The sequence below is a fragment of the Peromyscus eremicus genome, unplaced genomic scaffold, assembly GCF_949786415.1.
Source record: "Peromyscus eremicus unplaced genomic scaffold, PerEre_H2_v1 PerEre#2#chrX_unloc_1, whole genome shotgun sequence".
Taxonomy (NCBI): domain Eukaryota; kingdom Metazoa; phylum Chordata; class Mammalia; order Rodentia; family Cricetidae; genus Peromyscus; species Peromyscus eremicus.
The window spans coordinates 2,001,652-2,073,740 of record NW_026734288.1 but is presented as its reverse complement, the minus strand read 5'-3'; positions in this window follow the sequence as shown (position 1 = coordinate 2,073,740).

The following is a 72,089-nucleotide window of genomic DNA, read 5'->3' as shown; positions in this document are numbered from 1 at the left end:
GGTCCTGTACATTATGCAGGTACAACCCAGAAGTAGACAGTAACAGCATTTCATCCCCATTTTTGGAAAGCCTAAAAGATATTGGTGAAGGGTGTAGGGGCCCCAAAAGAGCTTGACTACACAGCTGCCATGAAAGGATTAGGGCACCAGATACTGTTGCCATGACAGGCTTACTGGTAGACAACAACTGGATCCATAAATTGACATCATTCAAGGATCCACCCAAAGACAGGCCAGCAACTAATGGAAAATACCTGACATTCCAAACATTACAAAAGAATAGATCAGTATTGCCAGATGTCTGTGTGAGGGTGTCTGACCCCACAGACCTTGAGCTACTGACAGTTGTGATCTACCATTAGGGTGCTAGAAATTAAATCCAGATATTCTAGAAGAGGAGTCAGTGTTCTTTAACCACTGAGCCATCTTCCCAGCACTATCATTCAGTCCATTAACTACAATTCTAAATGGTGGCTTTAGAACTTGAGTTTACTTTCTCCTTCCTTGGTGATTGGAACATTGATATTTGTGTTTTCCTGTTAATCATCAATTTATTTAATATTGGAATTTAATAGATTAAAGAATGAATGTATACTAGATTGAATAAATAGGTAGCATTCCACTAAGTAACAAGTACCTAGCAACTTGATCTAAACAAATAACCTAATCTTGCCATGTATCTAAGGGCTATTATTATTTCATAAATTTTTCATCAGAAATAACATCCAACCTGATGTTTCACTGTTCCCATGTTCTTTAGCTTTATACAATATTAAAGGTATTTTCTGCAAATGTATATGACCTGGTACTGAAGTATTTGCTAAGAATATTTCAGATGTGTAGAATATAAATTGAAAATTAGAACTTAAAAGTATAGAAATTGAATTGACTTGGAACCACAGTGTTCTCCAGAGTAACAGAACTTATGGAATGAATCTCTCTGTCTCTCTGTCTCTCTTTCTGTATCTCTTTTTCCCTACCTGCCTATCTATCCATGTATCATTCTATCAATATCTCTGTGTGCATATATACTTATACATATATATGTACATACATACACACATAGATATTCATATGGGGATTAATTGGAATGCCTTACAAGCTGCAGCTAAAAAATTGCAAGGTATGAATGGAAAGTTGATAAATCTAGTAGCTGTTCAATCTCATGAGACTGGGTAGCTCAGTATTTTTTTTTTTTGCTGTACTCCTAAGAAAGTAAGCTTCAATGCCAGTTAAAGAATGGATGTGCTGTCAAGGTGAGGTAAAACAGACAAAGAATTAATACATATCTTTCCTTTTTTTTGTCTGTCCAGCAGGTGTGATCCAAATTAAAGGTGTGTCTTCCAGCTTCAAATTTGGGACTAAAGGTGTGTGTCATCTAGCCTCAGGATCTGGGTCAAACACATTGTTGTCTTCTTGCCTCAAGGTCCAGATCACAATTGTGCCCTGTATTTCTGAATCATAGTTCATTGCAGATATAGTCAATTGAGTTGACAACTAAGAATAGTGATCACATTCCACAACTTATCAACTTGACACAATCATATCTCCTTATGTCATGATTAGTTTACAAATGAAAAAAGCCTGGCGGTGGTGGCGCACGCCTTTAATCCCAGCACTCGGGAGGCAGAGCCAGGCGGATCTCTGTGAGTTCGAGGCCAGCCTGGGCTACCAAGTGAGTTCCAGGAAAAGGCGCAAAGCTACACAGAGAAACCCTGTCTCGAAAAAACCAAAAACAAAAAAAACAAAAAAAAAAATACAAATGAAAAAAAATAACAAGGTCATAATTATGCTTAAACATAACACAACTGTCCCACATAAAATCAGAAATGCATTATATATTTAGCATAGTAGCAATGACCCTTGTGGACAACTCTCTAATATCTCAAACTTACATTTGCTAACTGTGAAGGCAATACAGACTCCATCTTAGGAAAAGGCCACCACCTTAGACTACCTACTGTACTCAGTTACAGGAAGGATCTCAGGAATGTGCCACGACAATTTGAACAGATACCATGCAATTTGCTTCTGTAGACATTCTGTCTGTGATTTACGGTCCTTTAAGCTATCTAGATAATCCTACTGAGTAGGCCAGATAATCCTGCTCAGCAAGTTGTGGTTCCCCAGCAAAAAGTCTAACCCAATGGTTTCAAATGTGCTTTCATGCTCAAAATCTAGACCAATAGTTTCAAAAAATCACCTTGCCCCATATCCCTTCTACCCAATTCCAAGTTGCCAAAGCGTATATTTCCCAGATTTTGATTTTCCCCTAAGAAAACTCTCTACCTCTGGGCTCGCTGCTGCTGCCACATTTCCCTTCAGCAGGAGTGTGAAAGCACCAGATTCAAACCTGATAACACAAGGACCCTTATGTGTTTGTATCAGAAACTGGCTCCTTGGTGGTCTCTGTTGTTTGTTTGTTTGGTTGATTGATTGGTTTGTTCTTTTGTGGTTTTTTGAGACAGGGTTTCTCTCTGTATAGTTTTTGTGACTGTCCTGGATCTCACTCTGTAGAGCCTCAAACTCACTGAGATACATCTGACTCTGCCTCCCAAGTACTGGATCAAAGGCATGCACCACCACCACCTGGGTATGATATTCTCTTAATTGATGTTGTAACATATTATAAGTATACTGAAAGAACATAAAATTTTCTGTACAAAGGCATTACTAACAAAGTACAACACAAACACTCATTTAGTTATAATCCTCATTTCTGCAACTGGTCACATGACCTTAGATGGTATTTAGAACTATCTTTCTTTAGCACCCATTCTGTATTTCTTCCACCCTCTGTAAGCACTTCAGTACATCTGGTTCTTTTCCTGGAAGAGTGACCCATATCTTCATTCCTGATGGATCTGTGCCCTTTGTCATCCTTCCTGGATTAGATTGTTGTAGTTTCCCAATGCCTTTAATCACAGGGCACAGTAGCACCAAGAGATGCCCCAAAGCATCTCCTGCACTCCAGACATAATCCTTCTTTCCTTCATTGTGGAGAGACAGTCCAATTTCTCTATGGTAATATGGATATATTGCCCATCCTGAAGATGTTATTTCTTTCTCAGTCTGTTGTTTTAAGGGCATTTGAAGCTCAAAATAACCAGGGGTCAGTCTGAGTTTCCAGCTCAATGGAAAGTTTGTTGGGCCTCCTGGCAGGAGCACAACAGCCTCTGAACAAAAACTTCTAGGGCAGAAAAACTGAGTGTTGCAGAAACAGGCAGCAAAACTGTCCTAGTCAGTCACTAGGGGCAATAGTGAGTGGAACTATCCCCTTTACCAGCCCTTAATTACTGGACACATGGATCCTGGCTATAGGAGAAAATGTACCATATATTGGATACTGATTCAGAGCATACACTGCCTCCTGGAGAACCTTGCCCCAGCCCTCAAGATGCTGCCACCTAATTGGTGCTGTAACAGTATCTTCAACAGACCAAAGTCCACTCCATCTTTCTATCTCGCCAGCTTCTTCAGGATCCTGGGGAGTAAGGTAAAAACAGTGGATTGAGTGTGTATGGGCCCACTGTAGTGCTTCTCTGGGAATGTAGTGAGTTCCTTGGTCTGAAACAGGACTCTGGAATAACATGTCGGTGGGTAAAACATTCTGTAAATCCATTGATGGTATTTTGTGAAGCATTACATGTAGGAAAAGCAAATCCATAATCAGAATAAGTTTCTACTCCAATAAGGACAAAGAGTTGTCCTTTTTACAGAGGAAGTGGTCCAATGTACTCAACCTGCCACAAGGTTGCTGATTGGTCACCCCAGGGAATGGTGCCATATCTGGGGCTCAGTGTTGATCTTTGATGTATTGTTGTTGGATGATCTGGCACTCAGCAGCAGGTGTACCCAGGACACCCTAGGTGAGTGGAAGACCATGTTGTTGAGCCCATGCATAGTTCCCATTTGTGCCATAATGGCCACTTTGGTCATGGGCCCATTGGGCATTGACAGGAATGGCTGAGAAGAGAGGCTGACTGTCCACAGAAAATCATCCTATCTATTTGACTATTAAACTCCTTCTCAGCTGAAATCACCTTTTGGTGAACATTTACATGGGACACAAGTGTCTTCACATCCTTTGCCGTGTGTAGAGATCTATGCACATACTTCTTCCTCACATGTCTTTCTCTTTTCAACCTTGCTCTTTCCAAGTCCCTGACCACCCAGCCAGTCCATGGACTATGGCCCATCAGTCAAGGAATAGTTGTACATTAGGCCATGTCTCCTTCCAAACAAACTGTATGACCCTGTGTACTGCCTGAACTTCTACCTACAGTGAAGATTTCCCCATCACTAGTATCTTTCAGGCTTGTCCCAGAATGGAGTTGAAATGCTATAGCTGTCCACTTCTGGGTGGTGCCAGCATAATGTACAGAACCATCAGTAAACCAAGCCCTAGTCTTCTCTTCCTCAGTCAATCAATCATAGGGAACACACCCCATGAGGCTGGAGGTGCATGCTTGGGAGCAGAAGGCATTGCAACAAAAAACATTTGGGCAGCATGTCTTTTTTTATGACTAGGTGGGTGCAATAACACCCAGGTCATGAAGGACAGTTCAGGTTTCATGGTAAGGTGGTGGCCTACTATGAAATACTCACTTTTTTCCCAGTTGGTGGTATTATTGGGTTGTTCTCACATGCTTGGCCATATTTATTTTTGAAAATGATTCTATGGGCCCCAGTGGTGGAGACCTGAAATGACTTTAATAGATACTATATTGCCCCAATTCTTCAATGTTCCTGTTCTTGTATGTTATTCAGTTTTGTTCTTTTCCTCTGTGTGTGTAAGTGTGTTTGTGTGTGTGTGTGTGTGTGTGTGTGTGTGTAGACTATGTAGCCCAGCTTTTATGACTCACAGTGATCTTCCTGCCTCTGAGTCTGAAGTGATGGTACTAAAAGAATGCACTATCACACACAGCTTTAAAAATGATTTTCATGGTCTAGTCTCCTCTTATCCTGGCTAGGGAGGCTAGGAGATGGTGTCAGAAGCCCTGATGCTGGAATTACAGATAGTAGTGTGCTTTTATGTGAACTGGAATTGGAACTTGGGTGCTCTGAAAGAATTTTCAGTGCCCTTAGCTGCTAAGGTATTTTTCCACACTAAGTTTTATGTTCTTGATTAGGTTTTCTGTCCAAGACATCATAGTCCATCTGATGGTGATTTAAAATGGAATTTTCCTCCATTTGAGAGAATTAGCCTCAGGTAGGGATGAGTTCCCTGACTGTTTATCCCATACAATGTGGTCAGCCCATTATCAATATATATACAACCAGAAAAATGGATGCAGCAGGTGGTATTCATATATTCAGCAAACTTATTTACCCATACTTAACAAGGAAGAAGTAGGAAGGGATTTGGGAAGGCATAAAATGATGAGATAAGATGGTAATGTGATGTAATATTTTAATTAACAATTTATAGAAATAAATTTTAAATAAAAAGAGGGACTTGATAGAGGGCTCAGCAATTACGAGTACTGGGTTTTTTACAGAGGACCCATGTTCCATTCCCAGAATCAATGTGGTAGTTAACCTCTGCTATAACTCTAGAGAGACATCTCCTGACCTCTTATGGCCTCTGTAGGTATTTTCCACAGACATATACAGGCAAAACACCTGTATAAATATGTTTTTAAAAGAAGTAGAAATATGAAAGAATGGAATTCTCTACAGTGATACCACAGCCATGAGACTAACAGAAACCAGGGCTAATTAAAATGAAATCTTCTGGTCTTGCTTGGAAGCAGTGGTGGCCTTGAAGAGAGCCAGACTGCAGAGAGGAAAAAGCAGCTTTCTTCTGAGTATAATAAATCTCATCATAACCATTCATTTAGTAGAGTATACAGTGATCTTAGGTGACTTTTCCTTGATGTTTTCTGTATTTGTATTCTCCATCTTATGTATCTGTGAGAATTGACACATCAGTACAGTTATCTTTTAGAACAAACATCAAGATTGACAGTTAGCATAGCTCCAAAGGAATCTACATGCAGAGTGGCATTTTCTTGACTTTCAGGTAAGATTTGTGGTGCAATATGAACATGCCAGAGGCATGTCTTGCCATCATTTTAAATAATTATATGTTTCTGCATGACTTTCAGACAAGAATGTTGCTTAATATCTCTGCTTTTACATTGTGATCATGAATAGAAATGGATTTGTTAATTGAGCATAACTAGGAAGAGGGAGATCTATACATGAACATGTCCAGACTCCCTCAGGAAAATCTACATGCTTTCTTTTTTTATGAAAACTATTGTTTTGGAAATAACTTTCATGCTGTCTTGCCTCTTGCTGATAAGAAATCCTTCTCATTGCATTTGTCTTGTCTCTGGTGATGGATATCCTCAATAGTCAAACTGACTACCTCTGTAACTAATTAAAACTCTGCTTGCTCTGGCTACCAAGTTTATTCCTTTACTAGCATTGGAGCCTACTTCCTTAGAATTTTGGTGTATCCTGAAGACCAGGTGAGACATGGACTGAGGAATTACCAGACTTTTCAAAAAATTTCCATTGGTAGACAGCCATTGTTGGACTAGCTCAACCACAGCATGTGAGACATTGTAATAATTCCACTTTCTACATGCATAGAGAGATTCATTCTCCCAGTCCTGTTTGTTAATATTCTAATCCCGCCCCTTGGCACCATGCTATGTCCTGACATAGAAGCTTATTCTTAAGGGGAAATTTCACCCATTTCCGGCCTCTCTCTCCTGCTTTCCTCCCAGAAAGTGTGCACAACCTCAGACTTCTCAATCTTTCTTCTCCTCTCTCTTTCCCTCTTTCTCTTCCCCTTTCTTCCTTCCCCCACCAAATAAACTTCCTCACTGAGTTTGTCTGCATGTCGTCTTTTTCTGTCCCGAGCTTTGAGGCATCTTGGCTCTCTACCTGCCAGAGCCTTCTTTATAAATTCATAACACTGTTCAAGTACAGAAGCTTGAATAATGCAGTGGTTTTTTTTCCACCGCCCTAGGAGAAAGATGTACTGACTAATAATAGTGCTTGTGAACACATTCTTAATTACTCTATTATGTTTTAAACATTCATTTTTCCCTGAAGCTTACTCTTTATTATTTTTTAATTTGCCAACAGTTTGCTCTGAATTTCAGGAATAAAACTCCTAAAGCAATGGAGCCATCATCCCACTTTCTGATGGGAGAAAGACCTATTATCTTGTTTGTGATCTACTTCCTGCTTTTCTTTCCTGCTTGTCTGAAGTCCCTGTGACAGCTAGGTAATATGTACCTTCAGTTCACCTGACATCAATGTGAAATCACAAAACAAAAATATTTTATGTCTTTATATTTCACTTTAGTTGTTAATATTCTGGGCACCCTTCCACCTGAGGGACAGGGAATCATTCTATCCAACATAGTAGAGTGGGCTGTACAAGCTAGCCACACAGTGTCCAGGAGGAGGAAGGGGAAGAGCCCACTGAGAGCAGAAAGATAGCAGGGTCTGCTATTGGAGCCAGGGGCAAGTGCTATGGAAATGCAAAGCTCTGCAGTTTCAGAAAAGGTCTGGGTCTGTGGTGGAAGGCAGGATCAGGAACCATTGTGCTGTGATTTTAAGCACAGTGTAACCCTATGGGAGGTGCTCTTGTCACTCAGACCTCAGTAGCCCATCAGGCCCTCCAGGCAACCTGCCAGTCAGAAGTTGTGCAGGGTCCTTCCGGCTGCCAGCTTTAAGCTTGGCTCTGAAGAGAAACTGGTGCCAGCAGTTTTGTGGGCAGTGCTGTGAGAGTTGCTGCAGGGAGCTGAGCAGAGAACATGGCTGAGGTGGGAAACCACAACATGGTGAGTGAGATGCAGGAGCCAGTGTGGTGGGTCCTTCTCAGACCCGGGTGGGATCCTTCAGCTAGAATCCCTATCCTGTGAGGTTCCGTGTGGTCCTTGAAACTTCTTATTTACAGGGCAGGCCTCCGGATATCTATTCTGTGTGGGCCGCATCTGTTCACAGAATTGGGAGCAGGGAGCTGTGTGTAGAAACATCTTTGTAGTCAGCTTAAACATGCTTTTACTGCACCCATGGAAAGCAGATTGCCAAACCTGGATCAGCCTAGTTTCTGCAATACCTTCTAGATCTTCAGCACTGTGTATTTAACTTTTATGTGTGAGACCCATTTATAGTTAATTTTGTGGAGGTTGTAAAAGGCATCTCATGTGTTGGGTAGCACTCCACTCCTTAGGTGTGAGAGAGAAGAGAGAAGAGTTGAACTCGTGATATAAAGGACTTACTAATTATTAGGAGATAGTGAGTCTCCCAAAATAGAATTTAGCTGAGGAAGGACTACAAAACAAACAAACAAACAAACAAACAAACAAACAACCAGGTAGTGGTGGCACATGTCTTTAATCCCAGCACTTAGAAAGCAGAGCCAGGCAGATCTTTGTGAGTTTGAGGCCAGCCTTGTCTAGAGAGCAAGATCCAGGACAGGTACCAAAAGTGCACAGAGAAACCCTGTTTCAAAATCAAACAAACAAACAAATGAATAAATAAAATAAAATAAAATAAAAACTGAAACATAAGAGTATAGTAGCCAGCCCTGTTGGAGATTAGGACAGTAGCATACACATTTGTTCACCAGGGTCATCCAGACATTTGGCTTCAAACCATTACAAAGGAGCCATCACTGATTTACAACCAGCCAAGAGGCATAACCAGCCTAGATGCCATATCAAAGAAGGGAACTCTAACAAGCTGCTCATTGAGGCATTACAGAGTCATAACTAACCTCAAATCCTGGTATGCCATAAAATTCCAGTTTTCTTCTTGAGAGCAGCATAGTTCGGCCAGATAGGCAATATGATACCAAGTGACAGATATTTCAAAAGAAAACACTTGCTGGGCAGTGGGGGTACACATCATTGATCCCAGCACTCACTCAGGAAGTAAAGGCAGGTTGATCCTTGTGTGTTTGAGGTCAGCTTGATCCACAGAGGTATGTATAGGACAAACTCCAAAGTTATACAGTGAAAATATGTCTCAATAAACAACAACAACAAAAATCCATAAAGCAAACAGAAAAACAAAACACTGTTGTGTAAAAGACTGCCCTGATCAAGGTTTTCCTTTGGGCCCTAAGGCAGGGATTAGGAAAAATTTGGGGAGATCTAGTAACAGCTGGGGGCCTAGGCCTTGGGTGCTTTCAGGTTCTGATGTATTGATGATAAAACAGAGCTCCTTCCCTAAAATCATGAATTCACTTTGGGGAACTAGCAATTGTCTGGAGCCAGGGCCTTTGTGGTGGGGTTGCTTCAGATCCTGAGAATCCAACTCTTTCTACTATGCGGGGCTATGGTTATCCATCCACAGATCAATGTGGGCTTAATCAGTAATATTCTTGAGATACCCTGTTTCCCCTTGTGCAGCATGGTTTGATTAGCCTCACATTTGAGTCTGGCCCATTGTATGATACTTTCTGCTGACTTCCTAGAAGTTTCCTATTTCCTTCCATGTCCCTCCTGGAAGTAGTACAAAGGTGCTGTTCTTCTTAAGAAGCTTAGTTGACATGAGACATAGCTTGTGTAAGACCTCCCTATACCAGCTTTTATTTTTCTACATTATACTTTTCCTCTCTTTCTCATCCCTTGTGATATTCTTTTTTTTTTTTTTTTTTTGGTTTTTTGAGACAGGGTTTCTCTGTGTAGCTTTGCGCCTTTCCTGGGACTCACTTGGTAGTCCAGGCTGACCTCGAACTCACAGAGATCCGCCTGGCTCTGCCTCCCGAGTGCTGGGATTAAAGGCGTGCGCCACCACCGCCCGGCTCCTTGTGATATTCTTGGCAGAATCATTTCACTGAAAAAGATCCTGCTGTTTCATGTCACTGGGGCACTTAACAAATAATTTTGGAAATGTATTTGCTGTGTAAGTCTCCCATCTGTCTAAAAAGGTGGACTTGCAGTCTTCTGTCCCTAATTAAATTGTTCAGTGTATAACCTGAAGCCTGAATCTAAATCTCCCAAGGTTGATAAAATATGTGCAATGCAAAATCTCTTCTAGGCTGGCTCCTCTTTGAACATTAGCTGGAGATGGATGTTTGCTATCATTAAAGAGATGTTTTTCTTTATTAATCTCTTAAGTGTATGAAGGGATTTCACCTTGGAAAGGCATATTATTTCTAGAACACATGTATTTTGATCCTGCTAGAAAAATGTTTCTGACACAAGCTCTCTTATGTTGACACAAGTGGCCTTGGTCCCAGTAAGTTGTTCTCTATGGCAGTAACTTTACTGACCTCAATATTACACATTAAAAATCTAAAATTAAATGATTGTATCACCTCAGAGTTTCAAAATTATCCATTTGTGTCATGCATTTGCCTATCCATTGAAGTAAAAGGAAAAGGATTTCCATGTGGAGCATAGTTTCTACCTTCAGACCAGAATAGAAAGAATAGTTTGTTGTGTACACTGCTGGGGGAAGCAGGGTAGGCAATCAGCTTCTGGAGTCACCATTATTTAAAAGGATCTGATTATAGCATGAGTAGTGATTTTTTTATTTTCCAATATGTACTAATTGATGTCTTGTGAATGAAAACAGACCTGATTGAATGGTGTACAACTTGGCAAGATCAACTTGCCCCAAAGGATATTGAATTTTTAATTACACAGTGCTCCTATGCAGATAGTTTCAGTCCTGCTTGCCATAGTTATGTCAGCTCAGAGGTTTGAGAAAAAGGCCATTGACTGTAACTCTGTGTATCAGGTTACAGATCAACAAGTGTTTATTAATGACATTCTCTCTACTAGAAGTTCCCACTCTTCTTGCAAGTCAATATACCAAAGTGTTTTGTCTTAAAAAATGCATTATCATTTTAAAATATTTCTTATTGTTATTTTTGTTTTGTTTTGTTTTGTTTTGTTTTCCACATGTAAAAGCAAAGAGCCTTTATTTCAAACTCCAGAGCTTGGTCCCTCTGTCTGTCTGACACAGCAATGAGAGCAGGGAGCTATTGTTATTATTTTTAACATTACTTAAGGTGCATTACTGCTCTTATCTATTTGTTTCTGTTCTCTAATGTTCCTAGGCCAGTAATTGTTTCATTTCTTTTCTCTCAAGTGCTGTTGATGATTGATTTCTGTGTAGAGCAGTGTCTCCTGTAGCCCAGGCTTGCCTCATGCTATGTAATTGAGAATTGCTTTGAATACCTAATCCTGTTTCTCATGCCCAATGATGGGAAGAAAGTTCTGCAACACCTTCCAAGCTGGGTATAGTGAGAAGAGAAAATGGACCAGTTAATTAGTGTTCTCTAGTCTCTCTGGCTTTTGTGGGTGACAAATCAATGGAGAGAGACATGTCCTAAAATTGATTCAGGTGATGTAGTGGCAGTGCAGAAAGGTGGGGGCAGGAAGAAGGGTGAGAGTTTACCTGCTTCAACAGTAGTTGAGATTAGCAATGTGGAGTCATGTAATCAATTTTAGATTCTCAATAAATGTCCTGACTGTCCATTTCTTGGGGTTCATAGACCAGATCATTCAGTAATCTGGATAAAGGATTGACCTTGTAGTGCAATGAAATTACTGTTGTTACACTTGTTCAACCAATATAGAAGATCTGTGTAAAATGGTGTGGCCTTGCCTTACAGGACTGCTATTGTCCTTGTTTAAGATGTGTAGCCTCAGGAAAAAAAAATGCATGTGAGTAATCCATGGTTTGGTCTCACAAAATCCTCTGGTATCTGAAATACATAGTGAAGAATTCTATTCCAAATTTTCAAAATACTTATTTGAGATTATGACTCTGAAATACATGGTGAAGAATTCTATTCCAAATTTTCAAAATACTTATTTGAGATTATGACTACGTCATGTCCATGGTCTCTTTCCTACCCACAAGCCTTACAATTGACCACTAGTTGTTTTCTAATTCATGGCCTATTTTTCTTTAACGGTTACTCAATAACAATAGTTATTGTTTGAATGTGACCTGTGTTTGGCTACAGGAATTCCAAGCTATGAAGCAAAGAGTGGCCTGTACTGGACAATCAGCATGGATTTGTACACAAAGGACTGTTTGTCTTAGAAGGGGAACAGGAATTGGTTTGGGAGACAGGAAGTTTTTCTACTACAATATAAATTTCCCAAATTAGGACCCTGTCTCCCCTTAGTGTGGAAGGGAAGAGCTGAGAAGGCTTCTCTTCTTTATGACATTTGATCTCTGATCACCCAGTAGGGGAGCTACTACTTTCCTGAGTCCTGGCTCAGTAGCTTTAACTAATGTGAGGCCCTGGGAAGGCTTAGTAATTAGGTATACCAATGGGACATAGCTGGCAGGTTCTTTCCAAGATGTTCCTCTGGGTCTGTTGTAGGGAGCTGTGATGGAGAAAACAAGCCATGCTATGGTGAGTGTGGGGACCACTGACCCCAGACCTAGAAGAACAGTTCTGCTAAGCTTCAGTGACTAGGAGGGACCATGAGCCAGACTGCATTTATTGGTCCATGTGGTGACATTGGTAATGGTCCTTCTTCTCTGAGAAACCCTGAGTGTGGATTCTGTGAGGAGGGGGAGGCTCTGCCACTCTGGCTATGGGAGGCTGTGATATCTCTAATATATTTGCATGCTCTTAGGCAGGTGGATAGAGCTGATTCCAGATCATGTGCCATAACCCAAGTGGCAGGAAATAGTCATTAAATTGTACCCTGTTTTGTGATTGTCCATCAGTTTGGCTGGGTTTACCTGGAACCACAAGGGTACATGAGCCTTTGTAGTCCATTTGCCAATGGAATCTAGAGTTTGAATTCTCTCTGTTTAGAAGAAATATCAGTAGCTGGAATCTTGTATAATATTAGAGGTACCATCCTTAATATTATACATCCCAGGGGCTCAGGAGAGAGAACTACTAATGGCAAGGACTATTTTCAGGAAATAGAATCTCAGCACACTGAGCTCTATAGTCCACTTGCTTTAATTCCTCTGGCATAATATCCTTTATACCTAGCTTCAGTTCTGTTTTCATGTCTGGCTCCTTTCTTGCCTGATTTCTATCTATACTTATCTATTGCTCCCTCTAAGTTCTATCTTAATTCTCTTGTCTTAATTCTATCTCATCTAGATCCTTTTCAGCTTGTTCTTACACGGCTAGTACTTCGCCATCTGGCTCTTCCTCATCTTCCATCTCGTTCCTCTAGTGCTCTCTTCTAGCACTTCAACCTAGTTCTTCCCCATTCAGTTTGTTCCTCTCAAGTTCTTACCCATCTAGTTATTCCATTCTCTTTTCTCTTCTCCGTCTCTGTGCCCTGGAAGTCCTGGTATATATACACTTACAAGCAGTAGTCCCTTGGCAGTGCAAAACCAGGCTTCCAGGGTCAAACGGAAGGGTGATAAGAATCACATAAGGAGGCAATAATCGTTAATTATCATTTGCAACCCCAAAGAAAGTGACCAATGGGGAAATGAATTAACTAATTCAGGCTAAATTCAGGTAATATCTAGGAAGAGGGATCTTATGTGCTCAACTATAGTCTTAAACGTGATTAGAAGAAAATATTAAGAATCTATAAGTTGCTAGGTCAATGGGAGAAAATAAAACTGTCTTCCTTTTTCCTGTGGCTCCTATCTGTCCAAGCTCTCTGCCATTTTTCTGCAGGGTGGGGGAAAGTGTTCTCAGCTGCTAGGCAACCTGTGTACAGCTAGACGCATCTGGTGATAGTTAAAGGGAGATCTGGAACTACAGGTAAGGTTTGGGAAAGGAGGAAGTAAGGCTTAATTGACACATCCGCCAGGCCTTCTCAAACAGGTAGCCTGGATGGTTAAGTCTGTTCTTAGAGAATACAGAGGTATCTCTGATAAAGTGTTCTTCTCCATCTGGGGATGGACCTGGCCAGATGCTGCTAATAATGATAATTACAGGGAGGCTTGAACTAGGGTTCTGGCTGAGCATAGCTGTCAGCGCAGAAAGTTATATAAATATTCCTAGAAGTGGTTAGGTAAGGAGTTAGTGGTCTATAAAGTTAGTAAGGCTGTAAGAAAGGAGGGTCCAAGCTAAATTGTGTAAAGCTATTACTTAACGTCCACCTGACCTAGGTGGTGTCACCTTGTGGAATTTACCTTAAATCAGGAGACTTGCATATGGACTGTTATTACTGCTAGTCCTTGAAAGTGGCCAAGGGAGATATCTGATTCCAGAGAAAGCCTTTCCTGAGGCTGTTCTCCAAATACCTGGAATGTGTATGTCCAGAGAGTGATCAGTCCACACTGTTAGCACTTCTTGGGGAGAAGTCAAATGGGAAAACTATGAAGACACACATGACTTTCATAACAGAATACAGCTGATATATAACAAGCCAAGTAACACCAAAAACTCCTTGGGATTTGGCTTCCTCTGGAGGAATTCCCTAATTCCTCCAGGTAGTGACTTTGCCATAATCAGCTGAGTTCTTATAATATATTCCTGAGGCCTGCAGCAATGAAGTTGGAAAAAAGTAGACCTCACAAAGTAAATCTCACTGCTATTACATTATCTGGTATCTCTAGATAATTCCCTTAGAAGACAATACTTTGGGATGAAGTGCCAAATGCATAACATATGAGGACATAGAGATGCATGGGATAGAAGAAAATATTTCTTTGGATACATACATGAAGTGTTTAATGATTTTTTATATTATCTATTAAGTATTTTAAAATTAACACCATTAAAATGTATTTGTAAGTAAAGGGGTTGCAACAACTCTGGGTTTGGTTCCAAATTTCCCACCAAAACATGAGATTTGCAACTCTGAGCAAAGGTGTCCTGAGTACCTGGGAGTCAGAAAACACTTTGAGCAGCTTAGGACAATTCTGACAGCTGCAACTGCAGAGACAGTTCAGCCCTGGAGGGTGAGGTGTCCTGGACAACTCAAGCTGGTCAGAACAGTAGTTCTGCCCTGAAGATGTCCTAGATACCTGGAGTTGTTTAGCATAGCTCTGATGGCTGTAACTGCAAGGAGACAGTTCTGTCCTGAATGGCAAGGTATCCAAGACACCTCATGCTGCTCAAAATAACTCTGCCCTGAAGGTGTCTTGGACACCTGGAGCTGTTTAGCCCAACACTGGAGGGAAGAATTCTGATTTCTCAGGAAAGTCAGGCCTGGAAGTGCTTAAGCAGGGAAGTGTAGCTAGAGTTTTCCTGCCTGGCCCACAGTCAGGACAAATCTCTCTCACCTGCCAGTCCCACAGCCGCTCAGACCCGACCAAGTAAACACAGAGACTTATATTGGTTACAAACTGTATGGCTGTGGCAGACTTCTTGCTAACTGTTTTTACAGCTTAAATTAATCCATTTCCATTAATCTATACCTTGCCACATGGCTTGTGGCTTACTGGCATCTTCACATGCTGTTTGTCATCATGATGGCTGGCAGTGTCTCTCTGACTCAGCCTTCCACTTCCCAGCTTTATTCTCCTCCTTGTCCCACCTATACTTCCTGCCTGGCCATGGGCCAATCAGTGATTTATTTATTGACCAATCAGCAACACACTTGACATACAGACCATCCCACAGCAAATGAGTAAACTTATCTCTGTAATAGTATATCAGTACTTATTTACCCTGACTATAATTAAAAAGAAACTTGAAGCCGGGCGGTGGTGGCGCACGCCTTTAATCCCAGCACTCGGGAGGCAGAGCCAGGTGGATCTCTGTGAGTTCGAGGCCAGCCTGGGCTACCAAGTGAGTCCCAGGAAAGGCGCAAAGCTACACAGAGAAACCCTGTCTCAAAAAAAAACCAAAAAAAAAAAAAGAAACTTGATTACTCATGAGTGACTATTAAATCAATGCTTTTTAGTTGAAGCTTCTTTTAGCTTCAAATACAGGTTCAGTAAAGAAGCAAAAACAAAATATCAATATATGTATCAGCTTATCCAAATAACTTAAATTTAACAAACTTAGCAAATACAAGGAGGCTAAACAACATTTTTAAGCCTGAATGTGCCTTGGGTAAGGAGAAACATTTTTAAGTCATTGTTTTTTTTTTTTTTTTGTTTGTTTGTTTTTTTTGTTTGTTTTTTTTGTTTGTTTTTTGAGACAGGGTTTCTCTGTGTAGCTTTGCGCCTTTCCTGGAACTCACTTGGTAGCCCAGGCTGGCCTCGAACTCACAGAGATCTGCCTGGCTCTGCCTCCCGAGTGCTGGGATTAAAGGTGTGCGCAACCACCGCCTGGCAAGTCATTGGTTTTTAACTATAAAAACTGTTCTTAAAAGATTAAGATCTCTCAAAGTCTTTTGTAATAACAATGAAGTACCTTTTTTTTACTTTAAGGGGGAGAAAACATGGCATCCTCATAATCTGAAACCAAGCTCCAGAGTACAAACAATCCCAAAGTTTAATATCTAGGACTCATTTATAATCTTTTTGGTTCTTTTACTTAGAGACTTGGATGATTTCTTTTACCCTACCTTTGGCAGCACATACATAGCCTGTCTGTTCTACTTTATTATGGCTGGTGCTTTCAGTGATCATCACCTGACACTGGCAATTTTAAAACTGCTAAGGTCTACAATTGCAACCAGACTCTTTTTGGAACTTTAGTCCTGGCATATATTTGCAAAATAAAATCAAACCTATGATTTTATTATGTTTTTAAAATCATTATCATTTTACATGGGTAAATCTTAAATTACAAAGTTTAGCTGTCAAAGCAAGGTATATTCCGATGTAAAAGCATTGATGTGCAGCTTTAATATTTATCAAATATCTTATTTATTAAACATATATTGTTATCTATTTAAATTTTCTCAAAACTTGCTGTTGAACATTTGGTAAAGACATAAGTACTTAGGTGTTACCTATATATCTTCTTAAAACAATAATTACTTGCACACATACACACAGTTGGATCCAAGTTACATACATGCATACATACATACATACAGTTAAAGCTTGCTTACATTTCCAAGTCACATACCTGTCCATATACACACATAAGCAGTTTGCAGAATCATTAGCCATTTTTAAGATGAAAACCAACCAGAATTAACTTTTAAATTCAGTATTTGCAGGTATAAACAGTTTACTGACCTTTAACATCATAGCCTCATATAGGGAGTGACATTCCATTCTTGGAGCCAGATCCTGATCAGGTTTTAGCTCCAGGGCAGGTCTTATGAGTCCCATCCAACAGCATGGGAGATTCCATGCCCTGGCTGGGCCCACAGACCTGTCAGCTGTGACCCTGGAATGGCAGCTAGTTCTCCACAATTCCCTATAGTCTAAGCTCCTCGAGGCTCCAGCTGGCTCCCAGCCAACTCTACTGTGATGCTTACAGGCTGCCTAGCCAGTGTCTCTTGCCTCCCCCACCCCATCACTGTGGGAGCTGAGGCCGCTGCTTAGGGGGAGGGAGGGATTCCAGCAGGGAGAGTGGTCTCTGCTGGGAGAGTTCGCCTCTGGAGCCGTTTTTGGAGGATTTTTTTTCCTGCACCTGTGGGCGGATCTGCATGAGGGGGGTGATTTTATCATTAGTCTCCCCGGTCCTCTGGAAGGACTGGGGGATTTTCAGCACAGCGAGCAGCGCCAGCGGTAGTGTGTGAATCCCACCTGCCAGGGAGCAGGAGCGTGAGTCTCACTCACCTGCCAGCAGGAGTCCTGCCTTTGCCGGCACCGGGGGCAGCGGCGGTGCGGTGAACAAGGGCGAATCCTGCCTGCCAGTGGAAGTCCAGCCGTAGCCAGCACCAGGCGGCAGCGGCAGCTGCTGCAGCAGCGGTGGGGCCCAGGCGCAGATGAATGGGAGCTCGGCCTCGTGCTCAGTGTGCCCCGGGCCGCAGGAGCGAGGCGCTCAGGTGGCACACAGTGGTCAGGGGGACTTGACTGGTGGCAGCAGCCACCTGATGGTGGGGAGGGGGGAGGTGTGCGGATAAAGGGGGAGTGGGGTAGAGGGAATTAGACAGATAAAACATAACACAAAACATGAAATGGACAGACACAGTCCACGCAGTAGTTGATTTGGCTACAAATCCAAAAGCACAAACCGAAAGCACAAATTCAAATGGGAGTGGCCTCAAACAGCCTTGCTCCCCCAGGAAAGGAGAGACTCATCTCCTTCTTCAGATCACTCCAGAGGAGACCTCCAGAGTGGGGACCCTGGGACTCTTAAGCATGTCTGCTCTCCCAAACAAGTCCCAGACACAAGTCCTGCACACTTCTGCAGGCACCAATTACAAATGCCAAATCAACCAGACAAAGGACAAGACATAATAATGTAAAGCATAGATCGTTTTTACCTCCAACTGACAGAGTAGGGGTCCGGGGGAATCCCAAAAATCTTGGGGGGACCTCCAATTGTTGGACCCCAAAGTTTAGGGTCTCAAGTGGGCACCCCAATAACCCACATTCCAGTCCAGTTGATGAAATAGCATGAAGAATTTATTAAGCTTCTATATAGAAGGGCTTCTCTGCTCCCAAGAGCAAGAGTCACATCTTACTGCAGCCCCATGAGGGGCTATATGGGCCCCACAAAACCCATAAGATTACAATTCCCATACAATTTCGTTTCACAAGATCATGGTCTGGTCACAGATGGATCACAGAGGGGGTACAGTTATGTCAGTGTGCACATTTTTCCTGAAACCTCAAGGGGGGTATCAGGGCAGGAGTCAAGTTTACAAAGGTCACAGTGGTCCTTCCTGGAACACTTGCAACTATGCCAGTCACAGTTGAGCACATCTCTTAACAGAAAACTTTTTACATTGTTACATTGTTACAGGGGTGATTAAGTAGTGGCTGAATTAGGTGGCCCTTAGAACTAGATTTTTAGTTTCTCATTTCCTGGTGTTTGAAGTTTCTCTTTCTGAGGCTTGGGGTGTAAGCCTGTAGGGCTAGGGTCTTTCAATATGATATAACTATTAAAGAAAGAATAACAACAAGAAGGTTTCCACATTTTATTTACAGTTGGACTTTCTTTTCCCCATCAACATGAGGTATAGGAATTAATGTTTCTCTACAACAAACCCCCCCTTAATTCTTGAGTCTAACTGCCTATTTAATTAAAATTAGCAAAGACAGAATAACTTTTTGAGTAACAATGCTTTTACTATGGATTATTTGCTTATCAAAAGGTTGTGTACCTATTCTTATCATACATTCAGTGAGTACACCTTTTGTAATTTGAATAGTATGAAACTAAATGGACTGCCACTTGTACAACATAGCTCTGATGAAGCTATTATTCAGATGATGATTTTTGTTAAGGCATTGATTCCTTGTCTTCCTTCTTAAAAGTATGACTTGCAAACAAAATTCACATACATGCCATTGAGGTATGTGTGTTTATGAGCATTTAATGATCATCAATGCATTTTAAGCTGTGATTATTTACAATGTTTCATTTCTTTAAAACTTCCAGATAAGTTAAATATATCCAGAGGTCCATTTGTATCAGCTTGCACAAGAAAATTATCTTCCACGTTTTTGAGAACTTTGACAATGTTCTTCAAATTCAACATCTTCCCAATTGTAGCCTAATATATCAAACAAGGAAATGTATGAAATATTACAGGAAATTGAAAAGGTTACATTACTGTCTTCAGTGATCCTTAGAATCAAGCCTGTTTCATTCACCTCATTCTTTTTCATTTTCAATCAGAATTACCGAAGAGCATTAATAACCAAAAAACTGTTGTCCCCTTATTTAAAATGTGAATGAAAATTTACAGTATTACCTATAGCAGTGAAGTTCATATAGGTCTCCAGCATCACATCTTTGTAGAGATTCCTCTGTGCAGGACTCAACAATGCCCATTCTTCATGAGTGATGTCGACATGCACATCATTATATGTCACTGTACTCTAAAATATACCATATATAAATATGCCATCCACATGTATAAAACTAAAAGCATGATACATCATAGTAAATGTGTGCTTATTTGACAATATAGTCATACAATTCTGGTGATGGCTACACATATTCTGTAACTCAGACATTACAATGAAATCATCAAGTTACTTTACAAAAAAAGTGAATAGGAGGTTAACATCTATTATTTTTGAATGCTTTGAACAGATATCACCTCACAAGTGAAATGCCTATTAACAGAGATAGAGAGACAAGAACCCACTTCAACAATACTGAGCACACATCAGAGAAATTGTATGAATAATTATTAACTACAAAGAAGATTTGTAAGCTGGGTGTATTGGCTCATGCCTTTAATCCCAGAACTTAGAAGGTATAAGGGATTCTGAGGTGAAAGTTGGCCTAGTCTATGCAATCAGTTATAGGAGAGCAAGAAGTAAATATAAAGAATTCATCTGTACTGCAAACTTCCATTCAAACAAACAAAAAAGATGAGATGAACTCAATTTTTTTTTTAACTGAAGGTCCTACAAAGAGTTTGTTCGGCATTATCTCCACTTCTGTTTTCATCGTTCAGAAACCTGAATTTCTCCAGTTTAAACTGCACTTTAATAAATCTTACTAAAAGCAACTGTGCATTTGAACAGGTACAAATAGAAAGAAGATAATATTAGCAATATCAATGAATATAAATAATCAACACAGGGAAGGAGAGATGGCAAAGAAGTTAAGTGGTCCTACTGGTCTTGCATATAGATGGACTCAATTGTCAGTACTTATATGAAGGAATCATACAACTGTTCATTATTCCAAGCTTGTGAGTTCTAAGACTTCCTTTGGAGTACTGTGAGGAAAGGTGTACATGTGGTGTATATCCATGTATATAGACAAAATAATCATAGTCATTAAAAACATAAAGAAAACACAAAAAGCAAGAAGAATGTCACACAATTGTAATCTAATGACTCAGAAGGCCTAGACACTACATCTAGGAAGAGATTAGTATCTTCTGCTAAATTTCAAAATTGAAACTGGGGGTAAAGCTCAGCAATACAACATATGCTTGACATGTACAAAAACATATACTCTAGGACGATCACCCAATAATATATATTTTAAAAGAAACCTGGAATGTTGAACAACCTTTATTCTCAGCATGTGGGAGGAAGAGTCAGGTGAATCTCTGAGTTGGAGGCCAACCTGGTTTACACAGCTACTTTTAGGAGAGTCAGGGCTACTCATTCAAAGCTTTTCTTCAGAAATAAAAATAGGAACAACAAAGTTTTAAAAAAATTTGGGCTAGCAAAGTGGCTTATCATTGAGTAACAATTCTATCAATTGTATTTTACGTGATTTAGTGATACTATCTATACTGGTGGTGAAGTCATGGCAGTACAAAAAGCAAGCTGGCTCATTCATTTCAACCACAACATAGAAGAAACATAGAAAAGGAAATGGGTTGAGGCTATGGAAATACATATCATAAATCCCAATGAGATTGTATCCAGAGAGGTTCCACAAGTACCTCAAAGAAAGTCACCAAGGAGAGACACATGTCCACATTCCTCATCCTATCTGGGAGATTTTCATTCAGTTGACTAGATTCTCACCCAAGTCACTATATACTCAAGGGTCATCCATGAAGAAAATGCATTTAGTCACTTCAATGATTCTCATAGTCTGCAACAACCCCTACACTGTTGAAATGTCCAAAGTCTCTTTTGATACTCAATACAAATTCTTGACTGTGGCATCTTATAAAATCAGAAAACAATTTAAATATTTCCAAAATGTGAATGGCACAGAAAACCCATTACCATCCCAAAGGAGAGGAACTAACACACAGTGAGGAAAGATTCGACCAAGGGAAGCCTGAAACCCTTCAGGGCAACCGTTGAATCTGGTAGCTCTGTGTCAGATAGATGAGGCTTCATTTTCAAAGGGCTTAGATAGCTCTCTCTCCACAACTTCCCATACATCTCTCTCTGGTTACTTCCTTTCCATATATGTAGCTAGCTCTTCATGTAAAATGTCTCATAATTATTTCAACATCTTATGGTCTCAAAATACAACTCAGGCTTCATCCTCATAGTATTACAGAATGAACTCAGTCTTCTCACTGGAGCTCTTACCATACCAAACACAGATGCCTACAACAGAGCTGACCTGAAAATGAAGACTAAAAATGCATAATCTTAAATTTTACATCATTCTGGTCTCCAAACCAGTTCAACAGCAGTGATTCCCCCAAATTTGGTTTCTCAGTTGTGGTGGCCTCTGCAATGCTTGGACCAGAGTTGCAGCAGGCTTTGAATAAAGTTGCTTCCTGGGACTGGCAGTCACTTTGCCTAATCCCTCCATTAACTGAGGGCATATAAGGATGGATTTTTACCCTTGGGGCACCTTGCTAGGCTTCCAATGTAGAGTAAGGGCCTTCTTTTTTAGGGTGATAGTCTCCATGAACATTCCTGACTCTGTTCAGCATTTGACTACCTTCTGCAATTTCATAGTGCTGTTTTTCTCTACAACCCATAGACTGTTCATTTATTTATGATCCACTTCTTGATTGTTTTAATGTAGTACTGAATAAATCATAAGTAATAGCTACCCAAGAAAGTCAATATTCCATCTAAAAAATAGCTACCCAAGAAAGTCAATATTCCATCTAAAAAATCATTTTTTTAAATTCTGCCTTAATCAATTTCTTAAGGGCATGGGAAAATTAGAAAAGTTAAAGTCCAAAATATCTCATACATGTCCTCTATTTTAATTGCCACTGAAATGCTTTGACCTCAACCACCACTGTTTTCAATACTTTAACAGTATTTTATTCAAAGTACTACAAGAATAACCAATCAAGCTCGATATGCAGCTTTCTATGTCCATTGCCATCTAAATTTTGATATGTTCAATATTCTCCCAAAGTCATCATTCCCACCACCTTTGAACATTTGGTTTACCACATTCTGTTATAATTTGCTTTTTTTTTTCTTTTTTTTCTTTTTATTTATTTATTTATTTTTTTTGCTCTGATTCAATTCTCTACACAAAAGCTCCTGAGGTAACAAATGTGCTTATTTGGCTCACTCTGCCAGATCACAATCCATCATTGTGGATGTTTACGATAGGAATTCAATTTAGCAACTAAAGGTAAAAACCATGAGAGAACTTTGTTTCCAGGCTTTTTCTCTGACATAGTCATTGTCTCATGACAAGCTTGCTGTCTTATCTAGTGCAAGCCAAATTTCTTAGGGATACTGCATGCTCAGTGGAACGGCCATCACCCGTAAATCATCAATCAATAAAATCTCTCAAAAACTTAGCAACTAGCTACTCTGATGAGGCACATCCTCACCAGATGTTCCCAAAGGTGACTGTGGCTCTGAAATGTTGACATCTGGAAGTAATTAGGACACATAATATAGCTTTTTTCCATAAAATAAAAATAAGTGAAGTTCCATTATTTGCTAGGGAAACAACATATCATAACTAATAAAAAAAAAAACTCACACCACACAGATGGTACCACTGATAAAAGGAGAAAGAAAGACAGACCTACATATATAACGTTGTCCCTTGAAAAAGAATTATAAGTTTCTAGTGAAAATAAAAATCAGAGAAATCACTGACCACCATTCAACCTGTGCATTCCTGTTCTCTCGTCACTAATAATAAGAAATGATTTGGGTGAGGAGACTGTTCCACTAAAACTGGAATCATTCACTTGAAGCCTGATATTTCTACATTGTAGAAAATAGTTTTGGTTACTAATACGATTTCATTCTCCTTTTTTAAGGAAAAGGATGTCTGGTAGAAAATTTAAAAACAATTTTGTTTTCTATGATTAAAGATTAGATGTAAACCTGTATCAGAGGGAGGAAATAAATAATTTTAAAACAAATTGAAGACAATAGTTTTTTAAATAATATTTGTATGATGATTCTATTATATACTTCAAGAAATCCAATTTCCTCTAATTGCTTTATAAGTCTTAAGAGCTTTTGCAAAGACGTCTAGACCCATTTTATGTGTATATTTGTATGTATGAGAAAGAATATTTTCCATGTGTGTATAGATAACAAAGCAAAGATCATATCAGATCCCCTGGATGTGGAATAGCAGGTGATTATAAGCTTCCCAGCTTGGGTGCTGGTATCTGAACTCCCCCAAGAAGAATAACTGCTGAGTGACATTTGCAGCCCACATACTTCCAATAAACTAAAAGTCTTTCACAGATTAACCACAACAGAAGCCTAAGTAAGAAAATAAGTAAATAAATGATCCCTGGGAACCTAATGAATCTGTATTAAGATGTTGGGTATGAGATCAGGAAAACTATCCACAGACCTTACCCACTCTCAGGGTTCAATACTCAGAGTTGCCCTTAGGGCTGAAACAGAACTCCAGCTCCAGATTCTCCTCTCCATTTTCATGTCTTATGTGGATTTCAAAGACTATCTCTACTTACCATTCCCATTCCTCATATCTGAGTTCCATCACCCAATGGGGCAGACACCCTCTGGTCAATTACTCACCACATCTTCCAGAAGACCAGCTAGGATGTCTGCATATCTATCACATTGTCTCTTACCCCACAGCTGATTTTAAAAGTTGCTCCTCTCAGTGGAGTAGAACACCGGATGCATCTTCCCCCCTTCCTTCTTCATGACTCCAGTGCATCTGAAGATCATCTCCCCAGCATTCCTCTTTCCCTAGTTTACAACACCACCAAGCATTTCCCCTTAAACACCAAGCCAAGAAGGCCAGGAAGAAGGCAACAATCATTCAACAGGCACTCTGAAACTCCAGAGAAAAAACACAAACCCAGGAACAAAATTCCCATGCAAAAAAATGTGAAGTTATAAACTAGCACCTAGACCTATTATCACCTTAAACCTAGATGCCTAGAAGAGGAACATAATTAATAATAGACAGGGCACTATGTCACCACCAGTATCCAGCTATCCTACCAGAGTCATCCCTAAATATTCAAAAATAGTGGAAATACAAGAGAAAAAAAAACATAAAACCAAATATATGTAGATGATAGAGGCCCTTAAAAATGAATGAATACTTTACATAAATTCATGAAAACACAAACAATGAGAGGAAATCAATAAACTCCTCCAAGAAAGATAGGAAAGCATAAACAAGTGGAGTAAACCGATAAACAACTAAATAAAGCCTAGGAAAAAAAAAACAAATCATCAAAGGAAATAAATACAACTGTTTAAGAACTGAAAATGGAAATAAAAACAATTAAAAAAACAAACTGAGGGAATCCCAGAAATAAAAAAAAATAGGACTACAAACAAGAATTACAGAGGCAAGGTTGACCAATAGAATAGAGAAATGGAAGGGAAAATCTCAGACACTGGGAATAGAATAGAAGAAATGGATACATCAGTTAAAGAAAATGTTAAATATAAAAATTTCTTCATGCTAAACAACTAAGAAATCTGGGACATTATGCAGAGACCAAACCTATGAATGACAGAAATAGAGGAAAGATTAAAAAAGACAAAAAACAACAACAAAAAAGAAAAACAAGAAACACACTTCAACATCAAGGATGGAGATTACTAAAAGGTGAAGGCTGGGAAAACATATTTAAAGCAATTGGAACTAAGAAGCAGGCTTGTGTAACCATTTTATTATCTACCAAAATAAACTTCAAACAAAAATTAATCTAAAGACATGGGAAGAACACTCATTATTTATCAAAGTAAAATCCACCAATATGACATTTCAATTATTAATATCTATGCCCCCAACACAAGGTCATCCACTTTTGTAAAAGAAACACTTACACAAATTAAATGACACATTGACACTTCAAACACAGCCGCTGACTGTAGGACTAATTGAGGTTGGCCTTTCCCTCACCCTCCACTTCACAGCTCACATGGTGCCTCAATTTCCACATTGGCACTACACCCCAACACTTCCAGATACCCTTCTCCCTCTCACCTGAGCAGATTTGTTACAGGGACCAGACTGAAAGAACCAAGCAATCAAGTATGTGACATAATTATACCTTTGCTCACTTAACTATTAATTATGATGCAATTGAGAGAAAAAAACACAGATTTACAGAAGTTTAAGGGGAAGGATGGCATCGATTGGAGGGACTCCTTTAATCCCACCACCTGGGGAAGGAGCCATCTTTATGGGTTTAGACCAGAATAGACCCGAACACTCTGTCTGAGGCTAACCCAAGGCCTAGTTTGTCAGGAGCCAAGTAGCCTCACTGATTCTCATGGGAAAAAGCTGTGTACCCAATCTTCCATTAACAGTTTCAATAGCAACCATTTTTCAACAAGACCACAGTATGTACCTTTTGATCTACTCCCTGAAACATAATGGTTTTCTGTATGGTCCGTTGATCAGGCCCTGGAACAAAGAGACCTTTTCCTGAACCCTACCTTACCCTAACTTCCTCCTAGTAACTTTCCATACCCCTATCTACTTCTCCTAGCTCCCAGCATATATAAGCCTGACTCCCCTTGCAATAAACGAGACCTTGACGCAACTCAGACTGACTTTGTCTTCCTTTACGCGCCTGGTCTCCTTTCTCTCTCACCCCCATTGATCTTACAGGAGGTGCCTCCTCTGGTCTCATCAAATAACATGGCCCATGGGACGGGTCACTAGTTGCTGATATTGTGAAACCCAACAGCTTGGAGGTGTTGGTGAGATTACCCTACAAAACAACCTGCTCAGCTGATATCCATTTGGGAGAGGATTCAGAATTCTACATTCTGCTGTCCGAGGAAACAAGATCAGCTGAGGAGTTGACAAATGAGCAAAACATGACCTGAGAACACAAAAGAAGGTGCTGCCCAGCCACTGAAGCAGATCATCAAAATAATAAGCCTACACTACAACAACTGGGAACAGGTAAGCACCCATCTCTGGACTGGCAGATCAGGTCTATAGCCCCCAGACCCTACAATTCAGAGTCCCAGGGACCAAACAGCTACCTTTCCATGCTCCCCAATTTAAAAAAAAAAAAAAACTATGAATCTAACAAGTGTAGATGTAACCAACCTTCTTATTAAATAAGAAACACAGAACCAATGCAAAGAAGAAAGCCAAGAGGTCAGAGCTAAGAGCTAAAACCTTACCCTTCCTCCTGCAGTGGTCCTACCTCTCAGAACTCACTACCCCTGTGTTAATGTCTTTATATAGTGTTCCTGTTCTGCCTTCTCATTGGTTGTAAACCCAACCACATGACTGCCTCGTCACGGCCTGTCTGTATAGGCCTCCAGGTTTTCCTTGCTTGGTATTGAGATTAAAGGCATGTGTGTCCAATAATGGCTGTATCCCTGAACACACAGAGACTTACCCAGCTCTGCATACCAAGTGCTGGGATTACAAGTATACGCCACCACTGCCCTGCTTTCCTATGGCTTGCTAATAGCTCTGACCCCCGGGCAACTTTATTTATTAACATACAAATAACATTTTAATACAAATAAAATATCACCATATTTCCCCTTTTCTATTTTAATAAAAAGGAAAAAAGAAAAAGCTTATAACTAACATAAGAAAAACTATATACAAAAGTACAATAACTATATACAATATATACAAGTAATAAATACCTAAACAATGTCTAGTTCATTTGTATTTGACAAATTCAGAGAAAATAATTCCATTATCTATTCTATTGTATCTAATTCACTTTCTATCCTAATTAATCGTCAACTATAACTAACTAATCTTCAACTCCCTCAGAGACCCAAGAAGGAAATAGTATTAGCTAACAAAAAAATAAAAACAGGAAGTATATGCAAGCAACTTCCAAAAACTTGTGAGTTGACAGAAACAGCCAGCTGCCTGGACAATCATCTGAGGTTTCTCCGCAGTGTTGGGGCATCATCTTCAGCCTATAGGCTTAGCGTATCTGACAGACTCATTTGTGAAGTAGAATGTACACAAGGACAACAGTTCAACCTCACATTGGGTGAGAGCAGTCTATATACCAGAAATACCTGAATTCCACTAGTTTCATGTCATGATTCAGGATTTTAAATTCTGGAAATTGTTGATGTTTTTTGAATTCAGCTGTCCATTCTTCTTGGCTATGTGTGTATGTGGCTTCATTTCAGCATCCCGTTCTTCTCCACATCCCTCTATTAAATGCCATTCTTCTGTTGAGAGGTGTGAGCTTAATTACTCTTCAAGAATAACTGTTTCAGCTACCTCCCCATTACACATCAGAAGCCATCGGCCCACTGCCTGTTCAGCTGCCTTCAAAGAAAAGGGCACTGTACCTTTCCCGGATTACGAAGGCCAATTCAGGGATGGTGCCATATTGTTCTGGCCTCAGAAGATGCCTTTTAATAAAGCCATAACCACACTTGTTTTGACAAGAATCAGTTGTCCTTTGTTTCGTGTCTTGTCTGTCCTGTTCATCAGCAGTTGATTCGAGGATACTTTGTTGTCCAGTGGCTAACTTTTGCTACAATGAAAGTTAACTCCAATTACAGTTTTTTCAATGCCCATATTTTCTCTGAAGTAGATTGGTACTGTCAGGAGCCGACATGTCTCATAGTCATAACAAAAAAGAAAATTTTTCTAAGTTATTAAAACATTTTAAATGCCATATTCTGTAGATCTCTGAAGGGTTTGAAGATGACCTGTCTATCTAAAATATATCTACTCAATCTTGAAAACATACCTAATATAACTACAAGTTCTATTATAATGTCTAACTACTAACTTTCATTTCTTTATATCCTAATAGTTGGTAATAACAACATTCAAGGATTAGAAAATTGCATTACATTGTTAAATGAATGGTACAATTAGAAATATACATATAGCATTTTCTAATAATATCAATTTCAATATATATAATTTATATACACTATAAAACAATCCAATCCAATGTAAAGTATTTACATTTTTTTCTTTCTTTCTTTCTCTCTTTTTTTTTTATAAGAACCTTAAATCTAATCTCCTTTGCTTAGCCCTTTTCCTCACCCTTTACAACAACTTATAACCAACCCCCCTAATCAATGAAAATTATCCCAGACCCAAAACCCATTAAAAGACCTAAAAGACCGAAAAAACCAACCACCCCACACCACCTCTTTAGGAATGTGGGCGTCGTATTCTTGAAATTGCTTCCTGCTGGGTATGGGCGAAGATATCTTTATCCTGAAAGAAAAATTTTAGGTTAATTGTCAAATTCTAGGAAAGGTAACTATATCCTTCGTTATCCAGTCTGTGTATAATGCCAAAGTTCAGGGTTTATCTCAAATCCTTATTCAAGTAGTCTTTGAGACTGGATCATCTCAGCTATTGCTCTCAAAATTGCTCTGAGCACTTTGTAGTTCAAAGCTGATCTGTAGATGATGTTTGTCAGCTTAGTGATGTTATTATTGTCCATGTAGAATTGTTGTTGTTGTGGGGCCCCATCTTCTTCCTGGAGACTTCAGTTGATGTTAGGCCTGACCGTGATTTCCTGCAAAAAACTGATAAGAGACTCGAACACAAAGACTATATATGCGGCTTTTTAGAATTAGTTAGTACTCTATATGACCATTTATATCTTAACAAAGTTTAAAATGTATATATATCTATATATATTAATCTTGTAAATTTTGATATAAATTTCATACTTTAAGAAAAGTTTAAAGAATCAGAATAGAATCAAAGAGTTGAGATTAGTAATAGAATAGTCCCTTAATTAATTTGGCTTTTCTCCTGTCCCATAGCAGAAGATGGCTCTTTTCCTCTGGCATGATACAGAGAGTCTGTATTTTCCTCTTAACAACATGCTTGAGTTTAAAGAAGGAGCGAGCCATTCTCCAACTCCAAAGTCAGCTTTAAATTTTAATTGAACTGGGACTATTAGAAGTTAAATAGTGTTAAATCTTTAAAGAAAAGCAGAAACAAACATTTAGGAAGACATAAAATTTTTTAGATAACATACCCATACGCCATTTCACTCTGTTTCTTAGGATAGATGATTTGTCCCTTTTCTTCAGTTGTCTCATTTGTCCAGTGTTATTCAAATTCCTTAACCTTCATTCTCCTAAAAGACAAAAACAAAAACCTTTCCCCAAGGTTTTTTGAGGATGTTCCTTTTTGGCAAGTTACTATCTGATTAAATGAAAAGATATATGTTACTGGTGTAAGTTAGTTTAAATTGGATGTTCATGATAGTTGATGAACTATCACCTCCTCTAATTAAGAGGTCTCTCTTGTTCAAATTGAACCTTTATCAATTTTGATGGTACCCACAGCTTATCTTCTCCTGTAGAAATAAAAGCAAAACCTCGTCCCCAATGTAATACATATCCTGGTTTCCATTCTGAGGTCAGCACATCCTTAAAGTATATAGGTTGATTTAATTCTGTAGTTTTTTCTATTATCCAATGTCTCTCTGCAGCTGTTGTTCCTTTCTCATTGGCATTGAGAAAATTCAAAGTTAATAGAGCATTATGTAGTCTATTTCTGGGGGTTTTTGTTACTCCTTTCTGTTTATTTAGCATATCCTTTAGAGTTCTGTTTGATCTTTCTATAACTGCTTGACCTGTAGGATTATGTGGTATACCTGTAATATGGTTTATATTATAATAAGCAAAAAACTGTTTCATTTTAACAGAGACATATGATGGAGCATTATCAGTTTTGATTTGTGCAGGTATACCCATAATGGCCATAACTTCTAGCAAATGAGTGATTACAAAATCAGCTTTTTCAGAACTCAAAGCAGTTGCCCATTGAAATCCTGAATAAGTATCAATAGTGTGGTGTACATATTTCAATTTTCCAAATTCTGCAAAGTGAAACACGTCCATCTGCCAGATTTCATTCCTCTGAGTACCCTTTGGGTTACATCCTGCTGGTAATGGCGTTTGATTGTAGAAGGAACAAGTAGAACATTTCTTTACTATTTCTTTGGCTTGTTGCCAGGTTATGGAAAAATCCTTTTTTAAACCTTTACTATTTACATGATGTTTTTTATGAAATTCTGAGGCCTCCAACACATTTCCTATCAATAATTTATCAATCTCATCATTGCCTTGTGCTAGAGGGCCTGGCAGACCAGTATGGGATCGGATGTGAGTTATATATAAAGGATGACTCCTTTTTCTGATTGTATCTTGTAATTGAATAAATAATGTAGTTAATTCTGAAGTATCGTGGATAAATTCTGCAGTCTCAATATGTAATACTACTCTTTCAGCATACTGAGAGTCAGTTACTACATTGAGAGGTTCTGAAAAATCCATTAATACCAACAGAATAGCATACAATTCTGATTTTTGAACTGAATTATAAGGACTTTGAACCACTTTACTTAAATTTTCTGATTTGTAACCTGCCTTTCCTTGTTTGTTGGCATCTGTATAAAATGTACAAACTCCAGATATGGGTTTTTTCCTCACAATTCGAGGCAAGATCCAATCAGCTCTCTTTATAAGATCAATTCTATTGCTTTTGGGATATTTGCTGTTAATTTCTCCCAAAAAATTACTACAAGCTTTTTGCCAAGCTTCATTTTCTATCCATAATTTTTCATTATCCTCCTTAGTTAAAGGTACAACAATTTCTGCTGGGTCTATTCCTGCTAACTGACGAAGTCTCAATTTTCCTTTCCAAATCAAGTCAGAGATTTTTTCTACATAAGTTTTTAATTTTTTATTTGGTTTATTTGGTAAAAATATCCATTCTAATATAATATCTTCCCTTTGCATTAATATTTCTGTTGGAGAATGCCTAGAAGGTAAAATAACCAAAATGCAATCCAGCTTTGGATCAATACGATCTACGTGCCCTTCATGTACTTTCTTTTCTACCAAGGCCAATTCTTTCTCAGCTTCAGGTGATAATTCTCTTGGACTGTTCAAGTCCTTATCACCTTCTAAGGTTTTAAACAAATTATTCAGTTCATCATTTTTTACCCCAACAATAGTTCTTAGATGAGAAATGTCTCCAAATAATCTTTGAAAGTCATTAAGAGTCTGTAGTCTATCTCTCCTAATTTGCACCTTTTGAGGTCTAATTTTTTGAAGTTCTATTTTATATCCTAAATAATTAATAGAATCTCCTCTTTGTATCTTTTCGGGGGCAATTTGTAAACCCCAGCAAGGCAAAATTTTCTTTACTTCCTCAAACATTCTTTCTAAAGTATCTGCATTTGAGTCAGCTAATAAAATATCATCCATATAATGATAAATTATAGATTTAGGAAAGTTTTTACGTATCACTTCTAATGGCTGTTTTACAAAATATTGGCACAAAGTTGGGCTATTCAACATTCCCTGTGGGAGAACCCTCCATTGAAATCTTTTAACCGGTTGAGAATTATTATAAGTAGGCACTGTGAAAGCAAATCTTTCTCTGTCTTTTTCTTGTAACGGTATTGAAAAGAAACAGTCTTTTAAATCAATAACTATGAGAGGCCATCCTTTTGGTAACAGAGTAGGCAAAGGAATTCCAGATTGTAAAGAGCCCATTGGCTGAATTACTTTGTTAATTGCTCTAAGGTCTGTTACCATTCTCCATTTACCAGATTTCTTTTTAACAACAAACAAGCACTAAAACCTAAAGCACACCCTGCACCAACTGGAAACAACTGGTCCCTGAGACAGAACCAAATAACACTGATTGGACTAAGCTGCTCCCGAAGAAACAGAGCCCAACATCACTGATTTAACCAAGAACACCTAGTGGACCAAGAATAACAATTAGAATAAGATAGGCATCTTCAGACACCGCCTACACCAAGCAGAGGAAGGGATGAGTAGACACCAGTGCAAAAATACAGGCAACAACATAAAGACCTATATGACAACATCAGAAACTAGTGATTATACATCTGCAAGACCTGAACATATCAAGACAGAAGAATCAGAAGAAGTCAATCCTAAAAAAGACTTTAAGAAGATAATAGAGGCCCTTAAAGAGGAAATGAAAAACTACCTTAAAGAGGAAATAAAAAGTTCCCTTAAAGAAATGGAAGAAAAAAACAAACAAAAATTGGAAGAAATCAAAGAAAGCCAAGAAAAAACTAATTAAACAGATGAAGAAAACAATTCAAGAATTGAAAATTGAAATTGAGACAATAAAGACAACACAAACTGAGGGAATACTGGAAATAGAAATCCTGACTAAATGACAGGAACTACAGGAGTAAGCATAACCAAAAGAAAGCAAGAGATGGAACAGCTAGTTTTCTTCTGCTCCAAGAAGCATGGGCGGAAATGTAGTTTTTAATAGACTACTATTACTACAGAGAGAGGCATCCTGGAAAATGGAGTCCAAAGCATACTGATGGTATAAAGAGAAAAGAGAAAGTTTCCCTATGACATGAAAGCACAGGACACAGGACACCAGCTAAGGACGCAGGACACCTGCAGAGATCATGGAGACATCTGGTGAGGACACAGGACACGTGAGAGGGCCTAAGATACCTCCTGAGAGCAAAGGATGCACCTAAAGCAAACCACTAACATTAAATCTAACCCTAACCATAACCCTAATCCCAAATTTAACCACTAACCCTAAATCTAACCACTAACCATAACCCTAACCCTAATTTTAACCACAAACACCCTCTACCCTAACCCTAAAACTCCATAATCCTCAACCCTAACCATAATCCATGACCATAACCCCTGACCCTCACACTAACCATAAACCTTAAACTTAACCTAATGCTTTGACTCTACACCCAGGACCATAAGGCTAAAAACCTGTAACCCTAAACTAACTCTAACCCTAAAATCCTGTAACACTAACAATAACTCTAACCAAAATACCCATAACATTTAACCCAAACCCTAACCCTCTGATTCTGAGACCCTGACACTGACATCAACCTCACACAGCTGAGGTGACAACACCATGCTGAAGGTCAGAGCCCCTACACCTGCTGAGGGCCCTGTACACCTGCTGAAGAAAAGGGGAAACACTTGAGGACACAGGACACCTGGGAAATGGAGTCCAAATGTTATGGTGCTGTGGAGAAAGGCATTTTGGGAAATGAAGTTCATCACAGTGATACTATAGAAAAAGGCATCCTGGGAAATGAAGTCCACAATCTCATGGTGCTATGGAGAAGGCATTCTGGGAAATGAAGTCCAGAACATCATGGTGTGGTAGAAAAAGGGCTCCTGGGAAAAAAAGACCAAACCTAGTGATGCTATAGAGAAAGGCATCTTGGGAATTGAAGCCCGTATATACTGATGCTCTAGAGAAATGCATCCTGAAAAATGGTGTCCAAATGTAGTGATGGTATGTATAGACAAAGGCATGCTGGGAAATAAAGTCCATATATACTGATGCTATAGAGATAGGCTTCTGGGGAAATGAAGTTCAAATGTAGTGATGTTCTAAAGAAAGGCATCCTGGGAAATGCAGTCCAACATATAGTGGTGCTATTGAGAAAGGAATCTTTGGAATTGAAGTTCAGAATGTTGGGATGCTCTAGAGAAAGTCATCCTGGGAAATGAAGTAAATAATATACTGATGCTATAGAGAAAACCATCCTGGGAAAAGAAGTCCTTATGTAGTGATGCTGTAGAGAAATTCCTCCTGGAAAATAAAGTCCAAATGTACTGAAGCTATAGAGAAAGGCATCCTGGGAAATGAAGCCAAGAATGTACTGATGCCCAAGAAAAAGACATGCTGGGAAATGTAGTAAGTAATGTACTAACGCTATAGAGAAGTCCATCCTGGGAAATGAAGTCTGGAATATAATGATGCAGTAGAGTAAGACATCCTGTGAAATAAAGTCCAAATACACTGATGCTGAAAAAAGGCATTCTTGAAAATGAAGTCCAACGTATAGTGCTGTAGAGAAAGGCATCTTTGGAAATGAAGACCAGAATGCACAGATGCTATAGAGAAAGGCATCCTGGGACAGTCAGTCTTATTTTTTTCTCTTTTACTTATTTTATTTCTATTTTCAGCTTGATACCGTACAAATTCTTATCCTAATAGTGAAATGTTTCACTGAGTCTTGCCCAGTGATTGAGTAAAACCAAAACTTATTATAAGCCACAGTCATCCTAGGGTCCCCCCTGCTATGTCACCTCCATGGTTCCTTGTGTTGCAGTCTGATTGTTCTTTGCTTTATATCTAGAATCCACTTATGAATGAGTTCATACCATGTTTGTTTTTCTGAGATTGGGTTACCTCCCTCAGCATGATATTTTCTAGACTTAAATGAAGTCCAAAATATAGTGAGGCTGTAAAGAAAGGCATCCAGAGAAATGGAGTCCAGAATGTAACGATGCTCTAGATAAAGGCATCCTGGGAGATGAGTCTGAAATGTAGTGATAATCTAGAGAAATGCATTTTGGGAAATGAAATCTAGAATCTAATGATCTTCTAGAAAAAGGAATCCTGGAAAATGAAATTCAACAAATAGTGATACTGTACAGAAAGCCATCCTGGGAAATGAAATCCAAATTTACTGATTCTAAAAAAAAAAGACATCCTGGGAAACGAGTCCAGAATGTTCTGAAGCTGTAGAGAAGACATTGTGGGAAATGAAGTCCTTATGTAGTGATGCTGTAGAGAAAAGCATCCTGGAAAATGGAGTCCTGAATATACTGATGCTATAGAGAAAGGTATCCTGGGAAATGGAGTCCAGAATGTAATGGTGCTCTAGAGAAAGTCATCCTGGCAAATGAAGTCTGAAATGTAGTGATGTTGCAGAGAAAGTCATCCTGGAAACGGAGTCCAGAATGTACTGATGCTGCAGAGAAAGGGATCCTGGGAAATGGAGTCCAGAATTTAGTGATGCTGGAGAGAAAGTCTTCCTGGGAAATGAAGTCCAGAATGTACCGATGCTATAGAGAAATACATCCTGGGAAATGAAGTCCACATGTAGTGATGTTGTAGAGAAAGTCATCCTGGGAAATGCAATCCCACTTGAAGTGAAGCTGTAGAGATTGACAAGCTGGGAAATGTAGTCCAAATGGTGTGATTATCTAGAGAAAGGAATATTGGGTAATGAAGTTCAACCTGTACTGGTGCTATAGAGAAAGGCATCCTAGGAAATGAAGTATGAAATGTAGTGATTCTCTAGAGACAGGCATCTTGGGAAATGAAGTCATGAATGGACTCATGAAGTAGAGAAAGGCAGCCTGGAAATTGGGGTTCAGCATGTAGTGATGATATAGAGAAAGGCTTTCTGGGGAATAAAGTCCAGAATGTATTGATGCTGTAGAGAGAAAGGCATCCTGAGAAATGAAGTCCTTATGTAGTGTGGCTGTTGAGAAAGCCATCCTGGGAGGTTAAGTCCAAACAAACTGATGCTAAAAAAAGCATCCTGGGAAATGAAGTCCAAAATGTACTGATGCTCTAGAGAAAGGCATACTGGAAATGCAGTCCTTATGTAGTGATGTTGTAGAGAAAGCTGTCTTGGGAAATAAAGTCCCACATGTAGTGATGATGTAGAAAAAGGCATCCTGGGAGATGGAGTCCAGAATGTACTGATGCTCAGAGAAAGGCATCCTGAAAAATGAAATCTAGAATATACTGATGTTATTCTTTTGCATGATGTGTATGTAGCAGTGAGAGGACAACTTGTGTGTCTGCTATCTATTCATACTATGTTAATTCCAGAGATGAAAGCCAGGGAATCACTTGGTTGGCAGTTACCTCAATGGCACCTATTTGTGTTTTGAAATTATTTATGTAGGTGCTAGCATGTGAGTGTCTGTATGCCACAGCAGAAATGTGGAAATAAGAGAAAGAGTTGTAGAAGTGACATAGGATCCTAGAGTAAAAACTCAGGACACCAGGCTTAGCAGCAACCATCTTTACTCACAGAAACTACTGTCTGACATTCATTTGTTGTTTGGAGAAAGTGTTATGATAAAATGTTTGGTCCTAAGAATAAACTAACTCATTCAACATACAAGAAAAAGACAAAAAGAAACAGGAGTATATCATTTTTATTCACAAATAGTATTTATTAGTCAGTGTCTCCCATTTTCCATTACCTTTAAAAGAAAATGTTTCAATCAGAAAAAAAAACAATATTTTACTGTTTTAATATTTCAGCTAATCTTATTTCAGCATCAATGAGACAGCTCTGTTAGAAATGTCTGTCTTGTACAAGGCTGTGACCTCATCTTGATCACCATATGAAGATGGACAAAAGTAGACCCCACAAAGTTGTCTTCTACTCTTCACATTTCTGTCATGGCCTAAAAACCCATAGTCACATAACACACACACACACACACACACACACACACACACACACACACACACACACCAGATTTTTTTTAAGTAAATGTCACTGCTATTACATTATCTGGCACCTCTATAATTTTCTTTGAAAGCAATACTTCAAGATATTATGCCAAAGGGATAACTGTTGAGGACATGAAGATGCATGGAACCTTAAATAATGTATACATCGGGCTGGAGAGATGGCTCAGAGGTTAAGAGCACTGACTGCTCTTCCAGAGGTCCTGAGTTCAATTCCCAGCAACCACATGGTGGCTCACAACCATCTGTAACGAGATCTGGCGCCCTCTTCTGACCTGCAGTCATACATGCTGTAAACCAAATAAATACAATCTTTACAAAAAAAAAAAAAATAATGTATACATCAAGTTCTATTGTAAAATATTCAGTTGATTACTCATTGACTTAAATTATTAAATCTCTTCCAGACAAATGAAAATGTTTCTTTGGATACACACATAAGTATTTAACGTTTTTATATACTCTATTAAGTATTTTAACATTAACATTGTTAAAATATTTTGAGAAAATTACAATTGTTGGAAGTAAATCATCTACCCTTTGACTTGTACTCAGGAGACTGACACATAAAGATCATGAACTCATAGATATTCATGACTAATAACTGACATTCAAGATGTTCTCTCACATTCATTTGTTCATCTGAGAAACTGCTATGAACAAATGTTTGGTCCTCAGAATAAACTAAATAAATTCACATGCAATAAAAGGAAAAAAAAGAGATAGCAATGTATCATTTGCATTTGCAAATAGGATTTACCATTCAATTTCTCCTACTTTTCATTATCTTTCAAGAAAAATATGTTTACAATCTGAAAAGATTGTATTTTATTGATTTAATATTACAACTAATTTTATTTGAGCATCAAGGAGATAGCTGTGGTGGAAATGTCTTTCTTGTGCAAGTCTGCAATGTTATGTTGATCAACATATGAAGTTGGACAAAAGTAGACCCCATAAAATAAATCTCACTGCTATTACATTATGTGACATCTCTGGATAATCCCCTTAGAAGACAATACTTTGGGATGAAGTGCCAAATACATAACAGATAAGGACATGAAGATGCATGGGACTTTAAATTATGAATACATATTCATAGCACATTAATTTTGTGAAATATACAGTTGATTACTGACTCCCTTAAATTATTACAACTCTTCCAGATAGATGAAAATGTTTCTTTGGATACATACATGAAGTATTTAATGATTTATTCTCTCTTAATTATTTTAAAATTAACCTCATTAAAATGTACTTGTAAGTAAATAGGTTCCAACAACTCTGAGTTTGGTCTCAGATTTTGGCACCAAAACATGAATTTTGCAAATCTGAGGAAAGGTGTCCTGACTACCTGAGAGTCAGAAAACACTTTGAGCTGCTTAGCACAGCTCTGATAGCTGGAACTGCAAGAAGACAGTTCAATCTAAGAGGACAAAGTATCCCAGACACCTCAAGCTGCTCAAAACAACAACTCTGCCCTGAAGGTGTCTTGGAAACCTGGAGCTTTTTAGCCCAACCCTGGAGGGAAGATTTTCTGACTTCTCAGGAATGTCAGACCTGGAAGTACTTCAGCAGGGAAGGGTATCCTGACTTTTCGGAAATGTCAGGCTATTCCTGGTGTAATGGGTGATGGTCTCCCTGCAGGATATAGCAATCCTGCTCCTCTCCTGGAGACCCACTCCAGCTGAGCTTTGCTCAGCGCCCTTTTAAGGGGTCTTCCTAGCAAAAGCTCTGCTTCTCTGGCTAAAGAAATTACAAAAATGTAGCAATCTCCTCTGGCTCAAAACAAAACTGTTACTTTTCAGCTCTTTTGCTCTGTCTACTCAGCAAGGATCTTCTGCTCAGCTCCCCCTTGCTCAATCCACTTGAAACATTTCAGCAAGGTACTTATGTTCAGCTCCTCCTTGTTGAATCCACTATGGTATATCTCAGTAAGGTTCTTCTATTCAGCTCCCCCTTGCTCAAAACAACTTGGGACGTCCCAATAAGGTTCTTCTGTGCACCAGTGAATGAAGGTCTTCATACCCAAAACAGTTTTGAGATTTTTATTTGGGAAGGAGAAGTCCAGGAGAGTAGCTGCTTCTACCAGGGTAGAGAGTACAACTCTCAATTGACCAGGCAAGCCAGTTTATATAGGATGTTTTGAGGATGGAGTCAACCAATTAGCTTTTTTTTTCTGTCCAGTGTTTGGCCAGTTTTGTGGGCTAGGACAAAGATGATCCTGATTACAGGGACAAATTGTTTTTCTTTCACTGGCCTTTCTTGCCTTTTTGACACTACCTTTAAGGGAAGGGCATATTTATTTCACTGACTCTGATTCTGGCGACCAAGAGTGTTATTTTGGCACCAGTTTCAGAGTCAGGGCATGTTTCCTTGGTTCATTTCTCTGCCTCAGGTCCAAAACATAAGTTGTGTTTCTTTCCCTGGTTCTTGGCCCTAGGGACAGGATTCTACTATCTTGTTCTGTGATTGGTTAGTTTCACAAGTCACTTGGCCAGGGGCAGAGATGGCATTGATTTGAGCCAAACTGTGTTTTTATTTAACTGGCCTTATCTGTGTCATCTTACCCTAATTCTGGGCTCCAGGGCCATTGTGGGTTTCTTTACCCAGCCCCCAATCCGTACACTTTTGACAAAACAACAATTAATGAAAGTACATCATCTACCCTTAGACTTGTGCTCATGAGACTGACACATAAGGATCATGAATTCTAATGTATCCATGACTAATTACTGACATTCAACCAAACTGGATAGCAAACAACATTTCAAGGGAATTTGTGAAAAAAAATATTAAAAATAAAACCAAGAACAAAAATGCACAAACCTTTCACAAACACACTTCCATAAAAAGTGTGAACTCATACTACCTGAGAGTTAAATAAAAATCAAACACTTAAATGATAGCCATCCCATTCTATACAAGGCAGCAGATAAATACCTCTGAATAAGTGAAAGTGCACAGAAACCACAGAAGGAATGAAAGGACCACAAAATAAATTTCACTAATTGAATTTTCCACACAAATAACACACTTCAATATCTATCTGTAATGTTGCAAAAGACCACAATATGGTCTTCACATCAGTCTTTACTGAACTTGTTTACTAATTTACTTACTTCAAATCTACAATGAAAAAGACTTAAAACAAGTTTTTTTCCTTAAAACTGAAAACAACTGTAATGTCTAAAGTCTTAACCAAATTGTTTACATAAATAGGGTTTTCTTTTGTATGAGGACCTATCTGTTTTCTGATATCAAGATAATATATAATTCTTAAAAATATTGACAGCGATATAGACAGAGCCAAGCCTTTAAAACATGTTCATTCCATGAACCAAGGTCTGGTTTTCAATCACTTCCAGTAATTCCTGCTACAAGAAGCTCCGGGGACTAACCTTCCTGGGAACCAGAATGTACACACATATACCCATAGAAAGATATATAGATATTGCTTAATTAAATAAAAACAAATATTTAAACTAACTTTCAATCATGAATGTTTTTCTATTATAATTCTAGTACCGTGGGTTTTGAGGCATCTCAATGATTACAGAGTTTTTCTCCATCATGATTTGGCCCATGTAACAGAAAGAAAGACTGGAAGCTTTAAGTCAGAGAAATCAATCATTTTCCGTCTGTGATATCATTTGGGAAGATTTAAGAAATGGTGCCCTGCTGGAAGAAATCTGTCCCTGGGGATTGGCCTGAGAGTTCACATCTGCATACCATTTCCAATTTATACATTCTAGTTCATGCTGTAGTACAAGAATGTGAATTCTTAGCTGCATGCTTTAGCTGCCATGTCTGACACTTGTTTCCATGACACTTTTATGGGGTTCATGTATTGCTTTGGAACCAAGGTCCAAATAAAACCTTTTTCTGAGGTCACTTAGATATGATCTATTATCAAAGCCACAAAAAAGGCAATAATACACATTTATCAAAGTTTACAACAGAATTCATTATCTCATGTATTTGAAAAGAAGTATGAAATCTAAAAGGGTTACTTTATCATTTAAATTTATAGGCCTTTTGTCCATATTAGTTGACATGTGTAAAGAAAATAAAAAGAGATGTTACAATGATTGAACAGATTATTGACACATTTTAGATTTTTTCCAAAATAATTAATTTTGTGTAATTGAATGTAAGTATGTTGGCTGATGAACATAATAATTCATATATATTCAGATTTCCTTTGGTATGAGTTTTTTTTAAGATCCTCAAAGTCTACTGTTATAGTCAAAGGCTTTAAGAGACCTGTAGCTAGGGTTTCCTCTCCGGGTCCCACCAAGCCCTGGCAGTCAGACAGCCCACTTATAAAATAAATACACAGACGCTTATATTGCTTACAAACTGTATGGCTGTACCAAGCTTCTTGTTAACTGTTCTTATATCTTAAAATAACCTATTTCTATTAATCTATAAATTGCCCCATGGCTGTGAATTACCCTTATCTTAACATGTTGCTTCTCCTCACGGCAGCTGATAGTGCCTCTCTGCCTCAGCCTCCACTTCCCAGAATTCTCTTCTTGCCTTGTTCCACCTATACTTCTTTCCTGGCTACTGGCGAATCAGCATTTTATTTATACAGAGTGATATTCACAGAAGAGACAAATTACACACTAAAAGATTTACGATTATAGGGTTGTTTTGTGTTGTGAGTAGGTATTAACACATTGATTATATTCATAGGGTTACTCTCCAGTATATGTTCTTTAATGTACATGAAGATGGCTGGGCTGTCAAAGGCTTTACCACACTGTTTACATTCATAAGGTTTTTCTCAATCATGTTTTGTTTCATGAAATTGAAGAGCACTTAGATGAGAAAAGGCTTTACCACACTGATTACAGTTGTATGGTTTCACTCCAGTATGTGTTCTTTCATGCCTTTGAAGATGAGAGTTGTGAGCAAAGGCTTTACAACACTTGATTACATTCATAGGGTTTTTCTCCAGTATGTTCTTTTATGTCTTTGAAGATGAGAGTGATAAGCAAAGGCTTTACAACACTGATTACATTCATAGGGTTTTTCTTCAGTATGTGTTCTTTCATGTCTATGAAGATGACTGTGCTGTGCAAAGGCTTTACCACATTGATTACATTCATAGGGTTTCTCTCCAGTATGTGTTCTTTTATGTCCATGAAGATGACTGAGCTGTGCAAAGGCTTTACCACATCGATTACATTCATAGGGTTTTTCTCCAGTATGTGTTCTTTCATGTCTTTAAAGATGAGAGTGATAAGCAAAGGCTTTACAACACTGATTACATTCATAAGGTTTTTCTTCAGTATGTGTTCTTTCATGTCTATGAAGATGACTGTGCTGTGCAAAGGCTTTACCATATCGATTACATTGATAGGGTTTCTCTCCAGTATGTGTTCTTTTATGTACTTTAAGATGACTGGGCCATACAAAGGCTTTACCACACTGAATACATTCATAGAGATTCTCTCCAGTATGTTTTCTTTTATGTACTTTAAGATGACAGGGCCATACAAAGGCTTTACCGCACTGAATACATTCATAGGGTTTCTCTCCAGTATGTGTTCTTTTATGTCCATTAAGATGCCTGAGCTGTGCAAAGGCTTTACCACAATGATTACATTGATAGGGTTTCTCTCCAGTATGTGTTCTTTCATGCCTTTGAAGAGTAATGTGTTGAGCAAAAGCTCTGCCACACTGATTACATTCATAGGGTTTCTCTCTAGTATGTGTTCTTTCATGCAATTGAAGGGCACTGTTATGAGCAAAGGCTTTACCACACTGATTACATTCATAGGGTTTCTCTCCAGTATGTGCCCTTTTATGTTCTTGAAGATGACTGAGCTGTTCAAAGGCTTTAGTACATTCTTTACATTCATAGTGTTTCTCTCTAGTATGTGTTCTTTCATGTAATTGAAGAGCAATGTGTCGAGCAAAGGCTTTACCACACTGGTTACTTTCATAGAATTTTTCTCCAGTATGTGTTCTTTTATGTCCTTGATGATGACTGGGCTGTGCAAAGGCTTTACTACATTGATTATATTCATAATGTTTCTCACCTGTATGTGTTCTTCTATTCAACTGAAGAACTTTCCATTGAGCAAAGGTTTTGCCACACTGATTACATCTATAAGGTTTTTTAACCATATGTGTAGTTTCATGCCTTTGAAGATGACTGTGTTGTGAAAAGGTTTTACTACATTGATTATATTCATAGGATTTCTCTCCAGTATGTGTTTCTTCATTTCTTTGAGGATGACTATGACGTACAAGGGCTTTACCACACCGAATATATTCATAGGCTTTCTCTGTAGTATGAGGTCTTTCATGCCTGCAAGAATAATTGAAACATTTAAAAGCTTTACCATACTCATTACTTTGTTGAGTCTATATATCTGTATAAATTAATTTTACAATTTGTTCTAAATATAAAGAGAACTGAGATCTTAAGTTTTTAACATGTTGTTTACACTCATGTTTTTCCCCTGCATTAAGGATGGCCTTGCATATTTGAATGTGCCTGTGATGGTAGGAGCCTTTATTACCTGACCCATATTTATGGCATCATTTTTCTCTCAGGATTTTCATATATTTGAAGAGAACTGGGAGAATTTGGACATTGACCTCAGTTATTCCATTGATAAAGTTTCCTACACTGTGAAACATGCTACATGTTCAAAGTTAACCAGCACACACAGAAGCATTTACACAGTACTAGAACTCATAAAGCTTTTCTGTGGTGTGTTTGTTGATCTATTCTGAATGAACCTGGAAAACCAATTGTTTGTAAACTTGAAATACATTCAACAAGTTTACTCAACATGGGACTACTATGTATCTTCTAACTGTTCTGAGATTGAGAGATGTACATTGCTTCTTTTTATATCCTTATGTTCATATGACTGACATCCAGAGTGACATATGATAACTATTAAAGAAAGAATAACAACAAGAATATTTCCACATTTCATTTATAGTTGGACTTTCTGTTCCTTATCAACATGTGGTATAGGGAATAATGTTTCTCTACAACTCCCCCTCCCTTAACTCTTGACTCTAACTACCCATCAAACTAAAATTAGCAAAGACAGAACACTATATGAGTAACTATACTATGGATTATTTGCTTATTACAAGGTTGTGTATATATTCTTGTCACGTATTCAATGAGTATATCTTTTGTTATATAAATACTTTGAAACTAAATTGACTGTCACTTGTACAGCATAGCTTTGATGAAGCTACTATTCAAATGGTGATTTCTGCTAAGTCATTGTTTCTTTTTTGTCTTCTTTCTTAAAAGGATCACTTGAAAACATGATTCATTTACCTGCCCTTGAGGTATTTGTGTTTATGAGCATTTAATGATGATCAATGCATTTAAGCTGTGATTATTTACACTCCTTCATTTCTTTAAAACTTTCAGATATATTAAATATATTGAGAGGCCCATTTGTATCACCTTGTACAAGAAAATTACCTTCCATGTTTTAGAGAACTTTGACAATGTTCTTCAACTTCAAGATCTTCCCAATTGTAACCTAAAATATTGAACGAGGAAATGTATGAAATATTACAGGAAAATGAAAAATTTACATTACTGTCTTCACTGATCCTTCAAACCAAGCCTGTTTGATTCATCTCATTCTTCCTCATTTTCAATCAGAATTGCAGAAGAGCATCAAAAACCAAGAAACAGTTGTCCCCTTATTTAAAATGTGAAGGAAAATTTATAGTATTACCTATAGCTGTGAGGTTCATATAGGTCTCCACCATCACATCTTTGTAGAGATTCCTCTGTGAAGGATCCATCAATGCCCACTCTTTCTGAGTGATGTCAACATGTACATCATTATAGGTCACTGCATTCTAAAATATGCCATACATAAATATGCCATCCATATGTATAAAACAAAAAGCATGATACAACATTGTAAATGTGTGCTTCTTTGACAATATAGCCATATAATTCTGGTGAGTGCTACTTGTATTCTATAACTCAGACATTGCAATGAAATCATCAACTTACTTCACAAAGAAACTGAATAGAAGATTTACCTCTATTATTTCAGAATGCTCTAAACAGGATATCACCTTGCAAGAGAAATGTCTATTAACAAAGATAGAGAGACAAACAAACACTTCAACAGTACTGAGCACCCATCAGAGAAATTGTGTGAACAATTACTAACTACAAAGAAGATTTGTAAGCTGAGTATATCGGCTCATGCCTTTAATCCCAGAACTGAGAAAGTAGAAGCAGGTATATGTTCTTCTGAGTTGAAAGTTAGCCCAGTCTATGCTAACTGCATCTGCACTGAATCTTCCATTCAAACAAACAAAAAAGATAAGATGAACTCAAAGATTTTTTTACTGAAGATCCTACAAAGAGTTCGGCATTCACTCCAGTTCTGTATTCATCTTCCAAAAACCTGAATTGCTCCAGTTTAAACTACTTCAATAAATCTTACAAATAAGAACTGTGCATTTAAAGAGTTACAAATAGAAAAAAAGATAACATTAGAAATATCAATGGTGATCATAAATAATCAACTCAGGGAATGAAGATGGCTCAGAAGTAAAAGAGTTCTTAACTGGTCTTACATATAATTGGGCTCAATTGTCAGAACTTATATGAAGGAATCACACAACTGTTCATTATTCCAAGATTGTGGGTTCTAAGACTCTCTTTTAACTACTGTGAGGACAGGTGTACATGTGGTGCATATCCATGTATATAGACAAAAGAATCATATTCATTAAAAAAAACATCAAAACAAACACAAAAAACAAGAAAAATGTCACAATTATAATCTAATGACTCAGAAGGCCCAGACACTACATCTAAGAAAAGAATAGTATCTTCTGCAGAATTTTAAAATTGAAACTAGGGGGTAAAGCTCAGCAAAACAACAAATGCTTGACATGTACAAAAACATATACTCTAGGACAATCACCCAATAATATATGTTTAAAAAACCTGGAATGTAGAACAACCTTTAATCTCAGTATGTGGGAGCAAGAGTTAGGTGAATCTTTGAGTTGGAGGCCAACTTGATTTACAGAGCTACTTTTAGGAGAGTCAGGGCTACTCAGTCAAAGCTTTTCTTCAGAAACAAAACTAAGAAAAAACAAAATTTTAAAAAATTCAGGCTAGCAAAGTGGCTTAGCATTGAATACCAATTCCATCAATTGTATTTTATGGGATTTGATGATACTATCTATACTGGTGGTGAAGTCATGGCAGCACAAGAAAGAAGCTGGCTCATTCATTTCAACCACAGCATAGTAGAAACATAGAAAAGGAAGTGGGTTGAGGCTATAGAAGCACATATCACCAGCCCCAATGAGATATTTTATCCAGAGAGGTTGCACAAGTACCGCTAAGAAAGTCATCAAGGAAAGACACATGTTCAAATACCTCATCCATCTGGGAGCTTTTTATTCAATTAAGTAGATTCTCACCCAGGTCACTATAGGCTCAAGTGTCATAAATGAAGAAAATGCATTTAGTCACTTCAATGAATCTCATAGTCTGCAACAACTCCTACACTGTTGAAATGTTCAAAGTCTCTTTTGACACTCAAGACAAATTCTTTACTGTGGCATATTATAAAATCAGAAAACAATTTATATTTTTCCAACATGTGAGTGGCACAGAAAATCCATTACCATCCCAAAGGAAAGGAACTAAGACACAGTGAGGAAAGATTGGACCAAGGGAAGACTGAAACCCAGCAGGGCAACCATTGAATATGGTAGCTAGCTCTGTGTCAGAGACATGAAGTTTCATTTTCAAAGAGCTTAGATGGCTCTCTTTCTCCACAACTTCCCATACATCTCTCTACCTCCATACCCTATATGTAGCTAGCTCTCTAGTAAGATATTTCATAGCTTAATTATCTCAACATCTTATGGTCTCAAAATACAACTCAGGCTTCATCCTCATAGTATCATGCAATGAACTCAGAGAGTCTTCTCACTGAAGCGCTTACCATACCAAACACAGATTCCTACAACAGAGCTGAACTGAAAATGCAGACTAAAAATGTATAATCCTAAATTTTACGTCATTCTGTTCTCCAGAACAAGTTCAACGTCAATGATTCTTCCTAATTTGGTTTCTAAGTTGTGATGGCCTCTGCCATGCTTGGACCAGAGTAGCAACAGGCTTTGAATAAAGTTGCTTCCTGGGAATGGCAATCACTTTGCATAATCCCTCCATTAACTGAGAGCATATAAGGATGGATTCTTACACTTGGGACACTTTGCTAGGCTTCCGATGTAGAATAAGGGCCTTCTTTTTAATGGTGATAATCTCCCTGAACATTCCTGACTCTGGTCAGCATTTGACTACCTTCTGCAAATTCATAGTGCTCTTTTTCTCTACAAACAATAGACTTTTCATTTATTTATGTCCACTTCTTGATTTTTGTAATGTTGTACTGAATGAACCATAAGTAATAGCTATCCAAGAAAGTCAATATTCCATCTAAGAAATCAGCCCCATTATTTTTTTTAAAAGATTTATTTTTTATTATGTAAACAGTGTTCTTTCTGCAAGTTTTCCATATGCCAGAAAGGGGCATCAGATCTCATTATAGTTGGTTGTGAGCAACCATGTGGTTGCTGGGAATTGAACTCAGGACCTCTGGAAGAGCAGGCAGTTCTCTTAACCTATGAGCCATCTCTCCAGCCCCCATTATTATTTTTTAATTCTTCCTTACTCAATCCATTTCTTGAGGACATGGGAAAATAAGAAAAGTTAGGTTCCTAAATATCACATAAATGACCTCTACTTTAATTCCCACTGAAATCCTTTGACCTCTACCTCCATTGTTTGCAATACTTTTAACAGTATTTTATTCAAAGTATTACAAGAATGACCAATTGAGCCCATAATGCAGTTTTCTATGTCTTTTGCCATATAAATTTTGATATGTTCAACATTCTCCCAAAAGTCACTATTCCCACCACCTTTGAACAACAGAATCACTTTGGGTTTACCACATTCTGTTACAACTTGCTTTTTTCTTGCTCTGATTCAATTCTCTACACAAAAGTACCTTAGGTAACAAATGTGCTTATTTGGCTCATTCTGGCAGATCACAATCCACTATTGTCAGTGCTTAGTATAGATATTCAATCTAGCAACTGAAGGCAAAAACCATGAGGAATCGTTGTTTCCAGGCTTTCTCTCTAACATAGTCATTGTCTTTTATGCAAATCTTGCTGTCTTATCTAGTGCAGGTCAACTTTCTTAGGGATATTGCCCACTCAGTGGAAGGGATATCACCCATCCATCAGCAATCAACAAAATCTGTCAAAAACTTAGCAACTAGCTACTCTGATGGGGCACATCCTCAACAGATGTTCCCAAAGGTGACTGTGAGCTTGGAAATGTTGACACCTGAAAGTAGCTAGAAAACAGAGACAATAATATATGAGACTTTACAAACCAAAACCCAATGATTCAACTATATCAATAATTTAAAGAGAAAAAAAAATGATGATGATAACAAGTAGTAATACAGATACACCAAGAAATGAAGAAATACAACTTTCTAAGATCAAGAAAAAAAAACTAAAATTGTTCCTCCATAAAAAGTCTCCAAATCAAAAACCTAAAGAACTCCTAACATAATATAGCAATTTTCCATAAAATAAAAATAAGTCAAGTTCTGTCATTTGCCAGAGAAACAATATAACTATATCATAACTAATAAAAAAACTCACACCATACAGATGGTAACACTGATAAAAGGGGAAAAAAGATAGACCTACAAATATAACATTGTCCCTTGAAAAAGAATTATAAGTTTCTGATGAAAATCAAAGTCATAGAAATCATTGACCACCACTCACCCTGTGCACTCCAGTTCTCTCCTTCACCAATAATATAAAATGGGTTGGATAAGGAAACTGCTCCAACAAAATTGGAATCATTCACTTGAAGCCTGATATTTCTACATTGTAGAAAATAGTTTTGGCTACTAATCCTAACTCATTCTCCTTTGATAAAGAAAAAGATGTCTGTTAGAAAATTTAGAAGTAATTTTGTTTCCTATGATTGAAGATTAGATATAAACCTGTATCAGAGTGAGGAAATGAATTGTTTTTTAAATAAATGAAAGACAATAATTTTTTTAAAGATATTGTATGATTTTATTATAACTTAAAGCAACCTGATTTCTCTAACTGCTTTATAAGCCATAAAAGCTTTTGAAAACAAGTCTAGACTCATTGTATGTATATATTGGTATGTATGAGAAAGAATATTTTCCATGTGTGTATAGGTGACAGAACAAAGAGCATGTCAGATCCCCTGGATCTGGAATAGCAGTTGATTATAAGCCTCCAAACTTGGGTGCTCATATCTGAACTTCCCCAAGAAGAGTAATTGCTGAGTGACATTTGCACCCCAAATACTACTTTTTTTTCCAATAAACGAAATGTCTTTCACAGATTAGCCACAACAGAAGCCTAAATAAGTAAATAAATGATCCCTGGGAACCTAATGAATTAGTATTAAGATGTTGGGTATGGGACCAGGAAGACTATCCACAGACCTTCCCCACTCTCAGGGATCCAATACTCTGGATTGCCCTGAGGGCTAAAACAGAACTCCAGCTGCAGCTTCTCCTCTCCCTTTCCCTGTCTCCTGTGGATTTCAAAGATCATCCCCACCTACCCTTCCCTACTCACTTCATATCTGAGTCCCATCACACAACTGGGGTGGACACTCTCTGGTCATTTACTCACCACATCTTCCAGAAGATGAGTTAGGAAATCTGCAGATCTACTACATTGTCTCTTACCCCACAGCTGATTTTAAAAGTTGCACCTATCAGTGGAGTAGAACATCAGAGGCAGCTTACTCTCTTCCATCTCCATGCCTCCAATGCATCTGAAGATCATCTCTCCTGCATTCCTCTTCTCCTAGTTCCTAACACCATCAAGCATTCTCCCTTGAACACACCAGCCAAGAAGGCCAGGAAAAAGGCAACAATCATTCAACACTCACTTTGAAATTCCAGAGAGCAAACACAAACCCAGGAACAAAACTGCCATCCAACAAAGATGATGTTATAAACCAGCACCTAGACCTATTATCACCCTTAACCCAGAAGCCTAGCAAAGGAACATAATTAATAAAAGTCAGGGCACTATGTCACCACCAGAACCCAGGTATGCTACCATAGCAGGCCCTAAATACTCAAAAATAATTGAAATACAAGGGAAAAAACTTAAAATCAAATATATAGAGATGATAGAGGCCCTTAAAAATGAATAAATACTTTACATAAATTCATGAAAGCAGAAACAAACAAACAATGGGAGGAAATCAATAAACTCTTCCATGAAAGCTAGGAAAATGCAAACAATTGGAATAAAACAATAAACCTCTTAAATAAAGCCAGATAAAACAAAAAAATTATTAAAGGAAATAAATACTACTGTTTAAGACCTGACAATTGAAATAAAAACAATGAAGAAAACAGAACCTGAGGGGATTCCAGAAATAAAAAATTTAGGATTACATAGAGGAATTACAAATCAAGCTTCACCATTAGAATAGAGAAATGTTAAATGTTAACCTCAGAACAAAACTGCTTTTCCCTCTGAGCAAGCTGGCTTAGCAGAAGGTCACAGCTGCTTCCATGCAAGTCCAGCAGGAGTTCATTTGAATGAGCCCTGGTTTGTTTTCTGGCTCAGGGCTGTGACCTCACTGTAAATAATTTCATTCTTTCCTTTTTATAACTTTAAAAAAGTATTTATGAAGTGCTTTGCTTATATGTGTCTGTGTGTTGTGCCCACCAAGGCCAGAAAAAATCAAGAGATGCCTGGGACTAGAGTTACACCAAATTGTTAGCAACCATGTGGGTTCTGGGAATGGAACATGGGTCCTCTTAAAACACCCAGTGCTCTTAATTGCTGAGCTGTCAATCTAGCTCCTTTTTTATTTAAAATTTATTTTCATAATTTTTTAAGTAAAAGATATTACATCACTTTCCCCTTTTATCTCTTCATTCCATCCCTTTCCAAATCCTTTCCAAATTTTCCCTTTTTAAGTTTGGGTGAATAAGTATGCTTAAATGCATTAATACAATCTCCTGAATCCATACTTGTTGGTTTTATATATATGGATAATGGGCTGACCATGTTGTATTGGCTAAATAATTAGGGGGCCTCATCTTTGTCTGAGGTTAATTTTCTCAGGAGAATTCTACTTTTTAATCAGCATCTGGTATCTGACCCTGACTGGCCTACCTTGGATAGGAAACATAATCAAGAATAGAAAACTTAGGTTGGAAAATATCCTACCAGTTAAGAGCACTGGAGATTCTTTCAGAGCATTCTGCTTCCATTCCCAGTACATACTGAGACTCACTAATTTCTCTAACTCTAGTATCAGGAGTCCTGACACCATCTCCTCACTTCCCTGGCAACCATAAGAAGAGGAGACTTTGACCATATAAACTATTTTTCAAGTTGTGAGTGGTAGTGCATTCTTTAACTGCCAGCAAACTGGGCACAGAGGCAGGAAGATCATTGTGAGTTTTAAAGCCTGTGCCACAGTCTACACACACACACACACACACACACACACACACACACACACACACAGAATGAGAGAAAGAGAGAGAGAGAGAGAGAACTGAATTTCATACAAAAAAGGAGCATTGGAGAATTAGAACAACACAATACCTCTTAAAGTCATTTGAAGTGTCTGTCACTGGTACCCATAGAATCATTTTCAAAAATAAATATGGCCAAGCATGAGAGCACATTCCATTAATTACAGTCACTGGGAAAAACTGAACACTTGACAGTGGGCCACCCCCTTACCATGTGACCTGAACTGCCCATTGTCAGCTGAAGGTTATCCAACCCACCAAGTCATAAAGTGGGACATGCACAGCTGCTGTGGTATTGTCTTTCTGCATTCTGTGAATATGTGTTGCTTCTATTGGTTTGTAAAGAAGCTGCTACGACCTTTGACAAAGCAGAACAGAATGAAGTGGGTAATCCAAGAGAGATACAGCAAGAAGAAAGGCGGAGTCAGTGCAGATGCTTTGACCCATAACAGCTGTGATCGTGGTGAACACTTGTAATTCTAGCACTTTTTGAAACATAGAAGGAACAGAATTTCAAGGATTCAAATGAGGTCAAGGTCACTATGGGCTACCTGAGAGCCTGTTGCAAAAAACCTCAACTAAATACACAATAGCAATAAAGTCTAACAGAGACAAGATCAAACAGATTTCCTATAATGGGGGCAAAAACTGAGGGGACGTAGCAAAGGCTTAGTAAGTAACAGCAGTGATTACTTTTAATGGGCACCTAGGGTTGATTTCTAGCATTGACATGGATGCTCATAGTCATCTTTTATTCCAGTTGCAGGGAATCTGACATCCACTTCTGGCTTTGATAGGTACCAGAAACACAAGTGGTACACAGACATACATGTAGGCAAAGTGTAAACATAGGAAACCTTAAATTAAAACTGCCATCTTCTTGTAAGAAATGTGCTAAGAAAAAAAGTGGGTAAGGAGTGGCTACATATGGTGTGAGTTATAAACATAAAAAGGCAATAGTGTAAAATCAAGCACAAGGATTGCATACACAATTTTAGTAGGCTGAAGTATAGACAAATAGCACTCTTGGATTCTGGCTATGCATAATTTCTTGTTCACCTCCTTCATAACCCAGGGCCCCTACATTCACGGAAAACACCAAACTTGTCCTTAAAGCCACACTGGATAAACAGGTTTATCACTGTGACAAAGCAAGGCACTGAGTTCCCCTTCAAGGAGCATAACCTGTTCTCAGTGACCTAGAAGAACATACTCTGGGAGTGTAGGAAAACTTTATTCCTTAAATTGTATTTGTCTGGACCATTCTGGGACATTGTTTCAGTTATAAAAAAGTAATAATAGTATCACTTAAATAAACATAATATCTCCAAACTACCATAGGACTAAAAATGTATCCTGAATTTAAGTAATCTGAACTCAAAATTCCTAACTTCCGATTGAAGAATAAAAAAAAAAATCTAGCCTAATGGTTATCTATTTGTAAGCAAGAGCTACATTTGTTACCTGATTTCACATTTACTGCAGTACACAATCATTTAATTAGACATTTATGAGGGGAGAAAATACCTGAAAAATAAATGATAGTTTATTGGACACAAAACTGTAATCCCAGCTTTTGGAACATAGTAGGATTACCTTAAGGGTGAGACTAACATGATCTATATAGATAAATTCCAGAAAAGCTACCCAACAAAACTAGTTCAGATATATTGAATAATTCATTAATTATAATTTTAAAAACTGGGCAGATATAATTTAGCTACAACATTTATTAGGTTTTATGACAAAATGAAAGACATTCCTTACACAGTCTCAATATTATCCACAAGAAAAACATGAGTCTTTGTTCAAAGACAAGCTGTATGTAACAAAAAACCTTAAAAACTAAGAAATAAAGTCATCTAACTGCACAATTTTCTAAGTAAAGTAGAGGAAGTAAAATCTCATACAAAAGATTTATTAAGCAAAGAGGTTGATCTATTTTCTGAGATCATAAAAAAAGAAAAAATATGTTCAGATATCACACAAGTATTTCTAAGGAAGAAAGCAGCTCAGTGGTAGAACAATGCCTAGCATGAGCCCTGCCTGGGTTTCACTCCAAGATGAAATTGTCTAGAATAATAAATCCAAGATATGCAAAAAATTGTAATTCTAAGAGCAAATAAGCTTTTTAAAAGAAAAACTGAGTAATGATGATTGATTTAGAACTAATTTGTGAAGAAATGGACCATAAAGGTCAAAGAACAAACAGAAGTCAAGCAGATGTGAATGAAAAACAAGATTATTCTTCAACTCTGAATCAAAACCTGTGCAGTAAGAAAAAAGGAGCAACATTGTCACAGTTTACATGTGTAAATCATAAGCTGGGCAGTGACTTGTGTGTTGCTAAGAGCTACAAGAAAAGGCCATCCTCTCATGAATATGGAATTAAAAGTTACCTCAGCCTCCTAAAAACCAGGTCACAAAATAAGTAAGTCTGGCCCAAAATTTTTACCCCCCTTGATTTATTCTGCTTTTTCAAAGTACAACCTATATTGACATTTATTGGTCATATAAAGTATAAAGACTCTCTCAGCCAGATGTGGCAATGTAGACTTTAATCCCAGGACTCTGAAGTTCAAGACAAGCTTATTTCTGAGCTTGAAGCCAGCCTGCTCTGCTCAGCAATGCCAGACCCATCAAGCATACATGATTAGACTGATTCAAAGAACCTAAATGAAGGCCAGGCATGCTGGTGTAAGCTTTTATTCTCAGCACTTGTGAGTCAGAGGCAGAAGGATCTGTGTGTAAGTTCCAGGCCAGCCTGGTATATATGAAAATTTCAAAACAGTAAGGGCTACAGAAACAGAATGTGTCAAAAATCAAACCAAGTCCAAACAAGGTCTACTTTCATTAGATCAAAATATAAAATCCTTTATTACTTAAGCTTCAAGAGTCTTTAAATTTTCAGTGTCTCCAAGAGTAACAGTCATTTTTTAGGACTGATTTATTTTCAACATTTAAGTGTTTTTCCATCTTACATAGCAACCACAGTTCCCTCTCCTTCCCCTCAACCTACTTATACCACCTTCCCCCACCCTGCCTCCAACCACTCCTCAGAGAGGGCAAGGTCTCCAATGCAGATTTGACAAAGTCTGGAATATCAAGCTGAGGCAGGACCAAGTCCCCAACCCCTCTGCATCAAGGCTGAACAAGGTTTCCCTCCATAGGCAAAGTGCTCCAAAATTCCTGTTCATCCAGTAGGGATAAATCCTGGTCCTATTTTCAGATGTGCCACACACTACAGAAGCCTCACAACTGTCAGCCACATTGAGAGGATCTAATTTGGTCTTATTGAGGTTCCCCAGCTGTCAGTCCAGAGCCCTTGAGTTCCCAACAGCTCAGGTTAGCTGTATCTGTGGGTTTCCCCATCATAATCTTATACTCCCTTCTCATGAAATCCCTCCTCCCTCTCTTTGACTGGACTCCAGGAGCTCAGCCCGTTGCTTAGCTATGAATCTCTGCATATGCTTCCATCATTTACAGTCACAGCCTCATGTGGTACTGATAAAGATTCAAAATCATTCTTCTAAACCACTAACATTAAATGCAAAATTATTTTATGCAACTTTTCCTCATAGTAGCCAAAGTATTCAAAGTATCACACTTGACAAATATTTATGTTACGCTACCAGGAATGACTACTTTCATAGGGTAAGTCTTTGTCAGAACATGCTGTTATGTCATACAAATAAAAAATAACAAACCAAAGAAAAACATCCAGTTCTGTGCAAATTTATTCAACACATATCTGAAGTGTTCTTTAAATACTAATACTGTTTTTAAAAGTTTCTTTGAGGGTGTACATATGTATATTTGTCTGTATATGTCTCTTTGTGTGAATTGTATGTGTTTGTGCATGTGTTGTGTGTATGGGTTTGTGTGGTATGTGTGGTTTATGTGATCTTTGTCTCTGTTTATATTTGTGTATCTTTATGTTTGTGCACTTATTTGTATGTATGTGTGTTTTTCTGTTTGTATATATAGTTTATGTTTGAGTGCAGTGTGTTTATTTTTGTGTGGTATGCATGTTTATATGTATATTGTACATGTATTTATGTATGTGTGTGTACGTGTGTGAAAGAGAGGGGTGTGTGTAATGTGGGTATCTGTTTGATCTGTAGTGCACATGCATGCTAGAACTCATATACAGTGGCCCATGAACAACTTTGAGGACTTGGTTCTCTCTGTCATGAGTTCCCAGGAATGAGCTTATTGCACTTGTACAGCAACGTGCTTTGTCTTATGAGTCATCTCAAGATCTCACTAATACATATAAATAAACTTTATAAAATAATTGGTGGCACCTAACATCAGTGCAAATATACTGTCTTGTGTGATTGCTTTTTGAACAAACAAGAACTAACTCAGGTTTACTACTGAACAATCTTAGGTGAATTTCATGATTGGGGAGATTTTAGTGATTCACATTATTTTATCTAAAGCAATAGTGGCTACAATTACCCAAATTCCCTATATCCCCTGGTCTATGAAGCTGTTAACACCAGTTTGAAACTTCTCTAGTGCTAAACATTAGATAGATACCTTTGTCACAGGACAAAGTTGGCAACTCTAGACATACAAATTATGATACCATCCACTAGTATTGGCAGGTGATGGGGAAGTTCTTAAACTTTAAAATATATAGAGCACATGTGCTAGCAAGTAATCACCTAGTGTGAAGATTCCTCATTACACTAACTTGAGAGTTCCTACTTCTCTGAAACTCTCTAGGGCTGTAAATTGCAAAAATCAACATTCAATAATTCTAATTTAAAATTCCATTTTCTAGGATCCATCTCCTAACTGGTATGAGTCAGAATAACTCAGATAGTGTTGAGTAAGCTGGAGTAAACTCTTCCTGCAATCCTGACAAGCAGAAAAACTTGGTTATCATAATCCTGAACTTGTTGAGTATTTGTTTTTAAATCCCCCATATCATTTTCTCATTGTGTGAATGGCACAATGGATGTGAACAAATGCTTTCAGGCTCTGTGGACTCTCTTATATAGCTCTATTGGCTGAACCACTTTCCTTTCTAACCCTACAAGAAACAGTAAACTCAGACCTTCTGATTTAACACTAACCCTTTATTATTAATAGAAGCACATGATATATTACTTCAGCATTCAGAAGCTGGGAGGAAAGATGCCATGAATCAGTGGCCTCCTTGAGCTAGAAAACAAAACAACAAAATAATTCTATTCAAGATAGTAAGGAAGCCGGGTGGTGGTGGCGCACGCCTTTAATCCCAGTACTGGGGAGGCAGAGCTAGGCACATCTCTGTGAGTTTGAGGCCAGCCTGGGCTACCAAGTGAGTCCCAGGAAAGGCACAAAGCTACACAGAGAAACCCTGTCTCGAAAAACCAAAAAAAAAAAAAAAGATAGTAAGGAGATGCCTAACAATTTCAACACCTTTGCAGTCAGAAAAATCACATTTTAGGTACCTTTTTTTTTATTCCAACATTCTTCTCTGTTGGTGCGATTAAATTCTCTAACCAGAAGCAACTCAGATAATTATTAGGTCTGTTTGTTTTGGGTTTTTTGTGTGTTTTTTGTTGTTGTTTTGTTTTATTAATACCTCTAGGCCACATTCCTTCCTTGTGGGAGCTTACAATAGAAATCAAGCTAATAAATGAAGGGAAAATATAAGGAAGCATTGCTTACTGGCTTTCTCTCTTGCTCTGTCACTGTCTCATCCTAAGCTAGCTCTCTTATCCAGCACTGGCCTGCTTTCTTTGAGATATTACCAACTCATTGAAAGAGCCTTCCCACATCATTCAAAATCACGTCAATCTCTCTCAGACTTAGCAACCAGATATTTTGGTCTAGGTACACTCTCAACTGATATACCCCGAGATGACTCTAGGGAATGTCATGCTTACAGCTGATGCTAATTAGGGAGAAAAAGATTATAATGTATGAGGAGGTTTTAAAGATCCAAAGCCAATGTATTAATTATATCAATCACTTAAGCATCAAAAACAGAAACATGAAGATAGCAACAACCAGAAACCAAATAGATGTCTGGAAATGGGAAGAGACAAGCATGTAAGATCAAGAAGAGAAAATTAAAACTATGTCTACATACAAAATTCACAAACCATCAAATAAACAATGAACTCATAACAAGAAATATTCAGAATACAAAACAGTTGAAGGTCCATAATTTTACAGAGGAAAAACAACATAATTAGATGATAATAAAACTAACAATATCAATGGCACCACAGTAAAAAATGAGATGTAAAATGAAACCTACAAATATATCATGGTCCCTTAAACAAGAACAAAAAGATTCTAATCAAAATCAATCTACAAGAAATCACTGAGCAGGACACATCATGTACAATAATTCTCTCCTTTGCCAATAATAGAAGATGTGTTGTGTGAGGAGGGTATACCACCAAAATTGGAGAAATTCACTTCAAGGTTTTTGATGTTTTAATTTTATAGAAAATAGTTTGACTTCTAAAAGGATCTCATTCTTTTATGATAAAGAAAAGGAAGTCTGTTAGGAACACTTAGACACCATTTTTCCCCTATGATTGATGATTGCCTATAAGTCTGAATCAAAGTGAAGACATAAAAACTTTTTTAAAACAAAATAAAAAACAATAGATTTTGAATGTATCAGTGTACACCTAAAACAACTTGTTTTGCTCTAATTGCTTTATAAGTCATAAGCATTATGAAAACAAGATTTTTTTCCAATGTTTGCATATGTTTGTGCATGAGAAAGAATGTTTTCCATACATATATGGGATCTGGAATAGTAGATAATTATGAGCCTCTCAACTTGAGTGTTGGTATCAAAACTCAGGTCATTCTCAAAAAGAATATGAGTTGAGCCACCTTCCAAAATCATAGCATGTTTTATCCAGTAAGCCCAAAGTCTTTCAGATATAAACAACATCCTAAATAAATACAGAAGCAAATAAATGATCTTTGTGAACATGATGCATCAAAATGAAGTTTCTGCTTATGGTAAATTTATAGCATAAAATGAACACAGTCCAATAACAATGCTCAACCATTTACAACAGGATAACTGATTACAAAGCTACTTTCACAGTGAAAACACTCAAAGTGATCACTGGGATTATAAAAAAATTTGTACACAGGTTGACATAATGTAATTTCTATACTTACTACTAAGCTACAGTGATCAAGAATGAGTGTAATATTTGTGAAAAAATGAAGAGGATAGAAAGAAAAGCAAAAAACAAAGGCAGAAATATATAGTCAACAATAAACCAGAGACCAAAGGTAACTTAACCAGGAAAAATGTGATCTTGAACAATGTTACCCAGCTACCTATGATTCTATGTGTGTAGAAAGTAAATAAAGCCGGGCAGTGGTGGCACATGCCTTTAATCCCAGCACTCCGGAGGCAGAGCCAGGTGGATCTCTGTGAGTTCGAGGCCGGCCTGGGCTACCAAGTAAGTTCCAGGAAAGGCGCAAAGCTACACAGAGAAACCCTGTCTCAAAAAACCAAAAAAAAAAAAAAAAAAGTAAATAAGCACAGACTTCACAACTACCACAAAATTAACTCAAAATGACCCATGAAGAATTGATTTTAAAACTCAAGCTACCTATATTTCTTATAAAGGCAGAAGCCCCATGCTCTAGACCTCTCTCTGCAAAAGGAGGTAATCTCTTGCTATGGCTCTCTAGCCCCTTATGTAACGGTAACGCCCGCGTTACTGTCACCCGTTCACCATGTCCGAGCGAGGGGCTGCGGATAAAAAATAGAGACAAGAAACAGCGAGTCATTCGCCACGGCTGTAAGCCGGGTGCCAGCCGAATGCCGTTTATTGAAAGAGGGAGGAAACCTTAAATACAGGCTTACAGCACAATGGCGGATCCCCGGAGGGCAGAAGTTTGCTACTGAATGTTCTACATTCTTGCATCTAAGCTGTTAACGCCCAATATGCAGGATACACAAACAAGGAACTTCCCTAAAGCCTTCAGGAGGGTGGATACCGGCAGGGAATTAGAATAGGGAGGACATCTGGTCAAGGTCGGCAAGCAGGCAACGGCTTTTACTCAATATGGGAGGAGACCAGGGCCCTACAGGTCCCCCCTTTTTACTAAAAAATGAGCTTCTGACTTAGGTTGCGTGGGACGTCAGCAGGTCACCTTACCCGTCATGGAGACACCTGCCCAGGCCCCGCAAGTGCTCTGTCTTAGGTTGGTGAGCGCCCCCCAAGCATTACCCGTCTCTGAATACTCATTATCATACAGGCTCAACCACGTGAGCTGTAGAGTAAACTGTTGCCAAAGATCTCAAAGTGGCGCTGGGCTTGCAATCTGTGCGACCCAGAAAAGACCAACAGTAGTCCTAACCCACCCATAGCCAGGAGGCTAAAGGCGATTGAACCATTCCCCTCTTAAACGAGCCTTACTGTAAATTGGAGTCCTTGTAAGGTGGTATCCCAAAAACAAATGGAACTTGAGTTTAAATAATTTTTGCAACTTTCAAAGCCAATTTAAATGTATATAACTGTTGAATTAAATTTATCATGCCCAATAGAATGAAAGATTAACTAACTGTGGTAGCTACTTTTGCTGCCAAGGTCTCCATTGTGCTAGCTGTAGAACCCAATTATGAAATAGCCATCCCAGAAATAGTAGCAGCAGTGGCCACCACCGCTATAACAGCAACAACGACAACAGTGATGTCAGTCTCTTCTGGAGCGTGTTAGCATCATCTGTGTCTAACTGCCATGGTCCACTGGCATGGACGCAGCTCCAGGAACACGAACCACCAAGGCCCATTTTTCTTGATCCCAGCACTACTTAGGCTGGCAGGTCTGCAAAAGAACTAAGAACCATAAAGAAAACAAAAACAAAAACAGCAAACAAGGAGCAGAACTAATGGTCTCATTAATGGCTACATTCAGGCTCACAAATTTTAAGGTGTCTTCAAAAGAGGCTAGAAGAATTTCAGGAGGCCAATAGATGTTGCACAGAGCCATTCCTCAAAAGTAGGTACTACACCAGCTTGAAGAGGGTTGCAAAATGTGAAAAGGCTTAGCTGGCATGTTACTGTTAACAAATGAAGGTCATTGACCTTCGGGGTTATCCTTAATCTCCAAGGTGTGACACATTCTTAACATTTTTGAAAAAAGTTACCATACATTACCTTCTGAAGAATCCAACCACATGGCTACAGTCCCTAGGCTTACAATAATGTTTGCCAAGGCTGGCAGTATTGGGCTCTCAATCCCCATTGGCATCAGAAGGGGAGAGTTTTTTACGAAGGCCCAATAGGTCTCTGCCATGTCAGGATTCAGCAGCAGCCACAGGGTGCACACAGCGTTCAGGAACCCAAAGAGGAACTTCATTGTCCTGCGGAAAGACACAAACAGATCCCCGGGCCCACACCAACACCGGATCGGGTCCCCTTCAAGTGCCAGTAGAAAGATCCTTCCATCGCACCAGAGGATGATTTGCAACAGGAGCCCTCCAGTGCTTATCTGCAGCGGATACTCCAGCAGAATCCACCGATAAAAAATTTAAAATATATAAAACAAGGGAAAGAATAGAATGTGGAGAGGAGAGATGAGCCCCTAGCTCCCCCCTTTTTACTTTAGAAATATATGTTTTTAAGGTACGATGGCAGCGTTCTACTATAGCCTGTCCTTGAGGATTATAAGGAATACCAGTCTTATTAACAATAGAAAAGTCTTGGCAGAATTTTGAAAATCCCGTACTGCTGTAGGCGGGACCATTATCAGTCTTTATGCATTTTGGCACTCCCATGTAAGCAAAAGCATTAAGGCAATGATTCTTTACATCCTTAATCTTTTCCCCTGAATGAGCAGAAGCAAAAATTAGAGAAGAATATGTATCAATAGACACATGGATATATTGTAATTTTCCAAAGGAAGGTACGTGTGTGACGTCCATCTGCCACACATGGTTAGGTAAAAGTCCTCGGGGATTAACTCCCAAATGAGGAACAGGTAAAAATTCAACACAAATAGGACATGATTTAACTATCTGGATGGCTTGTTCCCGGGTTATGCCTGTATGATGACGAAGAGATCCAGCATTAAGATGATAACGTTGATGCAACTGAGTAGCCTTATCAAAGGTGGAGCAAATTAATGTGACAGCCATACGAGTAATGGCGTCAACCCTCTGATTACCTTCACTTAGAGGTCCAGGCAATTGAGTGTGAGCTCTAATATGGCCCACATAAAGGTTATGTGAGCGGGACCATATAAGTCCTTGCACTTGCAATAAATATTCATGAATGGGAGAAATGGATGGTATGTAGGCTGTTGTCTCCAAAGGCATAATGGCATGTGCCACATATTGACTATCAGTATAAATATTTACACTCTCATCAGAAAACATCTGTAAAGCAAGCAACAGCGCCTGTACCTCTGCCATTTGGGCAGAAGTGCCCTGGACTTTTATTCTCTTTACTATGTTACCAGAAACCACCACAGCAAAACCACGTGAAGTGCCATCAGTAAATACTACACGGGCCTGAGGAATAGGAGTCATCTGTACTATCTTGGGAAATATAACAGGATGCAATTTAAAAAAATTTACACACATCATTGGAGGGGTAGTGAGTATCAAACTGACTCTGCATGGAGCATGTTAATATGGTCCAATCATTATCATTAGCTTGCAACCATGCTATTTGAGACTGGGTGTATGGGGTCACCACAATATCTGGCTCCTTACCGAAAGTTTGAACACTGATCTTGATTCCCTTAAATATAATCTGAGCAACAGCCTGTGGATAAGGAGTAATGGTTTTTGCTGGAGAAGCTGGGGAATGTACCCATAGAATAGGACCTGTTTGCCAAAACGCTCCAGTAGGTGAATGAGAAAAACAAAATATTCATGACCTAAATAATGATAGGGAAAAGATATCTGTACCTTTTCTGGGGCAATCTGTAAATTAGCCAGGCTAAGAACCTCTTGTAATTTAGAAAAGGCATCAAAAACAAGTTTTTTATCTTTAGCAGCCATTAAAATATCATCCATATGAGTCAATCACAATTAAATGCCAATGTTTAGGAATTGCCACAGGAACAGGCAAGCCAGGTTGTGTTGCTCCCATGAGAAGCATGGTTTTATTTACAGCTCTAAGATCCTGTAATAGCCGCCATTTTCCTGACTTCTTGTAGAGGCCAGTTGGGATCTCAGGATTCTTGTGAAGTTACTAGATATGTCCAGCACCAGAATCCAGTAATCTTTTAATCTCAATCCCATATAATTTTATTTTTAACTTAGGCTGTTTATCATTGATAACTGTTTGTCAAAACACCTTTTTTCCTATACTTTCAAAGCCTCCAGTTCTACATATAGGTGCCATTTTGCAATTAAAATAGGAAAGCAATATTAATCGAGCAATTTATCACCAGCTTCTATTTTCATAGTCCTTTTTACATATACCAATTATAAAAGGATTAAATACAATCTCTATAGGATTTGAAGAGGTAACTTTAGGTAATACTTCTGAGTATTTTTATAAAATCTTAAAAGAGGATCCTTTTTTATAGATTCCAAGTAACATTAATGTAAATTGCCAAATATTAACAATGTGGACCAAACAATTTACCTGTATTTTATTTACTGGAAAAATAATTTTGTAACCTCTTTATCAGTAAAAGATTATTATTTATGGGTTTATCTTAGCAACATTATTTAATAAGCTGACAACCCAATCCATTTCAGGTGTTATACTTCTATAGAATTCTAGAAAGCAACTTAAAGAGCAGAGCCAAATTTTCAGTAATGATCAACAGACAAGAGCATACCTAATATATAGTTCACAATTATGAATTCTGTTCCTTAGTTTATTTACCATGAGAATCCAAACATTTATTAAGACAATCAAAAGAACAGAACATCCTTTATACAAACAGCATTGACTTAGCATTCTGTGTCCTGACCGAAACCATTTTTCACCAGAAGTTAGGCCCGTTTAAACTTTTAGGCGCTAGTCCCTCTCCCGGACTCTGCTGGCTTGGTCCATTCTGTTGGCCTTGTGGCTCCACCTCCTGCTTTGGCATACCTGCCCACCCACTGCTCCGGGCTATCTCACACACTGCTGCTGCAGCATGTGCCTTTGACCACAGCCATACTGGACATGCAACACACACACACACACACATTTCTGTTAAACTTTTAGCGTTAGTCCCTTCCTGGCCTCTGCTCACTTGGAGCGAGCTGAAGCTGTGGCTTAGCTTTGGCTCTGTCCAGTGCCCAGGCTCTAGTGCTGGTGCCCGCCCGGGCCGCGCTCCATTGCAGCTCCACCTCCCACAGGCCTGTACCTGTCTGTCCGCTGCTCTGAGCTATCTTGTGCATGTCCACCACTGCCGCCGCTGGGCGCGCGCCCCGCACACACAAACTCATGTTTAAACTTCCTACTCCCATGAAGGGACTACCTAATGAGTTATTCCCACCATAAGGGAAAAACAGAAAAACATTTCCACGAAGGGATCCTAAATATTGAATTATTCCCACTCTGAGGGAGAAATAAAAAGCATTTGAACCAAAATAAGCAAACAGACAGCAGAACTTCTAACCTCTGGGCTCTCTTGCTATTCAGCCAGCAGCAATGAGGCCTACCTGCCGATTCTTAGTAATTCAGATGCTGCACTGCAGAAAGAGCTCAGAGTTTCAGCTATCCTGAAAATTCTACAATTGGAAAGAGCCTTTTCTTCCTCCATTACCACTGGGAAGAGGCTTCTCTCTTTCCTTCATCCTTCCTCTACAGGGCCCTAATCTTTAGGCCTAGTTTCAAAAAATTTTTCCCCTTTTTACCGGGAAAATCCTTTTTTCTTGATTAAGATTTTTTCTCCCTTTTCTAATGGGAAATTTCCTTTCCTTCCTTCTTCTCTTTTGGGAAGATTTCCTTTTTTATTTAAAATCTTTAGCTGTCTTGCCCTTTCTTAACTTCGGTGCCTTCCTGCTTCAACAGTCCAATCAACTGACTATGAGCTAGCTGCACCCATTTCAATTCACCCTCATCTTTTCTTTTTTTTTCTTTAAATTGCTGGCCAGCCTTACCTTTCGGGTGTCCATCAGCTTGTCCCTTCTTTCTCGGATCTTGGTAACGTCTTGGTAGAATCTCGGTAGGGACCTCCATTTGTAACGGTAACGCCCGCGTTACTGTCACCCGTTCACCATGTCCGAGCGAGGGGCTGCGGATAAAAAATAGAGACAAGAAACAGCGAGTCATTCGCCACGGCTGTAAGCCGGGTGCCAGCCGAATGCCGTTTATTGAAAGAGGGAGGAAACCTTAAATACAGGCTTACAGCACAATGGCGGATCCCCGGAGGGCAGAAGTTTGCTACTGAATGTTCTACATTCTTGCATCTAAGCTGTTAACGCCCAATATGCAGGATACACAAACAAGGAACTTCCCTAAAGCCTTCAGGAGGGTGGATACCGGCAGGGAATTAGAATAGGGAGGACATCTGGTCAAGGTCGGCAAGCAGGCAACGGCTTTTACTCAATATGGGAGGAGACCAGGGCCCTACACCCTTATGCCTCCTTGTGGTTTCAGGTAAGTCCAGCTCCACTGATGTCCAATCCCAAAGCAACATAGAAGAAAAAATTTAATCTGCTTTATTATGTCACATGGACTATGGCACTAAATGTGAATTCTATCCTATCTATCTACCCAACACCATGCACACCTAAAAACCTCTGTAGCTCATAAAACTCCTTTGTCCCCTAGAACTAAACTCTGCTGAATCACACCATTGCAGCTGGTGGTAGCAGAAACTGAAAAGTGTTCTGATAATGTACTGCTGAAACACAATCCACATCACCATCTTTCTACCAGTTTCTAAAATACTGAAAACATTTATAAGAGAAAACTGAAAGTGAAATGCAATATTCAGAACTTTTAGAAACTAGACATTCAATGTTCTAATGTGTCTTCCAAATGCACACCAAAATCTTGCCTGTGGGTACTCACTGGACAGTGATACTACAAGAATCATATGTTCCCATGCCAGGACTGTAGTCTCCCCCTACACAAGAAATCCATAAACAGTTCAGCTCAAAGTACAAGGACCACTGTCCAGGTAACCACATAGACAAACAGAACCGCAGTCTGGCTCATCACCCATTCAAATACCAACAGAAATAACAGCTCAATAGACCTGCTATGAATACCCTATCCTCACCATGGCATAGCTGGTTGTCTTCCCTACAACTATTTACAGAAGAAGCAGAATGTAATCATGGAATGAATCTGCAAGCTACCTGCCACTCTTATTACTCATTGAAAAGGATTCCATAAGTTTTCATTGGCTAGGGCCACCCAGCTGTGCCTCAGCTCTCCTACCGGGTGATCAGAGATCAAAGGACACAGAAAGCACAGTCCTTCCAGCTCTGCCCTTCCAGCCCAGGGTACACGGTCCTAGTCTAGAAAGTTTCTATTTTTTGTAGGCATTCGTCTACTCTCCTAGAGCATATCCTCTATCTCATCCAAAGCACAGGTTCCTTTGTGAGAACATTTAATTACATACTTAATATGCAGTGCTACCAACCCATTGCCTCATCATATCTGGAAATTGTGTAGCCCAAAAAGCTCACTTTCACATAGTAGCTGTTGTTACTGCATAACTCTTGTTAAAGAAAAACAGGCCATGAATTAGAAAACAATGAGTGGTCATGGTATGGCTTAGAGACAAAAAAGAGGATGTGGATATGATGTAGATAAAACTCAAAAATATATTTTGAAAAGTTGAAATGGGCTGGGCGGTGGTGGTGCACACCTTTAATCCCAGCACTCAGGAGGCAAAGACAGGTGGATTTCTGTGAGTTTGAGTCCAGTCTGGGCTACCAAGTGAGTTCCAGGAAAGGTGCGAAGATACACAGAGAAACCCTGTCTCAAAAAACCAAAAAAAAAAAAAAAAAAGTTGAAACGGGTATGATGGCCATGTGCTCCAGAGTCTAGGGATTTGTATTACAGCACATAAAAGATTTCTCAAACCTTTAGCTCTGGGTGTATATCTAAAACCAGAAAAATAACAGTCACATTAGGCATGGTCACATTTTACCTACATGTATTTTGATGGAATTATTGTAAATATAGCAATTTGTTTTCATGACAAGGTCAGTCTTTTATCCAGATTCTTGATTGCCCTTTTCTGTGGACCCCAAGAAATGGCCAATCCGGAAATTTATGGAACATCTAAAATTGATTACCTAATTCCACGTAGCTATTCTCAAGTATTCTTGAAGTTGGAAATCTGTCAACCCCCAACTTGCCTCTGCCTTTCTGCACTGTGACTCCACCAGCTTCAAAGGTGATCAATAAACTCAATTCTTGCACAGGTCCCTCTTCATTTATAACTCTCCACTAAAAGCAAGGGAAATTATGGGTCACTCATTAACTAGTTTGTTTTTTCTTCTTATTGACCAATCAAGTTCCAGAATGGAAGGAATTGGAGGATCTTACATGTAAAAATTAAATGCAAAACACTAAACCTCTATATTTTAATAGAAGGTATTCTCTAAGTTTGGCATCCTGCTTTCCATGGGTTCACCGAAAGCATGTTGAAGTTCAAAGATTTTTTTTTTTTTTTTTTTGGTTTAGGAAAAAGGGTTTCTCTGTGTAGTTTTGGCGCCTGTCCTGAATCTCACTCTGTAGACCATGTAGACCAAAATCACAGAGATCCACCTGGTCCTGCCTCCCAAGTGCTGGCATTAAAGGCTTGTGCCATCACCGCCCGGCTCATGCACCACCACTACCCAGCTTCAAAGATGTTTTTAAGCACAGCTCCCTACTTCCAGGTCTGTGAGCAGATACAGCCCGTACAGCAGTGATTCAGAGGGCTGCCCCTGGGTCTAGGGAGTTTCAGGTACCACTGGGACCTCAGAGGACTGAGATTCTACAGGCAGGTTCCCACCCAGGTCCTGGGAGGGCAGACCACTGTGGATTCTACACCTCACCATCTGCTTCAACCTATCTGGAGACAGAAGCAACTCACTCACCTTGTCAGGGTTTCCTAGGTCAGCCATGCTCTTTGCTCAACTCTTTGCAGCAGGGCTCACAGCACAGCACAGAAAGCCAATAGGACCAGCTCCTCTTGAAAGCCATGTCTGAAACCTATGGCAGCAGGAAGAACCCTGCACCACTTTTGACTGGCATGTCACCTGGAGGACCTGATTGGCTAGTGAGACCTGAGTGACAAGAGCACATCCCATAGGGTTACAGTGTGCTTAAAAACAGAGCACAATGGTTCATGTCCCTACCTCCCACCCCAGACAAAGACTTTCTCTAGATCAGCAGAAATATGCATTTCTATAGCACTTGCCCCAAGCTGTAAAGCAGACCTCCTCTGTTCCTGCTCTACACAGGCACTTTGTCTTCCTCCTCCTGGACACAATGTGGATAGCTAGCTTGTCCAGCCCCCTATACTATGTGGGGTGGAGTAATTCTCTGCCACATAGGTAGAAGGGTGCCCAAAATATTAATAACTAAAGAGATATTTAGCCGGGCAGTGGTGGCACACTCCTTTAATCCCAGCACTTGGGAGGCAGCAGAGGCAGCTGGATCTCTGTGAGTTTCGAGGCCAGCCTGCTCTACAAAGTGAGTTCCAGGAAAGGCACAGCTACACAGAGAAACCCTGTCTTGAAAAACAAAACAAACAAAAAAAAGTTATTTAAAGACACACAAAGAGAGTGTTATTTGTGTGACTTCACACTGACATCAGGTGAACAGAAGGTACTTTTTACCTGGTTGTCACAGGGACTGCAGACAAACAGCAAAGAAAAGCAGAAACAAGATCACAAACACGATAATAGGTCTTTCTCCCATCAGAAACCTGGATGATGGTTCCATTGCTTAAGGAGTTTTATTCCTGAAATTGAGAGCAAAATTTTGGCAAATTAAATAATTATAAAGAGTAATCTCCATGGAAAGTTTAATACTGAGAGAGTAATGGAGCCAGATAGAATGCATTTACGAGCACCATTGTTAGCTAGCACACCTTTCTCCATAGACAGGTGAAAAAAAAAGCCACAACTGTACTATTAAAGCTTCTCTACATGATCAGGACGCATAGAATGAATCTCTCCATTTATGTAGAAAGTGGATTTCATAGAATATCTTATAAGTATTCAGGGTGGGAAGAAAAAGGGAAAAATCAGTAGCCATCTTAAGAGACGGTTCCTCTCCCCCTCTTCCAAAGGTATTTGCTGACCAGCAGTTTTAGAAGTTACCAGAAGTTGAACTTTTAAGGCTGGGACAATAAATCTAAGTATCCTGGACTTTACAAAACAAGATATAGGCAGTAATGGGTTCAATTGACCAGAAGTTGAACTCAGAGGAGAGTAGGACTGCAACAATAAATCTGAGTGTGTATATCTTGGGTTTAACAAAAGCAGAACATAGGTAGTAAAAAATTAGGTCTCTATAGACACCCTGAAACCTGCTAGTCATCAGTAACCTCATGCTTATAGTTCAGCCAGTAACTTTAAAGAACTACCTTACCCCTAGCCTCATTGTCCAATCCCCAGGTGCAAGTAAACCTTTCTTATATAAACCCCTTAAAGTGAGTGCTCTGGCTCACTGTGTCAGATGTAGGGTGTGGACCAAGCTTGCTTGTTTTGTTATTGAAAACCTCTGTGTGCTTTGATTGGATAATGGCTCTGTGGTGGTCTTGGTTGGAGGTCTTGTGACCTGAGCGCAACAGGAAGGAGATCATTTTAACTAGCCTTGCCTGCTGTCTGTCTCAGGGCTGTGACATCGTTGCAGAGAATTTCATTTTAAAGCTTTATTTTATTTTATATATGTGGATGTTTGCCTCCAGGTGTCTGTGCAGAGTACTTGTAGAGGCCAGGAGAAATTTACAGGAGATGGTTAGGTCTAACCTGTTTCCTATGTAACAACACCTGGTGCTGCTTTTAACTGTTAAACTATCTCCCTAGGCCATTTTTTTTTCATTTTTCTTCATTAAGAAATTTTCTACTCACTCCACCTACTATTCACAGACCCTCCTTCCTACCTCCTCCCACCCCAAGCCATCTTTCCCAAGCCACCCTGCATCCCCACATTCCCCAAATTGAGGTCTCCCATGGGGAATCAGCAGAGCCCAGCAAACTGAGCCTAGGACTGTCCCAGCCCCTTCCCATGGCACAAAGGCTGTGCAAGACGTCACACCACAGGCACCAGATTCTAGAAGCCTGCCTATAGACCAGGGACAGATCCTGATCCCCTTGCCTGGGTGACCCCAAACAGTTCAAGCAAAACAACCATCTTCCATATCCAGAGGGCCTAGTCAGGTCCCATGATGGCTCCACAGTCAACAGCCATAGTTCATGGGTTTCTACTAGTTTTGCCAGTCATCTCTGCACATCCTCCCATCATGATTTTGACTTCCCTTGTCTGCAGAATCCCTCCTCTCTCTCATCAATTGGATTCCCAGAGCTCAGCCTGGTGCCTGGCCGTGCATCTCTGTATCTGCCTCCATCAGTCACTGGATAAAGGCTGTATGATGACAGCTAGGTTATTTGCTAGGCTGGTCACCAGAGTAGACAAGTCTAGGAACCCTCTAGACCATTGCCAACAGACGAAGGTGGGGTCAACCTTTTGTATTCCTGAGAGCCTCCCCAGCACCCTGCCTCTTCCTATTCCCATGATGTCCTCACTTATCATGGTATCTTCCTCCCTGCCCTCCCACTCTGGCCCTGTTCCAGCTTGACCCTCCCATCTCCTCATGTTCTAATCCCCCACTCCTTGCCCTATACCACTCCCCCCCACCCAATCTACTATGTAGCTCTAATCCACTTCTCCTTTGCAGGGTCATCCATGTGTCCCTCCTAGAGTCTTTTCCTGTTAGCTAGCCTCTCTGGAGTTGTGTGTTGCAGTCTGGCCATCCCTTCCCTCACATTTAGTATCCACTTATGAGTGAGTAAATTCTATGTTTGTCCTTCTGAGTCTGGGATACCTCACTCAAGATGATATTTTCCAGATCCATCCATTTGCCTGCAAATTTCATGATATCATTGTTTTATAACATTGTGTATATGTGTCATATTTTCTTTATTTATTCTTCAGCTGGGGAGCATCTAGGTTGTTTCCAGGTTCTTGCTATTATGAATAATGGTGATATGAACATAGTTGAGCATGTGTCCTTGTGGTAAGATTGAGCATTCCTTGGGTATATGCCCAAGAGTAGTATAACTGGGTCTTGAGGAGACTTATTCCCAATTTTCTGAGAAACCACCATACTGATTTCCAGAGTGGCTGTACAAGTTTGCATTCTCACCAACAGTGGAGGAGTGTTCCCTTTGCTCCACATCCTCTCCAACATAAGGTAGCTCGTATATCTTAAATTAATTCAATTCTATTTTTCTATATTTTGCCACATGTTCCAGGGCTTACCAATCTGCTGGCATGTTGTTCCTTGGGGGCATGCTGGCATCTCTCCAGACTCCATCTTTCTCTTTCCCATCTCCCACCTTATATTTCCTGCTTGACTCTAAGCTGACTTGCCAAAGGCCAAATCAGCTTATTCTTTAACCAATGGGAACAACACATATTCACAGTGCACAGGAAGACTTTCCCCAGCAAACTATATTTTAATTGGCCTTAATATCTGCTTAAAAAGAGAGAAACCACTCTTTGTATTGGAAGCCTATCTATCTATTCAGTGTCAATGAAATCATAGTTATTAGAGGAGTCTCTACTAATATCAATTTTCTGAACCACTACAGTTGCTAATAATCAAAAAACATTTGGGCTTATCCTTACATGTCAGTTTAGTCTACAAAATTTATCAAATAAATTTTTTATTGACAACATATGAAGTCCTCTACAGAAAACCACAGCCAATTAAATATGATAGTGGTGGATTCTAGGCACAATGGACATATCTATAAAACAACGACTGTACCCATGTCTTAGAGAATATTATGAAAGTTGTAAAAGAAATATTTATTTGCCAGATGCTCAGTGAATTTCCTGTGGATTGTATCTCTTTTATGTCAGATTTATACTCATTTAGTCTTAGAAACAGCTGCCTAAACATGATCTGAATAAATACAGCACCAATTGATGTGCAGAGAAGGGCAAGGAAAAGCCCATGACACTTCAACTTTACAAAAATACTATAAGAAAATAAGGATTGCTCAGAATAGAAAAAAGGAACTTCCTCCAAAAAACCTCACAGTGATTGCTTAACTAATGCATCAATTAAATTATGGAAAAAAGAATTTCCATGTAGAGTAGCAAAACAGGTTTTCTTGCTCATTTCAGATATTATCATTTGGTTAACATTACCAATTGTTTGGTTGGAATACAGAATTTCTGACAGAGACTCAAATGTTAAGTAGTTGAACATTTGTGCACTGTGTTCAGAAGTTCCACTGTTGGGAGGTTATAAGCAAAGGAAGGCCTTATCCAGAAGATGATACCTTTGTGA